At 43.7% G+C, this 62036-nt stretch overlaps 1 protein-coding gene across 2 annotated transcripts; it reads left to right on the top strand.

Moving 5' to 3' along the window:
- Positions 1-15591: 15591 nt before the first annotated feature.
- LOC138662871 (oocyte zinc finger protein XlCOF22-like) lies at positions 15592-31947 on the top strand. 2 transcript variants are annotated; one of them, XM_069748859.1, is made up of 7 exons: positions 15592-15635; positions 18553-18702; positions 18832-19011; positions 19094-19217; positions 19301-19398; positions 19594-19684; positions 30618-31947. In XM_069748859.1, the coding sequence occupies exons 1-7, from the start codon at positions 15609-15611 to the stop codon at positions 31892-31894; spliced, it is 1947 nt and encodes a 648-aa protein (XP_069604960.1). In that variant the 5' UTR covers positions 15592-15608; the 3' UTR covers positions 31895-31947. The 2 variants fall into 2 exon arrangements, with proteins under 2 accessions (XP_069604960.1, XP_069604961.1); XM_069748860.1 differs by lacking the exon at positions 15592-15635 and having other exon boundaries at positions 18557-18702; positions 30621-31947.
- Positions 31948-62036: the final 30089 nt, after the last annotated feature.

The following is a 62036-nucleotide window of genomic DNA, read 5'->3' as shown; positions in this document are numbered from 1 at the left end:
TGAATCTTCCTTTCTCCACGTCGCTTTAAGTATCATTTCAAGAGAAGCGATACTAGTCCTTCTGGAATGTGTAACTTGCTTCTTCAGCAGAATCAGAATTTAGGGCAAAGGTGAATACTGGCAGCCATCTTAAATACAGTTAAATTTGCATTAGCAAGCATAAAGGGGAAAAACTTATTGTTTCACAGCATAAGAATATAAAAGTACAAAAGTGTATAAAGATATATATTTTCACCTTGACAATCCCCCCTAAACACTAAGTTTTTTCCCTAAAAAGAAAGTTCCTTCGAGACTGTCCATGTGATGGGGAAAGGGGAGGTGCATTTCTTCATCCAGACACCTCAGAAGCTCTCCCCTTGTGAGAGGCCTCCAGGCAGCTGAACCCTTCACTAGTCTCACATGGAGTTCTCCTGCTGTCCCTAAACTAAATCTCTTAGCGTCATCTGAGAATAAGGGGTTTTGTCTAACTTCTTGAGGGGGATGTACTTAGGGATCTCCCCTGGATCAGTACCATCATACTCTGGTGGGTCTACTTCTTGGTTGAGGAAGGTGCCAGTCAGAGTTGCTTCTGCAATAACCTTTCTATACAGGGGAATAACACAACAGAGAATTATCGATCCAACTACAAGGAGAGCAATCAGTACTAGACAAGCTTGTTGAAGAAATCCTTTGAGCCCACCCAATCAACCGGAAAAGAAAGATGTGTCTACTCCAACATTAGTTTTTAATTCTGCTGCTAACCCATTTATCTTTTTAGGAGCTGTCATGATCTTTCCATTTACCCCAGAGTTCTGAGGGATATAGGTACAACACTCCTCTCCCACCATCCCACAGACTCCTCCTTTCTCAGCTAAGATCATATCAAGGGCTAGTCGGTTTTGGAGGGTCATTCTAGTGTTAGGGCCCAATTCCTCAACTATACCCTGGAAGGCATCACAGATAAAATTGACAAACCTTTGTTCACTGTAATATATGTAATTGATCCCATCAACATTTTTATTAATCTGCACTTGTGGATTAAAGAAGCAAAGCTAGCATAGATCTGGTTCTGGGCTTTAAATTGGTCAGGTACCCCCCCTTGGCACTCCAATGCCATCGACATATACCAATGGATCTTCTTCATAACTCATATGGAGCTGATCGAGACTTCTCCTCTTTCTGGTATGTTCATCAGGTGTCTCTAGATCCCAAGGTAAAATCTTGAACTGCACAGCTAGTTTAACAAGGGTGCATTGACCTGTCCAGGTATTAGGCAACCTAGGACGGAGCTTACCATCTCCACATAACCAATAAATATCGTACATGTACTGTGTATGATTAGCTAGCAAGTCAGTATCTAGGGAACTGTTCTCTTTGCAGGAACCTTTCTCGAAGACCCCTACTGGTGTACCTGTAGTGTCGTGGGAATTATAGCAGGTATAATTATCAGCTAATACGGTTATCCCTCCTGGGACCTTTAGTTTAGTTGCTTCATGAATTAGTGGGACATAATCTGAGCAATCAGTGGACTTTAGACCCTTCAACAGATTCATAACACAGGCAGTAGTATTAAGTATATCCAATATATCCCACATTTGTATAACTGACAATTTTATTGGCTATACCCATCTGTACTACTAATCTTTCATGATATTGTACAAACTTATTATTCAAGAATATTGGGGAATTTAGACTGTCCCATGCGGTTACCAATATTATTATATGGAAATACGAAAAACTAAAACATTATGTACCCTTATTTGCTACTAGTCTGTTTGACCAGCTTGCAGTGCGATACGTGGATCCACGTCGGCCTTCCTTCCAGCTTTACTGACATAGAAGTAATGAGGACTTGGTAGGGACCGTCATACAAGGGTTCTAGTCCGTGTTTTCTAACATAGCTTTTCACGACCATAAAACCACCAGACTTCAAGTTGTGACAAATATCGGTTTTTGCTGAATCTGGAAGGGAAGAAGAAACTAAAACATGGGTGTTAGCAACATTTTTACTAAACTGAATAACATATTGAACAGCACGGTCAGTTTCTTCTGACAACTACTGAGACTGAAAATTTGCAACTGAGAACCTAGCACCAAACAATATCTCATATGGGGACAGGCCATGTTTTGCAATAGGGGTAGTACGAATGTGTAAGAGCCCTGGCCATGGAGCCGTAGTCTCCTGCATCAATTTGGTCAATTGTCCCTTCAGTGTGCCGTTCAGCCTCTTAACTTTCCCACTGGATTGTGGATGGTACAGAGTATGGAGGGCTACAGTGGATCCAAGCATTGTCAGAACCTCCTGATACACATGAGAAGGAAAGGCCGGGTCTTGGTCACTTTCGACAACTTCTGGAACACCATATCTGCATTTGACTTCCATCACCAGTTTCTTTGCTGTGGTCTTTATAGTCACGTTGGTAACGGGGAATACTTCTGGCCAACTGGAGAACATATCGACAACCACCAGACAATATTCATACCTTCCAGACTTAGGCAACGTGATGTGGTCCACCTGGAATTTTTGGAAAGGATAGTTGGGCTTAGCAAGATGCTTCGGGGGTACACGTTGAAGTTGACCGGGATTGCCGGTCTGACAGATGTTACATGCACGGTTGAGTGCTGTCAGGACTGTAGAAATACCTGGAGCCCAGTAGAATTTTGTACCAGGTCAAGGGCCTGGTCTTTCCTCGGTGTGTGGGCCCATGTGCCCACGTGGCAATAGCAGGGTACATCCGCTTAGGGAGACACACAAGTTGGTCCTTTTTCCAGCGACCATTGTCCATACGTGCTCCATCAGCTTTCCAGTGCTTCACTTCTTCCTTTGGAGACATTCTCTGCATCGTCATTAAGCGGTCTCGTGGGGTCCGACAGAAAACCTCAGTCTGTCGTGGATCATCAGGTTCCTGTAGAGTCAGTGTTTCTTGTAACTGTTTACGCTGAGAGCGTGTGGTCACCATAGCTGGTATGGTTAGTTCAACAGGCAGAAGAGCAGCGGCTTTTACTTGCATATCCGTAAAGGCGTTACCAACAGTCTGTGGACTGTTCCTAGGACCGTGCTCCTTAACTTTGATAATGGCCACCTGGGTAGGTAATTTGATTGAGTCCATGAGGGTTTTAACAGCTTCAGCATTCTTCACTAGAGTCCTGGCAGTAGTAACAAACCCTCGATTGGCCCATAGGGCTCCGAAATCATGAGCAATACCAAATGCATACTGTGAGTCCGTGTATATATTAGCCCGCCTGTCCTTGGCCAGAACACATGCAGTAGACAGAGCCTGAAATTCTGCTTCTTGTCCTGACAGGGAGGGAGGGAGTGCAGCTGCGTGCACTACAGTGTCTTCCGTAGTAACAGCGTATCCGGTGTGGAATCTGCTAAAATCATCATATCTTGAACAGTCTTTCAGTGCCTTGTAGAGAAATTGCATTATGCGGGATGCATCCGGTATTCACTGACAACAATAAGTACATAGTCCAAGAAAACGCTGGACTTCAGTCTCATCTTTTGGGAATGGAAGGGAGCTGACGGCTATTTTTCTTTCTTCTGTGAGGTGTCTGGCACCCTGAAGGAGACAGTGACCCAAAAATATCACTTGACCAAGGCAGAACCGAAGTTTCGAGGCCAAAACCCGACAGTTCAGATCTGCCAGATACTTGTGAAAACTAACAGTGGCAACAATGGCTTCCTGCTCTGTCTGTGCACACAATAAAAGATTACCCACATACTGAAGCAACGTGACATAAAGATATTCTAACTGCCAGGGTAAAGACACTCGCCCATATTTTTTTTTTTTTTTGCAAACTGATCGGGAAAGGGCGTGTAAGATACACATCTCATTATATTCATCTCCTTTTGGGTTATATAACATAAGTACCATTTGACCATCATCTTGGAATTATATTCTGGAGCGGAACTTGTGATAAATCTGCCCCCAGTAACATAGTAACATAGTTAGTAAGGCCGAAAAAAGACATTTGTCCATCCAGTTCAGCCTATATTCCATCATAATAAATCCCCAGATCTACGTCCTTCTACAGAACCTAATTGTATGATACAATATTGTTCTGCTCCAGGAAGACATCCAGGCCTCTCTTGAACCCCTCGGCTGAGTTCGCCATCACCACCTCCTCAGGCAAGCAATTCCAGATTCTCACTGCCCTAACAGTAAAGAATCCTCTTCTATGTTGGTGGAAAAACCTTCACTCCTCCAGACGCAAAGAATGCCCCCTTGTGCCCGTCACCTTCCTTGGTATAAACAGATCCTCAGCGAGATATTTGTATTGTCCCCTTATATACTTATACCTGGTTATTAGATCGCCCCTCAGTCGTCTTTTTTCTAGACTAAATAATCCTACTTTCGCTAATCTATCTGGGTATTGTAGTTCTCCCATCCCCTTTATTAATTTTGTTGCCCTCCTTTGTACTCTCTCTAGTTCCATTATATCCTTCCTGAGCACCGGTGCCCAAAACTGGACACAGTACTCCATGTGCGGTCTAACTAGGGATTTGTACAGAGGCAGTATAATGCTCTCATCATGTGTATCCAGACCTCTTTTAATGCACCCCATGATCCTGTTTGCCTTGGCAGCTGCTGCCTGGCACTGGCTGCTGCAGGTAAGTTTATCATTAACTAGGATCCAGGCAAGTTTATCATTAACTAGGATCCCCAAGTCCTTCTCCCTGTCAGATTTACCCAGTGGTTTCCCATTCAGTGTGTAATGGTGATATTGATTCCTTCTTCCCATGTGTATAACCTTACATTTATCATTGTTAAACCTCATCTGCCACCTTTCAGCCCAAGTTTCCAACTTATCCAGATCCATCTGTAGCAGAATACTATCTTCTCTTGTATTAACTGCTTTACATAGTTTTGTATCATCTGCAAATATCGATATTTTACTGTGTAAACCTTCTACCAGATCATTAATGAATATGTTGAAGAGAACAGGTCCCAATACTGACCCCTGCGGTACCCCACTGGTCACAGCTACCCAGTTAGAGACTATACCATTTATAACCACCCTCTGCTTTCTATCACTAAGCCAGTTACTAACCCATTTACACACATTTTCCCCCAGACCAAGCATTCTCATTTTGTGTACCAACCTCTTGTGCGGCACGGTATCAAACGTTTTGGAAAAATCGAGATATACCATGTCCAATGACTCCCCGTGGTCCAGCCTATAGCTTACCTCTTCATAAAAACGGATTAGATTGGTTTGACAGGAGCGATTTCTCATAACCCCATGCTGATATGGAGTTAAACAGTTATTCTCATTGAGATAATCCAGAATAACATCCCTCAGAAACCCTTCAAATATTTTACCAACAATAGAGGTTAGACTTACTGGCCTATAATTTCCAGGTTCACTTTTAGAGCCCTTTTTGAATATTGGCACCACATTTGCTATGCGCCAATCCTGCGGAACAGACCCTGTCGCTATAGAGTCCCTAAAAATAAGAAATAATGGTTTATCTATTACATTACTTAGTTCTCTTAGTACTCGTGGGTGTATGCCATCCGGACCCGGAGATTTATCTATTTTAATCTTATTTAGCCGGTTTCGCACCTCTTCTTGGGTTAGATTGGTGACCCTTAATATAGGGTTTTCATTGTTTCTTGGGATTTCACCTAGCACTTCATTTTCCACGGTGAATACCGTGGAGAAGAAGGTGTTTAATATGTTAGCTTTTTCCTCGTCATCTACAACCATTCTTTCCTCACTATTTTTTTAAGGGGCCTACATTTTCAGTTTTTATTCTTTTACTATTGATATAGTTGAAGAACAGTTTGGGATTAGTTTTACTCTCCTTAGCAATGTGCTTCTCTGTTTCCTTTTTGGCAGCTTTAATTAGTTTTTTAGATAAAGTATTTTTCTCCCTATGGTTTTTTAGAGCTTCAATGGTGCCATCCTGCTTTAGTAGTGCAAATGCTTTCTTTTTACTGTTAATTGCCTGTCTTACTTCTTTGTTTAGCCACATTGGGTTTTTCCTATTTCTAGTCCTTTTATTCCCACAAGGTATTAACCCGCTTACACTGCCTATTTAGGATGTTCTTAAACATTTCCCATTTATTATCTGTATTAACCTAACGATCCCTGTGTGGCCTATTGTTTTTATTTATTTTATTTTTTTTCAAATAGGCAATCAGGTTCCTCGCATCATGTTCTCATTCACTTTATGCAGTTAATAGCCCTCTGTGTCTGTACTGCTACATACTTAGGCAGTTAACTGATTCATGCAGCTTTACATGAACACCCGAGCCTTACACTATGGCCGGTCCGAATAACTAAAGCAATTGTTACCATCCACCTCTCGTGTCTCCCCTTTTCCTCATAGTTTGTAAGCTTGCGAGCAGGGCCCTCATTCCTCCTGGTATCTGTTTTGAACTGTATTTCTGTTATGCTGTAATGTCTATTGTCTGTACAAGTCCCCTCTATAATTTGTAAAGCGCTGCGGAATATGTTGGCGCTATATAAATAAAAATTATTATTATTATTATTATATCTGTATTCTTATTTCTGAGGATATTGTCCCAGTCTACCAGATTAAGGGCATCTCTAAGCTGGTCAAACTTTGCCTTCCTAAAGTTCAGTGTTTTTGTGACTCCCTGACAAGTCCCCCTAGTGAAAGACAGATGAAACTGTACAATATTGTGGTCGCTATTTCCTAGATGCCCGACCACCTGCAGATTTGTTATTCTGTCAGGTCTATTAGATAGTATTAGGTCTAAAAGTGCTGCCCCTCTGGTTGGATTCTGCACCAATTGTGAAAGATAATTTTTCTTGGTTATTAGCAGAAACCTGTTGCCTTTATGGGTTTCACAGGTTTCTGTTTCCCAGTTAATATCCGGGTAGTTAAAGTCCCCCATAACCAGGACCTCATTATGGGTTGCAGCTTCATCTATCTGCTTTAGAAGTAGACTTTCCATGGTTTCTGTTATATTTGGGGGTTTGTAACAGACCCCAATGAGAATTTTGTTACCATTTTTCCCTCCATGAATTTCGACCCATATGGACTCGACATCCTCATTTCCTTCGCTAATATCCTCCCTTAAAGTGGACTTTAGACAAGACTTTACATAGAGACAAACCCCTCCTCCTCTCCGATTTTTACGATCCTTTCTAAACAGACTGTAACCCTGTAAGTTAACTGCCCAGTCATAGCTTTCATCTAACCATGTCTCGGTTATTCCCACTATGTCAAAGTTACCTGTAGATATTTCTGCTTCTAGTTCTTCCATCTTGTTTGTCAGGCTTCTGGCGTTTGCGAGCATGCAGTTTAGAGGATTTTGTTTTGTTCCAATCTCCTCGCTGTGGATTGTTTTAGAAATGTTCTTACCTCCCTTCTGAGTATGTTTTCCTGGATCTTCTTTGTTCAAGTCTAATGTTTTTCTTCCCGTCCCCTCTTCTTCTAGTTTAACGCCCTCCTGATGAGTGTAGCGAGTCTTCTGGCGAATGTGTGTTTCCCAGGTTTGTTGAGGTGTAGTCCGTCTCTGGCGAGGAGTCCATCGTACAAGTAATTCACACCGTGGTCCAGGAATCTGAATCCTTGTTGTCTGCACCATCGTCTTAGCCAGTTGTTTGCATCAAGGATCCTGTTCCATCTCCTGGTGCCATGCCCGTCTACTGGAAGGATAGAAGAAAAAACTACCTGTGCATCCAGTTCCTTTACTTTCTTCCCCAACTCTTCAAAGTCTTTGCAGATTGTCGGTAGGTCCTTCCTTGCCGTGTCATTGGTGCCAACATGTATCAGAAGAAATGGGTGGACGTCCTTGGAGCTGAAGAGCTTTGGTATCCTATCGGTCACATCCTTGATCATCGCACCTGGAAGGCAGCATACTTCTCTTGCAGTTATGTCCGGTCTGCAGATGGCTGCTTCTGTGCCTCTCAGTAGTGAGTCTCCCACCACCACCACTCTTCGTTGCTTCTTGGCTGTACTTTTTGCTGTCACTTGTTGCTGTGTGCCCTTTTCTTTTTTGCTTGCTGGTATTGCTTCATCCTTAGGTGTGCCATCTTCATCCTCTACAAAGATTTGATATCGGTTCTTCAGTTGTGTGGTTGGTGATTTCTCCATGGTCTTCTTGCTTCTTTTGGTCACATGCTTCCACTCATCTGCTTTTGGAGGTTCTCTGACACTTTTTTCACCTTCTGTGACCAGTAGAGATGCTTCTGTTCTGTCTAGAAAGTCTTCATTCTCTTTGATGAGTTTCAAAGTTGCTATTCTTTCTTCCAGACCCCGCACCTTTTCTTCTAAAAGGGCCACTAGTCTACACTTCTGACAGGTGAAATTTGATTCTTCTTCTGGTCGATCTGTGAACATGTAGCACATGCTGCAGCTCACCATGTAGGTTGTCACATCTGCCATGTTGCTCCTAGATCCTGCTGACTTGCTGTGTGTTTTCCTTCTTGTGTAAGCTACTCAGCCAAGCTCTCATGCAATAATGTCCTTACGGCGCGCGGTTTGGTGATGCTTTCCAAGCAGCTGGTCCCGGCTGTACCCAACGATCTTCTAGCTTAGGGAGACTTCGCTTTTCCCAGAAGGCACCTGGAATATGCAAATTAGCCTCCTCGAGCTTGAATCCCTGGTTTGGTGATGCTTTCCAAGCAGCTGGTCCCGGCTGTACCCAACGATCTTCTAGCTTAGGGAGACTCTTCGCTTTTCCCAGAAGGCACCTGGAATATGCAAATTAGCTTCCTCAAGCTTGAATCCCTGGTTTGGTGATGCTTTCCAAGCAGCTGGTCCCAGCTGTACCCAACGATCTTCTAGCTTAGGGAGACTCTTCGCTTTTCCCAGAAGGCACCTGGAATATGCAAATTAGCCTCCTCAAGCTTGAATCCCTGGTAAATTTACTGGACATAAGGGAGAGATTACAAACTGAACAGTAACTTCAGGGAAAGGTCCCACAGGGATGGGTTTTGTGAGAGTATATTTATTGGGTCTGCCATCTACTCTAATTAAAACAAGCTCTTGGTCTGAGAATTAACATAGCAAGGGAGATTTCCAGACACAGGGTTAAAATGGATATTGGAGTATGAGACTGGATTTGTGTAAGGGAGGGGGCTGGAGCTGAAGTCTTCTGCTTGGGCCACTGATAAGGAACGAGCTGTGTCCTTGTACTGCGGGGGCTAGAGAGCGCAGCTGCTGATTTAACCTCTAATCTCGCTGCCGATATATAATGGGTTAAGTTCTTCTGGAAACTTTGTACTACTTTTAATGCATCGTCCGGAGTGGAATAAATCTCGATTCGCTGCTATTTGTCTATAGAAGGCCATGGGGGATGTTTCTGGCTGATAAGCTGTCAGCGTTTACCAAGGGAAAGGTGGGGGCTACAACTCCGGATCTTCTTGCTTCACAACTGTAACAGACGTCTCTCCACTGAGAATTAGTAACTCTGCATACATCACAAATCCACCCGGAAGGATCATAGGGTGGGGGCGCACTAAGTTTTGGCAACCCAGGATATATTGGAGCTTTGGGGTTAAGGGGCACAGAGCTTACAGTCGGGAGAAGAGACTTAATTTCCTGGGGAGGGACCATATTACCTAAAAAGGGAGCCCCCCTGTTTCAGATTATTATTTTTTAATTATTTGTCTTTCTAACACATTACCCTCAATCACTTTCTCAGTTCCTTCCTGTACCACAAACATCCAGTTTTTTTTTTTTTGTCATAGTAATAGACAATTTTCCTTTTTTTCAACGTAACAAAAACAAATCCAAATTCACGTCCTTTGTTAATCCTTAATTTGCTATATATATATCAACCACTCAACTTGAAGCAGGTGAATCCCCTACCAATCCCTCAACTACACTGACAACCAAACAATCTCCCACAAGCCTCGCTCCAAAACAAAACACCATATTTTACTTTAAACTTACAATAACTCTTTCCATTTCAATACAATATTGTACTACCACACAAGGATAGAAAACTCCGAGAGGACGCAGCGACTCGCCCCCTCCATACCAGAAACACGGAATAGATAAGAACATCACAGCATTCCTCAACACAAAAAAAAAGCAATAGCGCAGCGGTTTGACCCCTCCCATCGGGTGTCTCGGAAAACCACACAGAGTAACGGAATACAGCAGTTCTCAGACTCAATTAATTTCTACAAAACCTTCACACAATTCATATGCCAGAACACCTTAGAAAAACTAACGATCGAGACACCCTACAACCAAACACGGGCTCTGCATCCTATGATCCTCCCTCTCCATCAACCTCTTTCCATTCCTCGTTCTTTAAGCCTCGCGCAACTCGCAGATGAGCTTGCGCTTGTTCTAACAATCCTTTCTCTTTCAACATGCCCTTTTTGTTCTCCATGAGATTGTGCCATGTAGACGGCTGCAATCTCCCTGACGAGGGCAATCCTACATGCTTGTACAACCTCTCAACATTCTTGACTGCCTTCTTGCCCTCCCGTGACTCTACTATTGTCTTGACTTCCACCGCATCCTCACTTAACTCGTGGGGCACGGACTTCTTCTGCTTCAAGAGACGCAACATGACTCACAGAATACTATGCCCTGCTGCAGCTCAGGATCGCTGACAGCGACAACAACACTGTATTCCCACCAAAAAAAAAATACGGAGCCTCTCGTTCGACGTGCTGTCCCTAACCTGAACACCAGTGATTAACAGTCTGCCCTGTCACGATATTCTAACCAGTCGGGAGGCGGTCTCCTAGTGAGAGCCCTCCACAGAAAAACAGGTGGTCCCCTCTCGGGACGTCTTAATTACCTAGTTGGTACAATATCACAGAGGCTGCGTCTCCTGTCCCTTTCTCAAAGCCGCCCCCAATCTACAACTTCCTCAATCTTTCACTCTATCACTACTAGGCAATAGTCACAGGTAGGGTGGTTGAATGGAGTACAATGACCAGTGGAGGAGGTGTGGTGTACACGAGGACGCGCAGAGTGCGACGTCATTCAGTTGCTGGTTCGAAGCGTGGCACGGGATCGCGCTCGGTCTCACCACTCGACCGGTCACTCCCCAGACCCAAAGAGACCACAGACTAACCAATAACGGCTGAAACACTAGCAAGTGTGACACATACATAGTATGTGATCTCCACTTACCGTGTTTGGAGGGTGATCAGTCCTCGAGGTCAGCCACTACGGGTGTCGTCCACGGACGTCCAGGCATGGGTCCAGAGGGTCTCGGATCGCCGGCCACGCCCCACGTTGGGCGCCAAATTGTCGGGGTCGTCACGACAATATCCTTCCTTCACCAGTCATTCCAAATCAGAATAAAAGCATTGGTACCGGATAAGAATGAGTCAGACAAAATGCTGGTTCAAACTCATTGCATGCTCGTGTGTCTACATAGTGTAGCAACGTCACAGCAACTGATTTTATTTTCTAATACACATTATATGATCTATTGGGGGAAGGTGTGCAGAGGGCGGGGATAGGCAGGGTTTAAGCAATGTATATAGTATTCAGTCTTTCTGGTTGGCTCTGACATCATCTGATGAATCTTCCTTTCTCCACGTCGCTTTAAGTATCATTTCAAGAGAAACGATACTTGTCCTTCTGGAATGTGTAACTTGCTTCTTCAGCAGAATCAGAATTTAGGGCAAAGGTGAATACTGGCAGCCATCTTAAATACAGTTAAATTTGCATTAGCAAGCATAAAGGGGAAAAACTTATTGTTTCACAGCATAAGAATATAAAAGTACAAAAGTGTATAAAGATATATATTTTCACCTTGACAGAAGGAGAAATTATATTATCTCACTGGGGCCTCCAAGTTGTTAGAGAAGAGATTTCCAACCTACTCAGGTGTTCTGTTTATTAGGTACCTACGCAATGAAGCAATAATTAGAGACACACACGCTCGTTGTCTGTCCAAATAGTCTCTGCTCTTTATTTTTAGGGCTGGGCTTATAAAGGCCCAAGATCAAAAGGAAATGTAGAGTTACATAATACATTGGCACAAATGAATGTCTTATACAATAAGTTGTCAAAACATCCTTGGGTATAAGATGGATGAGGTGAAAGAATGCAGGGAGTTGTGCATGTCTGCGGTTTTATTAGATTTTGGCTGAACATTCTGGCTTTTGGGAATATTCTGACCACTACTATGTAAGATAAATCCAGGAAATGAGACTCAGATGATAATCTTGTGCAATACTTGTTTTTCTGTAATTCTGTTATATAAAAGTGAAGATTAACCATTTCTTTAACACAAGAAAAAAAAATGTGCTGGAAGGTCGATTTCACAGCTACACATGATACTAGCTGTCTAAACTATCTGACGTAGAAACAACCGCCTAGATAACTAGTAAAAATCTATCAGCCCACAGTCCCAGCATCAGGAGCAGCCTCTCTGCTCTGTTATATTGGCAAAATGGCACTAAAACAAGATGTTCGCCCTTTATATACAGTAGACAGGTACATGTGATTTCAGAAGCCAAAGACACAAGCCATTGTGACAGGACATTGTGGATGTTTCTTGTGCACTGATTATCTAGCCACAAAGTGCATATATAAAGTTAGAAAAACATTTTTTTCAAGCACACCACTCCTCTGAGCTCTCCCCCAACCCCTCCCCTCATCAAACACGTGCCCCCTGCTCATCATACATCACCTCTATCCTAGCCAAAGTGCTAAAAATACTTTAGCGGCAACGCAAATACTTTTACCGAATGTTACTTATTTTTCCCGATTTTATGAAAATTTGCTTGTTGTCATAGGATTACCGCGACAGAGAGGAGCCAGAAGATTGCAGTGTCTGATTGCTCCTACTCCTGCACCCAAAAGAAGCACTTCACCTTATTTTTAAACTATATCAATTTCTTTTGACAGTACAGCGGTTAATTGGCCGTGTTGGGAGCTTTGGGAGTCTGGGCCCTCAGGTGAGCATGGTTAGCCACTCCTATCCTCTGTATAATCTGGATCCTGACTGAAACACATCGTCACACACTAACTTACGCTTCATGGCTAGGAGGATAGTTGTTTGGTGGTTATATTAGAGAGAGTTTGGTCAATTTATCTGTGACTGATGCTTGGGTTTGTAAGCGTGATAATCCCCTTTCCTTCTCCTACTTTTGTTTTTCCACATCCTCCACACTCAGGTGTACTCCTCTGTTATATGTGAGTGAATATTTGTGTGCCTGGTATTTTCAGTGACCCTTGTTCGTGTTGCCTTGTTCATCTAGTTGGTGTACTGCAGTGCACAACTGCTCCCCTCTTCCCTTTGTGGGGGAAGGGAACAGACAGAGGGCCGATTTAGGAGATAAGGTAAGGTGCATGGCCCTGGCATCTTCACCTTCAGCAGTAACCCGGGGAACAGGGTGAGCTAGGGTGCCCTTTAGCGTTAGGGACAGGGAAGGATCCCATTTCCTGGGTCACCCGACATCCGAGTTGTGACACTCGTGTTTCCGATCATGAATCTGAAAGTGCCAAATTTATGTTTGGCGATCATTTTCTGAACATATTCGCTCATCTCTACTACCTACCCATAAATTCTGTCTTTCTACTCAGAAATTCAGACTTCAGCCTCAGAGAGGTATTCACACTAGACACGTAGGTTCCCAGCAGTTTTGAGACCGCTTTATCATTGGCTGCTGTGCATGCATGAATTGGTCAAATCATGAACTAAGCATCTACTTTTTTTCAATTTGATGGGAGTAGTAGTCCCATCAGCCGATGCCAGTGACCGGAGGAAAACTTTTTACTTACGGTCACAGCTGCGGACTCACCCTATCATTTATGTGAGAGCCATGGGTCTCTGACCAGCGGTAATGATTTAACCGCCTATCAGAGGCAGTGTTTGCTGCTCTGTCATGTACATGACAGTGTGTCCAATACCAGATGTTCGGGCTCCCTATTCAAGTGAAAAGTTTCCGTGTTCGGGTACTGTTTTTAACTGTTCGGTCGAACCCCGAATATCCAGGGGTGTGCCCATTACAACTCAGGAGAAATTGCAAAACCAATTTTGAGGTTCATTTTCTCCTGTTAACCTTGTAAAAATAAAAAATTGGGGACCAAAAACAATTTTTTTTTGCTGGGAAAATGTGATTTTTTTATTTTCATTGCTCAACGTTATATACTTCTATGAAGCACCTGGAAGTTTAAGGTGCTCACCGTACATCTAGATAAGTTGGTTGAGAGGTCTAGTTTCCAAAATGTGGTCATTTCTGGAGGGGTTTCCACTCTGTGGGCACTTCAGGAGCTCTCCAAATGAGATACGGTATCTGCTAATGATTCCAGCATTTTTGGAGGATTCAAAAAGTAAAATAGCGCTCCTTCCCTTCCGAGACCTGCCGTGCACCCAAACAGTAGTTTTCCTCAACATATCGAGTATTGGCGGGCTCAGGAAAAATTGCCCAGCAAATTTTGCAGTTTATTTTCTCCTGGTACCCTTGTGAAAATAAAAAAATGGTGTCTAATGTAAATTTTTTGGGAAAAAAAATTAAATGTTAATTTTTTCCTTCCACGTTCCACTTATTCCTGTGAAACACTTGAAGGGCTAATAAAGTTGTAGAATGTGGTTTTGAGAACTTGAAGGCTGCAGTTTTTAGAATGGTGTCACGTTTGGGTATTTTCTGTTATATAAGCCCCTTAAAGTCACTTTAAGGCTGGCGTCACACTAGGCGTAGGGAAATACGGTCCATATTTAACAGGCGTAATACACAGAAATCCCAGAACAGTGTTCCGTATGTCTGTGTTTTTTATGCATGTTAACCTCAGTGTGTAATCCGTATGGCATCCGTAATGCGTTTTTTTCACGCAACCTTACAAAACGGACATTTTAACGGTTTTGAGGCCTGAATAGAATTTAAATCATCAGCATAATCCTATTTAAGGCCTCTACAACAGCTTAAACACTCCCATATGGTCACTTTGCTGCTGTGCTTGTGTAGGTGTTTTGGTGGTACTTGGGCAACATGTGTGACCTCCTGCAATTCACACCAACTCAGCGGGAGTTAGTTAATTGGGTCTTGTCACACCGCTTTGGCCAGCCATACCCTGTGATAGAACCAGAAACACATGGGCTACTTGCACATTGAACAAGTCTGTAGGAACCTGTTCACACCATCAAAAAACTTGAAGACAAAAAAAAGCACAGTGAGGTCAAAAATACTCTGTTGTAAAAAAAAAATCACAGTAATAAGCAAGTGCTTGTCAAAAGATGGAAAAAATAAAAACAGGGTATTTAGTTGATACATTTTTTTTCCAAAAAAATGTATACTAAGCTGCTTCACCAATCGTCAAGGTACACCCTTATAGAGCAGTCCTATCTCATGTATATAATCCCTATCTGATGTATTTAAAACCTGATCATCTGTATAGTACCTGTATAAGCAGGGTTCAGAGAAGGAATGTCCATGTGGACATGCTGGATGGAGCAGCTAAAGTGCAAATGACCCACAGAGGAGTGATGGACTCCCCAGTCTTGTAGAAACAAGAGAACAATTATAGAACCAGAAACACATGGGCTACTTGCACACCGAACAAGTCTGTAGGAACCTGTTCCAATAGTGAGGGCAAATAATGGCGGAAATGTCACTGACTGATGAGAAGTCTCCATGTAGCGTCTTCACTGCGGATCACGTGACCCCTGACTCCTCCCTCCTGTGACCTCATCACAGGTCCTGTGCGCACAGAGCAGCCATATATGTGGAGTGCGGCTCTGCAGGTGGAGGTATGTGGAGATTCCCCATTACTGAGCGTGGGGACATTAACCCCTTCTGCACTGAGACTCTTTTGGGGTTGTTGTTGCCACTTTATAAGAATCATAATGTTTTTGTTCTGTTTGCTGTAATAGATACATACGAGCCAACTATGGAGGACAGGAAGTGAGGGAGCGGATTGTTCTATTAGTACAGGGCCCCTTTCTTGGCCCCCACACAGTGTAATGCTCCTTATGTAGTATGTATGATGCCCCCCACACAGTCTAATGTTCCCACAGTACCACTATACCCCACACACAGTGTAATGTTCCCACTGTACTGCCATCCCCCACACAGTGTAATGCCCCCATTATGTCCCTGTATTGAGTGACCAGACACAACACACAAACAAACAAACACAAGGCAGAAGTAACCAATATCATTATTTAATTCCCTGATAATGGTGGAATTGTGATAATAACTATAGCAACAGTGAATAATATAAAACATCGTGATTACGAGGTGAAATATACACTATCATAAATACACTGTTCAAAAAAATAAGGGAACACTAAAATCCCACATCCTAGAAATCACCGAATTAAATATTCCAGTTGTAAATCTTTATTCATTACATAGTGGAATGTGTTGAGAACAATACAAACTAAAAATTATCAACATAAATCACAACTAATATCCCACGGAGGTCTCGAGTTGGAATGATGCTCAAAACCAAAGTGGAAAATGAAGTTACAGGCTGATCCAACTTCAGTGGAAATGCCTCAAGACAAGCAAATGATGCTCAGTAATGTGTGTGGCCACGTGCCTGTATGATCTCCCTACAATACCTGGGCATGTTCATAATGAAGCAACGGATGGTCTCCTAAGGGATCTCCTCCCAGACCTGGACTAAAGGATCCGCCAACTCCTGGACAGTCTGTAGTGCAACATGACGTTGGTGGATGGTGCGAGACATGATGTCCCAGTCTCCCAGATATATTCAATTGGATTCAGGTCGGCGGAACTGGCGGTCCAGTCCATAGCTTCAACTGCTGACACACTCCAGCCACATGAAGTCTGACATTGTTCTGCAATAGGAGGAACCCAGGGCCAACCACACCAGCATATGGTCTCACAAGGGGTCTGAGAATCTCATTTTGGTACCTAATGGCAGTCAGACTACCTCTGGCAAGCACAGCCCTCCAAAGAAATTCCACCCCACACCATTACTGACCCACTGCCAAATCGGTCATGCTGAAAGATGTTGCAGGCAGCAGATCGCTCTCCACGGCATCTCCAGAATCTGTCATGTCTGTCACATGTGCTCAGTGTGAACCTGCTTTCATCTGTGAAGAGCACAGGGCACCAGTGGTGAATTTGCCAATACTGGTGTTCTGTGGCAAATGCCAAGCATCCTGCGCAGTGTTGGGCTGCGAGCACAACCCCCATCTGTGGACGTCAGGCACTTAGACCATCCTCATGGAGTCAGTTTCTAACCATTTGTGCAGACACATGCACATTTGTGGCCTGCTGGAGGTCATTTTGCAGGGCTCTGGCAGTGCTCCTCCTGTTCCTCCTTGCACAAAGCCTGAGGCTGTGGTCCTGCTGCTGGGTTGTTGCCCTCCTACAGCCCCCTCCACATCTCCTTTTGTACTGGCCTGTCTCATAGTAGCGCCTCCAGCCTCTGGACACTACGCTGACAGACGCAGCAAACCTTCTTGCCACAGCTTGCATTGATGTGCCATCCTGGATGAGCTGCACAACCTGAGCCACTTGTGTGGGTTGTAGAGTTCATTGCATGCTTACCACGAGTGTGAAAGCACAACCAACATTCAAAAATGACCAAAACATCAGCCAGAAAGCATTGGTACTGAGATGTGGTCTGTGGTCCCCACCTGCAGAAACCCTCCTTTATTGAGTATTTATTGATAATTGCCAACAAATTCCATCTGTTGTCTATTCCATTTGCACAACAGCATGTGAAATTGATTGTTGCTTCCTAAGCGGACAGTTTGATTTCACAGAAGTTTGATTGACTTGGAGTTATATTCTGTTGTTTAGGTGGTCCCTTTATTTTTTCAAACAGTGTATAGATAGATAAATACAAGAAAAAGAAAAATAGAGCAGCACATGCAGCATGGAAAGAATCTGTGTGCAAAAGAGCTTCCACAGGCATATACCAAACCTTGCATGTAGTAGTCCAAAAAAGGAAGCAGCACACCACTGTCTGTGAATAAGGAGCTATTTTATTTAGCCCATGATGGCGACGTTTCGGTTCAGTTTTCAGTTAGCTTGAAAAAGGTTAGCTTTAAACCTGCCAAGGTCAAAACCAAGAGATACAAGGTAACCTAGGGGTAAAGTGGAGGGATAGTGAGAAAGGGAGCCAAAGGTCAGAAAGCTAACAGAACAAACAACCAGAGCAAAACAAGCAAATGCAAACCGAGCACACACTCAAGGGGTCAGACACACAGGCTAAACAAAAGTATAGCTGACATGGAATCCTAGTCTGGAGTGTGTATAAAGACCCCTCCAGATCCAAAGAGAGGCCAGCAATATTAACCCTGAGAGAGCAGGACATGAACCGCGTCCTGTACCATGACACGTAGTAGAAGAGGAAGATGTCTCCCTCATCATTAAGTAATTATTTTTCATGTCGCGTGTAGTGAATATCTCCTGCAGTATTGCTAATGCCGATCCCAGGGTCGGTAAATGAGATGAGAATTAACGTTATGGAAGATGAGTCTATGAGAAACATATTCAGCTGCCGACTCTGAGGAAGAAACTGCTTGTTGTCTGTGGCCTAAATATATAGGATTTATTAGTAGATGTAAAGAAGGAAACTGAATACTGTAAAATAATAAATCTCCTCATATGTTTCCCTTATTATCTCCAGTAATTGTATTATTACAGGATTCTTATGATGTTACATCGGCTCATCTTCTCATTCAGGTCTCTACAATATCGGATCCTCTCAGTGAAGATCTTCTACAAAAGAAAATTTTCCTGATTTACCCATCAAAGATGGATATGGACAGAGACAAGATGGCGGAGAGGATATTACACCTCACCCTAAAGATCCTCTTCCAGATTACTGGAGAGGTGAGAGATTCTGATGACGTCACATTGCATCATTCTTATCTATGGGAGTAACAGATGGACAGAACTGGAAAGGTGAGGACTCTGGAAATGTCTGTAGTGAGATTTATTAATGTGTCTCTCCATTACCAGGATTACACAGTGGTGAAGAAGACCTCTAGTGATCGCTGTCAAGACCCTGTGTCTGAGGGATGGGGAAGACCCCTGAGTCCAATCACGGGGCCTCCACCTCACCCCCTGATCCATGAGGACATCAATGACCAGAAGATCCTAGAACTCACCTACAAGATAATTGAGCTGCTGACTGGAGAGGTGACACTGCTGGGAATGCTGGGACATTATACAGTAACACTATGGAGGGATCGGGGGATGACGGTATCATTGTATGTGTCAGGTTCCTATAAGGTGTCAGGATGTCGCTGTCTATTTCTCCATGGAGGAGTGGGAGTATTTAGAAGGACACAGAGATCTGTACAACGACGTCATAATGGAGGTTTTCCAGCCCCTCACATCTCCAGGTAATAGACAGGACTAAACACACACAACCTATAATTATCTGTATGTAAAGAATGAATTCACTCCCTGTATGTGTTTCCTCCAGATTTATCCAGTAAGAGGACAACACCAGAGAGATGTCCCCGTCCTTTTCTTCCACAGGACTGTAAACAAGAAGATCCCAATGCTCCTCAGGATCATCAGGTAGATGGAGAGGTGTCAGGACATCTCCCCTATGATGTGTAGACGCCGGTGAAGGTCTTATGCTCAGTCTTGTTTTATCCACCAGTATTATATGTTTTATACTTGTGTAATGAGAGCGGTGGAGATGGCAGGATTAGAGCTGATCATAGATGTGACTTCTCAATCTGTCGGTGACTTTTACAATATTTATTTCAGGGTGAAGATCTGACCCATATTAATACTACAGAGACATATGTGAGAGATGATGAGTGGTGTAAAGAGGAGATTCCCACATATGGCTACCCAGGTGAGTAGTGACCACTAAATGTGGAGAGGTCACAGATTCTACTCATCACTGGCTGTGGCTGCTTTATCGGTGGTGTAGTCCGGCCGTATTACCATGATCACTATTTTACCTCTAGACCACAACATTCTCCTCCACCCAAAACTGTTCAAATGACTTTGGTCATTGAAAGCCCTTTTCTATAGAACTTACAACCTGGAGGATCCACCTACCCCCTGGGTTTAGGAGACGCTGTTACCTGCCCAGATCTGTAAACTATAAAGCCAAATGACAGCGTACGTAGAATGTGCTGACAAGATAGAAAATCACTTAAAGAAAAATATTATGATGGGCATGTAAGAGAAAGCGGAGGGTAATGATGGTGTTGGCTTCCTAGAACCCTGAGATCTTATCGGAGGAATCTCCCTTCTCTCCCTTCTGTGCTGCTGAATGTGATCATATGGTCCCTACAAGACCAGGTCCCGTCTTTCTGGCCAAACTTCACTTTTATGATCGACAACATTAAATGTGCAGTGAGGCCAAGTGTGAATTTCTGCACAATAACAGAGTTTCCCTTTATCCGGACTTTTCAATTTGTATTAAAACCGACTAACTTCCGGGAGGATTGTGATAATCTACATAAACCCATCACACCGGTGCCATGATATATCTCTGAGCTGTGCGTGGCGGATGGCTGTAATATACATTTATTCCCGCCTGCAGGAGATGTGTTGGCTCCAGCCCTGGTTTAGGATCTAAATTTAAAGGGAACCTGTCCGCAGGATTGTGCTCAGTAACCTACAGACACTGTCAGGCCGGTGCCGTTAAACTGATTATACTGATACCTGGTGATGAAATTCGTCTTGTGGTTGTGTAATCTGTATTTCTAATTTTATTATGAGGCTTAGAAAAAAAAAATTACATCCATCAAAATGACACTAGCGGCGCATGTCTATCTTACTTATCTTACTTATAGACTGCGCAGGCGCTGCCATCGCCGATGACATTTTGCTGGATATAATTTTTTTTTCTAAGCCTCCCAATAGCCACAATATTATAGGCATTATCAACAATAATATCAACACTATTATATGCATTATGTAAAAATGGGGGCAGGCCAGTGAGGGATCAGCGACCTGTCATAAGCCAATACAGATGCATATGTAATCAGAGCACCACATAAAGCGCCTCCCACAGCCACGCCCAGAGAACCACATAAAGCTTCGCCCACAGCTCCGCCCCAGAGCACGAGAATCTCATTAACTGAAAACTACAAATACAAATTAAACATCAACCACAAGACGGATTTCATCACCAGGTATCAGTGTGTCATGTCGGACGCTATTCACACTAGGGCATCCGACAGACAGCGGTAATTCCGCATTCATCCACTATGCGCTCAGTGGCACCGGCTAGATTTTATCTAGGTTGTCCTAGCTGGTACTCGGATTGGAGGCTGGGTCACGCCCTCTGCCTTTAAATAGTTCTGGCAGCACTCACCGATCTTCCGAGACAGGTAATTTATTTACTCACAATAAAATCTTCACGACCGGGGGTGTTCATGCATAAGATGCGGCAAGCCTGACGACGGCCGTTTCGCGTCGACAGGCTTGCCGCACCTTATGCATGAACACCCCCGGTCGTGAAGACTTTATTGTGAGTAAATAAATTACCTGTCTCGGAAGATCGGTGAGTGATGCCTCTCTTTTTCTTCTCCATTGGAATATTTCACATGTTCATTCGGCACAGCACCCAGGATCTGAAGACCGGACTCCCACGCTGCAGGTGAGCAGTCTCAGCTACGTCGATGGGGCTGTGGTGCGGATTCTTTGACTTCTTTATTTGATTGACTTTAAATAGTTCTGCTGAACTTTGGTCGTCGCCGATTATAGCTTGTGTCTTGTGCCTGGTGATCTCGGTCTGGAGTGGTGGTCTAGGAGAAGAATCTAAGATACGCGTTCTCCGCCAGGGGGAGCGAATGGCGGAGGATTACTGTTCTGAATTTCATCGCTGGGCGGTGGACACACAATGGAATGAACCGGCGCTGCGGAGTCAGTTTGCATGTGGGGTTTCGAGAAGGGTTAAACAAGCTCTTCTGATGTATGAGACTCCTGCTTCTCTAGAGTCTGCCATGAGTCTTGTTGTTCGCATTGATCGCCGTTTGCGTCAGTGGGCGCTAGAGACGCCGCCCTTGGGGGAGGTCGTAGGTGCACGTGAGGTTGCTGCAGGTGAGCCCACGGAGCCTATGCAAATCGCAGGGGTGTCACATCATCGAGCCCCCTCACTCAGGAAGCAGGGACTCTGTTTTTGCTGTGGTAAAAAAGGGCATTATGTAAATGATTGTCCTCTGTTTTAAAAGAAAAAGCGCAACGGCGGAAAACTACTAAGCTCAGAGGGTGTGGAGGAGGCCAATCTGAGCTTATGCATATCCTCCATGGTGGTCTCTCAATGTATGCTTCCTGCCAGAGTTATTGTCGCTGGCAGAGAGCTGCCAATCACTGTTTTTGTGGATAGTGGTTCGGCCACTAATCTCATTGATGAGGAGTTTGCGCGCACGGCCGGGTTCACAGTCGAAAAATAGCCTCATCCTATCCGTGTGGTCACCATCAATGCCACCCCTCTCCCACAGGGGGAGATTACGGAGTTTGTGGCTGAGGTTAAACTCCACATTGGGGTCCTACATTCTGAGCAGGTTACATGTAGGGTGCTCAGTAATCTTCCTGCACAAATGGTTCTGGGTTTTCCATGGTTATCTGTGCACAACCTGGTGATTGACTGGAAAACTCAGGACATAATCCAGTGGAGCGGATTCTGCCAGGAGAATTGCCTGGCCACATATGTGTCCGCTATGACCTCCAGCATTCCTGAGTCACTGCTGGATTTCGCGGATGTGTTTTCAGAGAAGGGTTGCTCAGAATTGCCACCACATCGACCTTATGACTGTACTATCAGGTTTAAACCAGGGGCCAAATTGCCAAAAGCTAGGATGTTTAACATCTCTGGTCCTGAGAGGCAAGCGTTAAAGGACTTCATTGCTTAAAGTTTGAGCAAAGGGCACATCAGGCCTTTGTCCTTACCGGTGGCAGCGGGGTGGTTCTTCGTTAGGAAGAAAGATGGCGGTCTATGCCGTGTCTGGATTTCAGTGAGTTAAACCAGATTACGGTTCGTGATCCATACCCTGTGCCATTGATACCTGATTTGTTCAACCAGGTGGCAGGTGCTAAGTGGGTTTCCAAGCTTGAAATCAGGGGGGCGTACAACCTCATAAGAGTCCGTCAAGGTGATGAGTGGAAGACGGCTTTTAATACTCCTGAGGGTCATTTTGAAAATTTGGTGATGCCATTTGGGTTGACAAACGTGCCTGCAGTATTTCAACATTTCATTAATTATGTGTTCTCGCATGTTTTGGGGAAGTTCGTTATTGTATACCTAGATGACATTCTCATTTATTTATGCGACCGTGATACTCATTTAGAGCATGTCAGGCAGGTGTTACAGCTTCTCAGAGAGAATAAGCTCTATGCAAAACTTGAGAAATGTGTATTTTCGGTTCAGGAGTTGCCTTTCCTGGGTTATATTGTGTCCGCTTCAGGGTTTAAAATGGACGCCGCTAAGGTGCAAGCGGTGCTGCATTGGGAACGGCCTGATAACCTAAAAGCGCTTCAGCGGTTCCTTGGGTTTTCTAACTACTATACGAAGTTTATCAAAGATTTTTCTACCATTGCTAAACCACTTACTGACATGACGAAAAAGGGTACCAATTTCTCCGCCTGGCCTGAGGCTGCTGTGCGCGCATTTGAATTTCTTAAGAACAGTTTTGCTTCAGCCCCCATTCTGGTGAAGCCGGACATATCAAAACCATTTACCATTGAAGTTGATGCGTCTGAGGTTGGTGTGGGGGCTGTGCTGTCACAAGGCTCATCCTTGAGCGAGTTGCGTCCATGCACCTATTTCTCCAAGAAACTGTCGCCTGCCGACTGTAACTACGATATCGGCAACAGGGAGTTGTTGGCTATCAAGTTGGCTTTTGAGGAATGGCGACACTTTTTGGAGGGGTCGGTTCACCAGGTTACTGTTATTACCGACCATAAGATTTTGCTTTATTTGGAGTCAGCCAAGCGTCTGTCCCCCAGGCAGGCTCGCTGGGCGTTGTTTTTCACGCGGTTCAACTTTTTTGTTACTTACCGACCTGGGTCTAAAAACAAAAAGGCAGATGCTTTGTCCAGGTGTTTTCCGGGGGGAGAACCTCGGGAAGAACCCATACCCATCCTCCAAAAGGGTGTAGTGGTCTCGGCTCTCACAACTGAGGTTGAGGCTGAGATTGCCGAGGCTCAGGAGGAGGTACCACCTGAGCTTCCCTTTAACAAATCGTTTGTACCGCTCCATCTTCGCCTAAAGGTATTGGCGGAGCATCATGATGCTGTCCTGGCTGGTCACCCAGGGGTTAGGGGTACTTTGGAGTTGGTGTCGCGTCAGTTTTGGTGACCCAAAATCCGACAGGACGTGGTCTCGTACGTGTCAGCATGCACCACGTGCGCTAGGGCTAAGACACCCCGCTCCCGTCCGGCTGGCACACTACTTCCTCTCGAGGTACCCAGTAGGCCATGGACGGAGATCTCCATGGATTTTATCACAGACTTGCCCTCAGCTGGGAACACGGTCATCTTGGTGATTGTTGATCGGTTCTCAAAGATGTCGCACTTTGTGTCTTTGCCTTCGTTGCCTAATGCTAAGACTCTGGCTCAGGTATTTGTGCAATAGGTGGTCAGACTTCATGGGGTCCAGTTTGATATCATGTCTGATAGGGGTTCTCAGTTTGTGGCAAAATTTTGGAAAGCATTCTGCTCACGGCTGGGGATCAAGTTGTCGCATTCTTCGGTGTTTCATCCTCAGTCAAATGGTCAGACAGAGCATATGAACCAAAATTTGGAGCAGTACTTACGCTGCTTTGTTTCTGACAACCAGGAGGAGTGGTCGGCGTTCCTTCCTTTGGCTGAGTTTGCCATAAATAATTACCACCAGGAATCTTCTGGGGAGTCTCCGTTTTTTTGTGTTTACGGGCATCATCCTCAATTTTGTACTTTGAGTCAGGGGGGCTCTTTCGGCGTCCCGGAGGAGGACCACTTAGGAGCACAACTGTCATCAGTCTGGAGGAGAGTTAAACAGCGCCTCTTGAGCGTGGGGGCAAGGTACAAACGTGTGGCTGACAGTAGACGTGTGCCAGGTCCGGATCTGAGTGTGGGTGACTGGGTGTGGTTGTCCTCAAAAAACATAAGACTCAAAATACCATCCCTTAAATTGGGTCCAAGGTTTATTGGTCCGTTTAGGGTCGCTGCCATCATTAACCCGGTAGCCTACCGATTGGAGTTCCCTACGGTATATAAGATTCACAACGTGTTTCACAGGTCTTTATTAAAAAAGGTGATGGGTTCTGTGGACGCAGCGCCGATGCCACCTCCTGTCTTGGTGGATGGCAATTTAGAGTTTGAAGTCTCCAAGGTGGTTGACTCTCGAGTAGTGTGCCGCACTTTACAGTACCTTGTACACTGGCATGGTTATGGGCCTGAGGAGAGGTCTTGGGTACCAGCCTCGGACATTCATGCGGACCGGCTGGTCAGTATGTTTCACCGCCGCCATCCGGACAAGCCAAGTCCTATAAGTCGTGAGGGCCCTGGGGTCCCTCGTAGATGGTGGGGTACTGTCATGTCGGATGCTATTCACACTAGGGCGTCCGCATTCATCCACTATGCGCTCAGTGGCGCCGGCTAGATTTTATCTAGGTTGTCCGGGGTTAATCTAGCTGGTACTCGGATTGGAGGCTGGGTCACGCCCTCTGCCTTTAAATAGTTCTGCTGAACTTTGGGCGTCGCCAATTATAGCTTGTGTCTTGTGCCTGGTAATCTCGGTCTGGAGTGGTGGTCTAGGAGAAGGAATATCGTATCTGGTGGTGTATTATCCGTTGTCATATTTCTCCTTCCTATATTTGTATTTGTTTTCCCCTGTGCACATTTTTGTGTATTCCTGTGTGACTGCGGCGTGGTGCGTTTTTCAGTTTTCCCTGTCTGTGCTTTCTGTGGGGATTGGTGTGTGGTCTCTTCACTTGGTGGCGGGAGGTGGGTTTCAGCTTAGGGCAGAAACAGGAGACAGGGTCAGGCCTGGCGGCCCAGACATGCACACCTTTAGTGTAACTTCTGGGAGAGGGTCAGACAGGGTTTTCCTAGCCTGAGGGATATCACAGAGGCCCGGGTAACCAGCCTTAGTCTACCCAGTACTCCCGTGACACAGTGTAATCAGTATAACGGCACCGACCTGACAGTGTCTGCAGTCACTGAGCACAATCCTGCTGACAAGTTCCCTTTAAGACCTCTCCACTCCGCACCATTATACACAGTTCTCTTTAAATGCCTAATATTTGTTCTTGAAACTCATCTGACAGAAAATATTGGCTTTTACATTAGTTTAGATTGGGAAGTCACCAAGCCCTGTGCTCTAATTACCCCAGAGAGGTTTCACCACTAGCTACTCATTTATTACTGACTAGATGGTGTCCCAATTCTAACGCATCGGGTATTTTAGAATATGTATGTCGTTTATTTATGAAGATTTCAGAATAATGCAATGAATACACAGGATTCGGCTGGCCGGGCGCAACCAATTAGCGAAGTGTGGTTTAAATCCAGCTTGAATTTGCGGCTGGACTGCGTCTGTTGCTGATTGTTCGCAGCCGGGTGCGACCAATTAGTGAAGCCAGTGCCAGCTCCAGGTTTTTGAGTGCCCCGGGTGAAAGAATCTGACAGCCCACGTAGCATATAACAGCCCACGTAGAATATAGCACAGCCACATAGCATATAGCACAGCCACATAGTATATAGCACAGCCACGTAGTATATAGCACAGCCCACGCAGTATATAGCACAGCCCACGCAGTATATAACACATCCATGCAGTATATAACACAGCCCATGCAGTATAGAGCAGAGGTGTCAAACTGCAATCCTCAAGGGCTGAAAACAGGTCATGTTTTCAGGATTTCCTTGTACTGCACAAGTGATAATTTAATCACCTGCACACATAATGATTACAGCACCTTGTGCAAAGCTAAGGAAATCTTGAAAACACGCATGGTTTGCGGCCCTCGAGGAATGCAGTTTGACACCCCTGGTATAGAGCACAGCATACGTAGTGTAGAGCAGAGCCACGTAGTATATTGCACAGCCCGCGTAATATATAGCACAGCCCACGTAGTATATAGCACAGCCCACGTAGGATATAGCACAGCCACGTACTATATAGCACAGCCCACGTATATAACACAGCCACAAAGTATATAGCACAGCCACGTACTATATTGCAGCACAGCCACATACTATATTGCACAGCCACATACTATATTGCACAGCCATGTACGATATTGCACAGCCACGTAGTATATAGCACAGCCAACGTAGTATATAGCACAGTCCACGTAGTATTTAGCACAGCCACGTAGTATATAGCACAGCCCACGCAGTATGTAACACAGCCCACATAGTATATAGCACAGCCACGTAGTATATTGCACAGCCACATAGTATATAGCACAGCCCACATAATATATAGCACAGCCCATGAAGTATATAGCACAGGGAGGTAGTATATAGCACAGCCCACGCAGTATATAACACAGGCCATGCAGTATATAACACAGCCCACGTAGTATATAACACAGCCCACGTAGTATATAACACAGCCCACGTAGTATATAACACAGTCTACGTAGTATATAACACAGCCCATGTAGTATATAACACATCCCATGTAGTATATAACACAGCCTACGTAGTATATAGCAATGTGGGCACCATATCCCTGTGAAAAAAAGAATTAAAATAAAAATTAGTTATATACTCACATTTCGGCAGCCCCCTGATCCAGCCCAGGCCTTTAGCGATGCTCCTCGTGACGCTCCGTTCCCAGTAATGCCTTAGGCAATAACCCAGGATGATGTAGCGGTCAACGCTACGTCATGTGGGGTCATTGCCGCAATGCATTCTTGGGACCGGAGCATCGCGAGAAGCGGGAAAGGCTGGCGCGGAAGGTGAGAATATAATGATTTTTTTTATTATTTTAACATTATATATTTTTACTATTGATGCTGCATAGGCAGCATCAATAGTAAAAAGTTGGTAACACTTACAGGGGTAATGGCAGCTGACTGGAGGGGGCACTAACTGGAGGGGATTAGGGAGTGGTCAATTCGCAGCCAGACTGTGCCTGTCGCTGATTGGTCATGGCCAGCCGGCCGCGACCAGTCAGCGACACGCGATTTCCGTGACAGAGAAACAGACAGACGAAAGTGGACCTTAGACAATTATATAGATAGATGGAGACTGTTCAGTTTGAGCATTTCAGTAGATGTTATTGTCTATAGTCACAGTTTTTGATTACAGTAGTGTCCAAAATACTCTGATTTAACCTCTTCCTGCAGCCAGTTTTGTGTTCTTAATGAGGCCCCATTTTTACAATCTGACGTGTGTTACTTTATGTGGTGATAACTTTGGAATTATTCACAAAGGATAATATAAAACAAGCGGATCTTACAAATTATTTTCCAGCTTTTCACAATACCCTACATACGATTGTACACTACTCTCTGGGCACATGGCCGTGTTCAGAAGGGAAGGAGCGCCATTTAGCTGTTTGAATGCAGATCTAGCTGGAATAGTTTGCAGACACAATGTATTGGGAGCAATGTTCGTGGTCAACGGGCAGCTCAAAAGATCTCCACCATGAACATGCTTGGCACTATCTTCTCTGCTTTCCATATCCCAAGGATTGCCTTGCTCATCGCTCTTTAAAACCATTATATGGATCTGGACTTACACTGGGACCCCTAGGCTTGGACCTTGGTGTTACCTGCTATTCTGTGGTGTTAGATGGCAAGACAAATAGTCAGGTAGCTGGGTCAGAACCAGAAGGACAAAATACAGAATCAGAAGATTAGTCAGTAAACGGGCCACTGTCACAACAGAGAACAAATACACAAGCCGCAAGCTGAGCACAGAGGACTGAACCAGAGGAGAACAACGCTGTTTCTGGCAGATTCCGGCCGTGTGCTTTGAGCTTTAGAAAAAACACCACAGAAAAACAGGTAAAGGTGCTTACCTGTCTAGGCCTCAACTCAAATGCACTATCATGGTGCAGCGGGCCCAAGTAAAGATGGTGACTACACAGGTGTGGCACACCAGTGCAAATAAATAATCTGCAGCAGTGTTCACATAGAGTATGCACAGCAACTGGATCATAGCCTATTAGTAACTCCCTGTGGAGGGCTGCCCAGTGCTAACTGTAATGCATCCTGTGTGAACAGAGGCCACAACTTACAAAACAGTGCGATACTAATAGGCCATGATCCAGTTGCTGTTCATACTCTGTGTGAACACTGCTGCCGATTATTTATTTTCACTGGTGTGCCAAGCGGCCAATCCCAGATTGTAGGCTGGCTGTCTCATTTTGTATTACCGCATCTGTGCAGTCGCCATCTTTACTTGGGCCCGCTGCACCATGATAGTGCATTTGATTTGAGACCCAGACAGGTAAGCACCTTTGTCTGATTTTCTGTGGTGTTTTCTCTAGAATAGTGGAGGTTTTTTCCTCCCTTTTTTTCCTCCTGTTGTGGTTCAGGCTTTGAGCTTTAGTCGGGTGTGGTACTGTCCAATTTGCTGAAGTAGTGAGCAGATTACTCCAGCTGGACAGCAGGAACAGATCCCAGATGAGATTGGACACACCATATGCAGAAGCCCTAATATGACTAAATGACAGAAAACCAGAATAGTTGAAATCCCCATAAAGTATTTCCATTTTATAAATTAATTCACTCAGGGTTATAAGGTATAGGAGTGACTATTTTGACTCCACTTTTTGGAAATGAACACGCAGTGGATGTTGGAGAGTGAAAATTACACATTTGGCATTTTATTACCCATCACATAGTGCCCAGATTGTGCTCAAGGAGACACACACCGCAAATTAAGTAGATTCTTCTCACTATAGTATTGTTAGATACAGGGATTCTAAATGTTGTTTGAGCACACTGCAAGACTCAGAAGTGAGAGCGGATTTTGCTCGATCAGTTTATGGAAATCTTGTTGCTTTTCAACAGCCTTTGAGCCACTAGTAGTGTGGGAACCTCTGTTTCTCCTTTGACAGATGATGGACCTGAGTGGAGACATGTTTTTGTGAGATGTGAATTGATATTATTTTCGCCTACATAGCAACAAGCAAGGTATAATAGTGAAAAACCTGGCTATTTATTGGTTGCGTTGAAAAACACTTGATGGTGTCTCCGCGGCTTTTCTACATGCATTTGCATATTTCCCATAAGGGATGGGAGCAGTGTTCTGGATTACTGCGTTGAGAAACACGTGATGGTGTCTCCGCGGTGTTGGATGTTTTGATCTCCCCGAGGTCATTCATCCTTATGTTTATAGTCCTTTTACTAGGCACTGCTCCTAATAGCCAGTTTCCTTCTCCACACTGATGAAGGGCAAATACCCCGAAACAGCTGTCTGTGGATGGATAACATGTTTTGGCATAGGTGGTTTTCCTTTTTAGATGCTGCCCTTCCCGTGGTTGTTCCTTCCCGGTGAAAGACCTGGCTATTTATTGCTTGCGTTGAGAAACACGTGATGGTGTCTCCGCGGCTTTTTTACATGCATTTGCATATTTCCCATAAGGGATGGGAGCAGTGCTCTGGATCACTGCGTTGAGAAACACGTGATGGTGTCTCCGCGGTGTTGGATGTTTTGATTTCCCCGACGCCATTCATCCTTATGTTTATATGTGAACTGTCATTGTCTTGGTAAATAATTTGTTTTTTACATAACTTTACATTTTTTGGACAGTTTAAGTAGAAATGTTCAAAAATATAAAACTCAAGGATATTTTGTTAAAAAATAATAATTGTTTTTTATCTTAGCAGATGACTGTACCAGTAGATCAGAGGGACAGCTGACATCTTCAATTTTTACATCTGATGATCTTGAGATCCTACAAGATACAACTGAAGTGATTGCTGTTTCTCCAGATATATCATCATCCCTTCACAGCAAAGATCTGTCATCTGATCCTATGAAACAGGTCCCATCTTCTGATTCATTACCGACTACTAAAGAAAATCAAAGTCACAAACGAGACATTAGAAAACAAACTGCTCCTAAAGCAAAGAAGTCATTTTCATGTTCAGAATGTGGGAAATGTTTTATCCAGAAATGTAATTTTATTATACATCTAAGAATTCACACAGGGGAGAAGCCTTTTTCCTGTTCAGAATGTGGGAAATGTTTTAATCGGAAATCTGTTCTTGATATCCACCAGAGAGCTCACATAGGGGAGAAGCCTTTTTCCTGTTCAGAATGTGGGAAATGTTTTAATCGGAAATCGGTTCTTGATATCCACCAGAGAGCTCACACAAGGGAGAAGCTTTTTTCCTGTTCAGAATGTGGGAAATGTTTTAATCAGAAATCGGTTCTTGATATCCACCAGAGAGCTCACACAGGGGAGAAGCCTTTTTCCTGTTCAGAATGTGGGAAATGTTTTAATCAAAAATTGGTTCTTGATATCCACCAGAGAGCTCACACAGGGGAGACACCTTTTTCCTGTTCAGAATGTGGTAAATGTTTTATATGGAAATCGTCTCTTAATAGCCACCAGAAGGCTCACACAGGGGAGAAGCCTTTTTCCTGTTCAGCATGTGGGAAATGTTTTAATCGGAAATCGGTTCTTAATATCCACCAGAGAGCTCACACAGGGGAGAAGCCTTTCTCCTGTTCAGAATGTGGGAAATGTTTTAACCGGAAAGCGAATCTTGATAGCCACCAGAGAACACACACAGGGGGGAAACCTTTTTCCTGTTCAGAATGTGGGAAATGTTTTACACAGAAATCAGTTCTTAATAGACACCAGAGAACCCACACAGGGGAAAAGCCTTTTTCCTGTTCAGAGTGTGGGAAATGCTTTAACCAGAAATCGGTTCTTGCTAGACACCAAAGAACCCACACAGGTGAAAAGCCTTTTTCCTGTTCAGAATGTGGGAAAAGTTTTAACCAGAAATCTGTTCTTGCTAGACACCAAAGAACCCATACAGGGGAGAAGGCTTTTTCTTGTTCCGAATGTGGGAAATGTTTTAACCAGAAAGCTCATCTTGTTAGTCACCAGAGAACTCACACAAGGGAGAAGCCTTTTTCATTTTCTTAGTGTGAGAAATATTTTACTTGGAAATCAACTGTTAATAAACATCAGAGATATCACATAGGGAAGAATCCTTTTTTATATTCAGAATGTTGAAATAGTTTTAACCAAAATTGGTTCTTATAAACGAGATACCAATTCACCGCGCTATGCTGAGATAATAGAGAAAAAAAAATACTCACTCTGTGATTGTGTTAATATGGAGCATATATCAGGAAACTCATAAGAATGAAATCCTTTTGGTGGTTGCTCCCAATAAAAAATAGTATAGATCATATACGGAAATGGATAGAATTACCAGTAGTACTGCTGGCTAAAAAATGTTCAGTACTTACTACTTGGTGCGAATGTCCATGAGAGACTTCTTGAACCTGGTACTGGGTTCTAGCGTCAAGAGGTTCTGCTAGTAGTGTGCTTTAATTGTGCATATTTAGTACTTCAGGGAATAACAATATGTTATATGATTAATGGATGTGTTCCCTATACCTAAATACAAGCCTCTGAGTATTTGAGGCTTACTGCGGTATAGGCAGAGGCAGCAATTGACACTTGAAGGTGAAGGCAGTCCAACCACCAGTGAGATACTGATAGAAAGCACTAGGTAAATGAGAGCGGTAATTAGAGGAAATCGCTCGGGCAGCTGAGTGCTTGAATAACCTGTGCTTATATGTGTAAGATTAGTATGAGCCCATAAGACCTTACTGCGATGTAAGATACGGGCATAGGCAGCGTGTAATAATTGTAGGTGATGACAGCCCAACTAGTGGAAACACTGATAGCAACCACTAAATAAATGATATAAGATAGCGATGATTAGAGAAATACTCACATAGAGTTAAATGCGTAGGATTGAGTCTACCGCGCACCCGTCCTGGTTCTACGTGACGTCACAGAAGTTTTTTTCCACGCCGAAACCCTTAGCGCTGCTTGCGGCTGGAGCACGCAAGGAGTCGGCGCGTCCTCAGACCGCACTGTCACTGCCAGCAAGCACCACCACGCTTAGCAGCAGCACCCAGCCGCCATCCGCAAGGAATTAAGGTACCGTCACACTGAACGATATCGCTAGCGATCCGTGACATTGCAGCGTCCTGGCTAGCGATATCGTTCAGTTTGACACACAGCAGCGATCAGAATCCTGCTGTGATGTCGTTGGTCGCTGCAGAAAGTCCAGCACTTTATTTCGTCGCTGGACTTCCTGCTGACATCGCTGAATCGGCGTGTGTGACGCCGATTCAGCGATGTCTTCGCTGGTAACCAGGGTAAACATCGGGTTACTAAGCGCAGGGGCGCGCTTAGTAACCCGATGTTTACCCTGGTTACCAGCGTAAAAGTAAAAAATAAACAAACACTACATATTTACCTTCCGCTGTCTGTCCCTCGGCGCTCTGCTTCTCTGCCCTGTGTAAGCACAGCGGCTGGAAAGCAGAGCTGGTGTACTTCCAGGTTTCGGCACTCTTCGGCCTCTGGACCTCCGAACGGCCTACAGAGCACGTGAAAGTCAGCGGAAGCCTGCTCTGGACCCAGAGAGGAAGAGGGGGAATGATTGTGGCGCAGTGGGCAGAGTTTATTCTTATGTAAACCTGCCAGAAGACACTCAGGTAAGGCTGATCCCCTACACTATGGAGGGTGCTTCCGCCTCTGGCACTGCTTCTGCAGAACTCAGCGCTGCCCCAGTAAGTACTGGAAATGAGGGGTCCTAATCCGGTTCCTGTTTTTTTTGTATTACTCTCCCCTCTCTTCCATAGGAAGACAGATCTACCCACAAAAACCCGGCAAGGAAAATTCGTAAGTGTGCCCTCTGCTCTAATTAACTTCCATCCCGATGGGAAAAGAAGTTATGTCAGGAGTGTACAGACTGGGTGGTTAGGGCCGAACGTCCCTCGCTTCTAGAAGAAATCTGTACCCTACTGAAGCAGAAGGTCCAGTCCTCCTTAGCTACCTTTGCACCCACTCCTACTCCTTCTCCGGGACCATGTCTCCCTAAGAAAAGGAAGCTGCAGGTTGAGGACTCTGATTCAGATTCTGAGGGCTCTTACAAGCCTCATGGAGATGGGAAGAATCTTCATCTCACAGCACAGAAGCTAGGAAATACTTCCCTATGGAGTACATGGAGGAATTAATAACTGCGGTCCGTAACACTATAAGCCTTGAGGAAGAACAGGTTCCACAAACAGTACGAGATCAGATATTTGGGGGCTTTTAAGCAGAGAGGCAAATAGGGTTCCCGGTTCATGAGAACATTGTAAACATGATCTCCCAAGAATGGAAGTTTCTGGAAAAATGTCTGAACATCCCTTCGGATTTAAAACATAGATTCCCTTTAGAGCAGTGGTCCCCAACTCCAGGCCTCGAGGGCTGCCAACAGTGCAGGTTTTCAGGATTTCTTTAGTATTGCATTGGTGGTAATGTGATCATCTGCACAGGTGATGATTCCAACTCCTGTGCAATACTAAGGAAATCCTGAAAACCTGCACTGTTGGCGGCCCTCGAGGCCTGGAGTTGGGGACCACTGCTTTAGAGGGTGATTCTGTATCCTGGGACGTTACTAAAGTAGACGTTCAAGTTGCGAAAGTAGCTAAGAAAACTGCTCTCCCCTTCGAGGACTCCTCTCAGCTAAAGGACCCTATGGATAGAAAAGTGGAGAGTCTCCTGAAAAAATCCTGGGACACCTCCTCCTCTTCTAATATAGCCTGTACATGCGTGGCTAGATCCCTCTGTAGATGGATGGACCTATTGGAGAGTCACATAACAAGAGGGACATGAAGAGCGGAATTATTAGATTCCCTTCAGTTGCTTAAAAATTCAGCTGGATTTCTTGCTGATGCCTCAGCGGAATCAGTTCGTGTAGCTGCCAGATCCATGGTGTTTGGGCTAGCGGAACGCACCGAGTAAATATAGATGTTTTTATTGTTATTGGTGCGTTCGCAGCCTGAGGTCCACCGTGCAGGAGAAGCTGCTGCTAGCAAACGGCGGCACTATATGGCAGTATGGACTAACTCAGTTAATTCACCGAGTAGCCGTGAAAGCAAAGCACTGTGCCCTGTTAGACTTCACAGAGGCACAGGCTAACTGCCCAAACAGAGAGCAGTCAGTGGTCACGCATGCACACAAAACTCCTCGCCGGAGGTGCCAGCATTCTAGGGGCTTATTTCAGCCAGGTCCCTGAATACATTCAAACACAATCTCCTCGCCGGAGGTGCCAGCATTCTAGGGGCTTATTTCAGCCGGGTCCCTGAACACACTCTTACGTGACCACACTGGTGCAAAGCACATAACATAGAACAATACTAGTGCATGACCGTGCGGCCATGCGAGCCTTAAATAGTTGCAGCACGTACAGAACCTTCCTAGAAGGACCAATGAGAGGCTGCCACTGAGCGTGAGCACCTACAGGACCTTCCTGAAGGACCAATGGCCTTAGCTGCAGTATCTGATCATGTGACCCTCGATCTCCACTGAGAGATCTTACTCTGGGCATGCTCAGAACGAGAAAAGCAGGACTTAGTCCCAGAAGCGTCTGCTCGCCGCTGCCCAGCACTGACTCCATGATAACTGGCTTATCTACATCGGGGCGATGTAGGATGGGAGCGCTAGCGAAGTGTGACTTTATGGAGTTAAAGGCCTTGGAGACCTCCTCAGACCACAATTTGGGATTTGCCCCCTTCTTGGTGAGGGCAACCAAGGGAGCTACCAAAGTTGAGAAGTGCGGAATGAACTGGCGATAATAATTAATGAACCCCATAAAGCGCTGCACCGCTTTAAGAGAATAGGGTTCCTGCCAGTCCATCACAGCCTGTAGTTTGGCAGGATCCATAGCTAATCCCTGGGCAGAGATGATATAGCCTAGGAAAGGTAAGGACTCCTGCTCGAACATACACTTCCCCAACTTGGCATAGAGGGAGTTTGCCCGTAGGAGGTCGAAGACTTTGCAAACATCTCTCCGGTGGGAGTCAATATCTGGAGAGTAGATGAGAATATCATCCAGATAGACTACGACCGAGGTGGAGAGCATATCCCGGAAGATGTCGTTCACAAAGTTTTGGAAAATGGCTGGGGCATTACAGAGCCCGAAGGGCATCACCAGATATTCATAGTGCCCATCCCTGGTGTTAAAAGCCGTCTTCCATTCATCCCCCTCACGGATGCGAATCAGGTTGTAAGCACCCCGCAGATTTAATTTAGTAAATACCCTTGCTCCCCGAAGCCTATCGAAGAGCTCAGATATCAAGGGCAAAGGATACTTATTCTTAACGGTGATGGCGTTAAGACCCCTGTAGTTTATGCATGGACGCAGTTCCCCATTCTTCTTCTGCACGAAGAAGAACCCAGCCCCAGCAGGTGACACTGACTTCCTGATGAAACCTCTTGCCAGATTCTCTTGAATGTACTGAGACATTGCCTCCGTCTCTGGGAGAGATAATGGATAGACTCAACCCCGGGGAGGCTCAGCACCAGGCAAGAGATCAATAGGACAGTCATAGGGGCGATGGGGTGGAAGGGTCTACGCCGCCTTTTTGGAGAACACGTCTGCATAAGACCAATATTGCTTGGGGAGAGAGGATAGATCTGCGGGTACCTATGTAGTAGCAACCTGAATGCACTCCCTCTGACACCTACCCCCACAAGATTCACCCCATCCCAGAATTCTGCCTGAGGGCCACTCGATATGAGGAGAGTGGTACCGTAGCCAAGGTATCCCCAACAGGACATCATCAATTCCCTCAGGAATGACGAGCAGAGATATAATCTCCTGATGGGATGGCGACATGGACAGAGTAAAAGGGATGGTCTGGTGTGTTATCTGTGAGGGCAGTGTCGACCCATTCACCACTCGTACAGTTACTGGTTGAGCAAGCATCACCAGGGGTATTGCGTGATGTTGGGCGAAGGCAGAAGACATAAAATTGCCCTCCGCCCCAGAATCCACGCAGAGCTCTACCGAGTGGGAGGATGAGCCTATAATAATTGTCCCCTTAAAGGACAATTTGGAGGCAAACGTCGCCGTGTCTAGTGTACCTCCACCTACTACCACTAGACGCTGACGTTTCCTCGACCGCTGGGGACATCTGGTGGCAAGATGTCCTGACTGTTGGCAAACATGACAGACCTTTAGTGCTCAAGTGGTCCGGGACTTAGATCCCGCTCGTGACACTTCCATGGCCTCATGTGACTCAGGAACCAGGACCGGAGATTCCAGAGGTTTGGCGAAGGTAGGAGCCAGCCAAAACCTCTGCCTACGCTGGGCTCGCTCTAACCTCCGCTCGTTAAAATGGAGGTCAATACGAGTAGAGACAGTTCTTAACTCCTCTAGTGTGGCAGGAATCTCCCTAGTGGCCAGAGCGTCCTTCACGTGATCAGCCAGCCCGCTCCAAAATATGGGGATAAAGGCTTTATCTGACCACTCCAGCTCAGAAGCTAAAGTGCGGAAGTGGACAGCAAAATGGCTGACCAAGGACTCACCCTGAGTTAATGCCAGCAGTTGGAGTGCCGTATCATGGGTGACTTGAGGTCCTAAAAAGACCTGTTTCAGAGTGCTCAGGAACAGCAGAGCACTCTCCACCACAAGATCGCCACGCTCCCACAGCGGTGTAGCCAAATCCAACGCCCTGTCCGACAAGAGAGACACAATAAATCCCACCTTAGCCTACTCTGTCGGAAAATGTGCGGCCAGGAGCTTGAAATGAATAGAGCACTGACTCACGAATCCCCTACAAGATTTTAAATAAGCGAGAAAACAGCCGCACTCTCTCGGGTTATAGCTTGCAAAGTGGTGTATTTATTCACATGTGTTTGACATTCAAATATATGTACACATACAGCAGGATTAGAAAAAAAAGTGACGTTTCGACCCAATTCCGGGTCTTTCTCAAACTGCAAGTAAACATAAAATACAATTAGTGTTTATGTACATAGAGCATAATGCGTGAAATTAATATTTACAACTATATATACAACTGTAATCACTAATAAAAATTCCATGAGTCCCCTTAAGGTGAAGGATCTTTTTGAAGGTACAATAGATGCACTGCAAGTCCTTTCCCTGGTTGCCAGTGGATATACACAGTATATGGATGGTTTTGTACCGCGAGATTTAGGACCAGAGACACAATAGCGGAGAGAATATGTGTGGTCAAAATGAATAATCTAGGTTGCCCAGTGGTGAACTAAATGCATAATGGTATATAGTGGATGAAGTGGATGAAAACCTAGTGCACTGACCTGAGTAGCTGATACTGTTTGAAAATTTGAAATTAGGTCCCACAAAGGACTGTGGGTAGAAAAGGGGGATAAGAGGGGGAATCCTTAGTAAGGAGAAATGAGGTCTGTGTGGTATGGAAGGAAATGTAGATTGTGGGCAAGTTACCAACCTCCTCTCAGTGTGGCGCTGGGGTATCCTGCTTCCTGGAAGTGTGTGGGCTAATGTGAGCGTTGTAGCTCCATTTATAATGCCTGCTGGCCATAAAGTGAGGCCAGGTCAGGGCGAGATGTGGAGCGCAGAGTGTGAGCTGCATGGATTGTGTCTAGGCGTCAGATGTAATGCAATGGCTGGATTGCCTACATAATGCTGCTCATACTTATAAGAAGAAAAAAAAAAGAAACTGAATAAGCCCCAGTGTAGTCCATATTGGAATAGAAATATAGATTTATGTCTATAAAGGGGTACCAAAGCTAGTAATTTCGTAAACAAGAGAAGGGGAGTGCTAAACTTATGGATTGAAATAAAACAATAAGAAAAAATAAGAAAAATATAAGAAAAAATTATAAATGAAAAATAAGAGGAATTAAAAATAAAAAATAAAGGAAAATAAAAATAATACTAATAAAAATAGAAATAAAAATAAAATTAAGATAAAGTGAAATTATATGAAAAAATAAAACTAAAAACAAAGACAAAAAAAAAATTAAAAAATAAAAATAAAAATAGAAAAAAAGAGAGATGGAACTTTCTATAACTTACCCAAGGCAGGTGTTAGGAATATTTAGTCAGGTCAGTGTGTCTGTAAGAATAAGTAAAAGGTTAGAACCAAAGCAATAGCTCTAGGATATTTTGACCACATACGTCAACTACTAAATACATAAATACATTTTCTACATGTAGATTTCCACATAAAAGAACAGTTCAATTTTCAAAATCACGAATCACATTACAGAGAATAACAGACACGGCAGTTCAACCCTGTGTATTAGGTTAATAAATCTAACTCCCTGTTGAGTCCCTTTGGCGTGAGGGTTTGCAATGTGTGTATCCAATAGGATTCCCTTTCTTTAAGTAATCTGTTGTGGTTGCCGCCTCTCCTTGATCTCTCAACCTGTTCCACAACCTGGAATCTCAGTTGTGAAACTGAATGATTAGCTGTTGCAAAGGGTTCTGGAATGGGTAGCCAAGTTTTTTTGCATCTGATTGTAGATTTATGGCTGGATATGCGGTCGCGAACGTGTTGTGTTGTTTGGCCTATATAGATAAGGCCGCAAGGGCATTTAACCAGGTACACCACAAAATTGGATTCGCACATAAAGAAACCCTTTGTCTTATACCTCTTACCAGAGTGGGGGTGAATGACATCCTCCCCTCTGATGACGTTTGAACAACATGCACAACTAAGACATGGGTAAGTCCCCACCCGTTTTGAGCCAATGAAATTCTGTTTGGGTTGTTTTATTAGGCTACCTATGTCCGCCCTCACCCATTGGTCCCTAAGGTTTGGTGGTTTTCTTTTGCACATGAGTGCTGGATTTTTGAAGGCTTATCCGATACAATTCTTTTAACCCTTTGAAATTGGGAACGAGGTAGACTATTTTTCGTAGATTTTGGATGACAGCTGGTGTATAATAAAAGGTTATTAGAATCTGTAGGTTTAGTGAAAATATCCGTCTCTAGTTTACCTGTGTCGTTCTTTATGACCATTGTGTCCAGAAATGAGATTCTAGTCAAGTCCCAAGTCAGGGTGAACTGGAGTTCAGGTCTAATCGAGTTGATAACGTCATGGAAAGAAGACAGGCTTTCAGGGGTGCCTTCCCATAGAGAAAAATATCGTCTATGAATCTGATCCAGCTCTTGGCATGAGTTCTGAAAAGTTCACTAGTGTAAATGTAGGTGCATTCAAATGCATCCATATATGAGGTTGCGTATGCGGGCGCCACGTTCGCGCCCATGGCGGTCCCGCAGGTCTGCAAATAATACTGGTCGCCAAAAAGAAAAAAGTTGTTACATAAGACAATTGTCAATAGGTCTAGACAAAACCGTTGGGAGTTATGTGATAAGTCAGAAGTTTTGAGGAGGTCCTGCACTGCTTGGAGGCCTAGGGGATGTTGTATGGATGTGTACAGGCTTTTAACATCAAAAGTGGCCAGGATACAATGTGGCGAAAGGTTAGGAAATCCTGCAATAATCCCCAGAAAGTGGCTTGTATCCAGAATAAAGGATCTGGTTTGTTTTGTGAGAGGTGTTAGAATCTTCTCTAGAAAAACGGACAGTGGGGACAGAATGGAATCTGTGGAGGCCACTATTGGTCTGCCAGGGGGATTTGTGACGGACTTATGTATTTTTGGCAGGATATAGAAAACGGGGGTTACAGGGTGTTGATTAATTAGAAAAGTTGCCGTTTTTGGTCTATTGTGTTTGAAGTCAAGTATTTGTTTAATGTAGATTCTATTTTCTTCTTAATGTCACTAGTAGGATAGTGGGGGATTTGTCTGTATGTCTCTGTGTCAGACAGTTGGTTCCTGATTTCCCTGATGTAGTCTGTTTCATTCATGATATAGTTAACTATAGTTATCTTGAATTAAACAGACTACATCAGGGAAATCAGGAACCAACTGTCTGACACAGAGACATACAGACAAATCCCCCACGATCCTACTAGTGACATTAAGAAGAAAATAGAATCTACATTAAACAAATACTTGACTTCAAACACAATAGACCAAAAAACAGCAACTTTTCTAATTAATCAACATTCTGTAACCCCGGTTTTCTATATCCTGGCAAAAATACATAAGTCCCTCACAAATTCCCCTGGCAGACCAATAGTGGCCTCCACAGATTCCATTCTGTCCCCACTGTCCGTTTTTCTAGAGAAGATTCTAACACCTCTCACAAAACAAACCAGATCCTTTACTCTGGATACAAGACACTTTCTGGAGATTATTGCAGGATTTCCTAACCTTTTGCCACAATGTATCCTGGCCACTTTTGATGTTAAAAGCCTATACACATCCATACAACATCCCCTAGGCCTCCAAGCAGTGCAGGACCTCCTCAAAACTTCTGACTTATCACATAACTCCCAACGGTTTTGTCTAGACCTATTGACAATTGTCTTATGTAACAACTTTTTTCTTTTTGGCGACCAGTATTATTTGCAGACCTGCGGGACCGCCATGGGCGCGAACGTGGCGCCCGCATACGCAAACTCATATATGGATGCATTTGAATGCACCTACATTTACACTAGTGAACTTTTCAGAACTCATGCCAAGAGCTGGATCAGATTCATAGACGATATTTTTTGTCTATGGGAAGGCACCCCTGAAAGCCTGTCTTCTTTCCATGACTTTATCAACTCGATTAGACCTGAACTCCAGTTCACCTTGACTTGGGACTTGACTAGAATCTCATTTCTGGACACAATGGTCATAAAGAACGACACAGGTAAACTAGAGACGGATATTTTCACTAAACCTATGGATTCTAATAACCTTTTATTATACACCAGCTGTCATACAAAATCTACGAAAAATAGTCTACCTCGTTCCCAATTTCAAAGGGTTAAAAGAATTGTATCGGATAAGAGTTTACTTGAAACTCGCCTTAATGAGATGTCCGACAAATTTAGAGATAGGAAGTATCCTGAACAACTCTTGATCACCGAGAAACAAAGCCCTTGAAACTACACCCTCCCATACCACATTAGTTAAATCCGAACGCATTCCTTTTATACATACCCACCACACGATAATGCCTAAACTCTACAACATCATTAATAAACACTGGCCACTTCTCCATAGGTCATACCCCGACCATCGAAGCCTTCAAAAATCCAGCACTCATGTGCAAAAGAAAACCACCAAACCTTAGGGACCAATGGGTGAGGGCGGACATAGGTAGCCTAATAAAACAACCCAGAGTTTCATTGGCTCAAAACGGGTGGGGACTTACCCATCTCTTAGTTGTGCATGTTGTTCAAACGTCATCAGAGGGGAGGATGTCATTCACCCCCACTCTGGTAAGAGGTATAAGACAAAGGGTTTCTTTATGTGCGAATCCAATTTTGTGGTGTACCTGGTTAAATGCCCTTGGGGCCTTATCTATATAGGCCAAACAACACAACACATTCGCGACCGCATATCCAGCCATAAATCTACAATCAGATGTAAAAAAAACTTGGCTACCCATTCCAGAACCCTTTGCAACAGCTAATCATTCAGTTTCACAACTGAGATTCCAGGTTATGGAACAGGTTGAGAGACCAAGGAGAAGCGGCAACCACAACAGATTACTTAAAGAAAGGGAATCCTATTGGATACACACATTGCAAACCCTCACGCCAAAGGGACTCAACAGGGAGTTAGATTTATTAACCTAATACACAGGGTTGAACTGCCGTGTCTGTTATTCTCTGTAATGTGATTCGTGATTTTGAAAATTGAACTGTTCTTTTATGTGGAAATCTACATGTAGAAAATGTATTTATGTATTTAGTAGTTGACGTATGTGGTCAAAATATCCTAGAGCTATTGCTTTGGTTCTAACCTTTTACTTATTCTTACAGACACGCTGACCTGACTAAATATTCCTAACACCCGCCTTGGGTAAGTTATAGAAAGTTCCATCTCTCTTTTTTTCTATTTTTCTATTTTTATTTTTTTCATTTTTATTTTTGTCTTTGTTTTTATTTTTTCATTTCATTTCACTTTATTTTAATTTAAATTTTATTTAAATTTTATTTTTATTTCTATTTTTATTTTTATTAGTATTATTTTTATTTTCCTTTATTTTTTATTTTTATTTTTAATTCCTCTTATTTTTCATTTATCATTTTTTCTTATTTTTTTCTTATTGTTTTATTTCGCTCCATAAGTTTAGCACTCCCCTTCTCTTGTTTACGATATTACTATTACTAGCTTTGGTACCCCTTTATAGACATAAATTTATATTTCTATTCCAATATGGACTACACTGGGGCTTATTCAGTTTCTTTTTTTTTTTTCTTCTTATAAGTATGAGCAGCATTATGTAGGCCAGAGGTCCCCAACTCCAGTCCTCAAGGCCCACCAACAGGTCAGGTTTTCAGGATTTCCTTAGTCTTGCCCAGGTAATAATTGCATCACCTGTGCAATGCAAAGGAAATCCTGAAAACATGACATGTTGGTGGGCCTTGAGGACTGGAGTTGGGGACCTCTGATGTAGGCAATCCAGCCATTGCATTACATCTGACGCCTAGACACAATCCATGCAGCTCGCACTCTGCGCTCCACATCTCGCCCTGACCTGGCCTCACTTTATGGCCAGCAGACATTATAAATGGAGCTACAACGCTCACATTAGCCCACACACTTCCAGGAAGCAGGATATCCCAGCGCCACACCGAGAGGAGGTTGGTAACTTGCCCACAATCTACATTTCCTTCCATACCACACAGACCTCATTTCTCCTTACTAAGGACTCCCCCTCTTATCCCCCTTTTCTACCCGCAGCCCTTTTTGGGACCTAATTTCAAATTTTCAAACAGTATCAGCTACTCAGGTCAGTGCACTAGGTTTTCATCCACTTCATCCACTATATACCATTATGCATTTAGTTCACCACTGGGCAACCTAGATTATTCATTTTGACCACACATACTCTCTCCACTATTGTGTCTCTGGTCCTAAATCTCGCGGTATAAAACCATCCATATACTGTGTATATCCACTGGCAACCAGGGAAAGGACTTGCAGTGCATCTATTGTACCTTCAAAAAGATCCTTCACCTTAAGGGGACTCATGGAATTTTTATTAGTGATTACAGTTGTATATATAGTTGTAAATATTAATTTCACGCATTATGCTCTATGTACATAAACACTAATTATATTTTATGTTTACTTGCAGTTTGAGAAAGACCCGGAATTGGGTCGAAACGTCACTTTTTTTTCTAATCCTGCTGTATGTGTACATATATTTGAATGTCAAACACATGTGAATAAATACACCACTTTGCAAGCTATAACCCGAGAGGGTGCGGCTGTTTTCTCGCTTATTTGACTGGTATTGGGTTCTTCCCAAGTACAGCCTGCACCACCTGATTTGCTGAGTGTGCTCCATTCCCTTGAATTTACCCCTACAAGATTTGCCATCTCCAGAAAAATTTTCTGGCAGCGGGAGGCGAGATAATGTTGGAACAGGGGTGGCAGTGGACAAGGTTGCTGCAGCCACGCTAGCAGCTTGTACAGCAACTCTGGTAACATCCACAGCTGAGGTTGAGCTCTCGAGAGCTGCCAACCTACCCTCCAGCTGCTGGATATACCGCAAGGATTGCTGAATGTCCGCCATTTACTAGCCAGACCCTGGCGCTAGTATTCTGTTAGGGCTAGTGGAACGCACAGAGTAAATATAGATGTTTTTATTGTTATTGGTGCGTTTGCAGCCCGTGGTCCACTGTGCAGGAGAATCTGCTGCTAGCAAACGGCAGTACTATATGGCGGTATGGACTAACTCAGTTAATTCACTGAGTAGCTGTGAAAGCAAAGTACTGTGCCCTGTTAGACTTCACAGAGGCACAGGCTAACTGCCCAAACAGAGAGCAGTCAGTGGTCACGCATGCACACAAAACTCCTCGCTGGAGGTGCCAGCATTCTAGGGGCTTATTTCAGCCAGGTCCCTGAATACATTCAAACACAATCTCCTCGCCGGAGGTGCCAGCATTCTAAGGCTAATTTCAGCCAGGTCCCTGAACACACTCTTACGTGACAACACTGGCGCAAAGCACATATCATAGAACAATACTAGCACATGGCCGTGCGGCCATGCGAGCCTTAAATAGTTGCAGCACGTACAGGACCTTCCTAGAAGGAACAATGAGAGGCTGCCACAGAGCGTGAGCACCTACAGGACCTTCCTGAAGGACCAATGGCCTTAGCTGCAGTATCTGATCATGTGACCCTCGATCTCCACTGAGAGATCTTACTCTGGGCATGCTCAGAACGAGAAAAGCAGGACTTAGTCCCAGAAGCATCTGCTCGCCGCTGCCCAGCATTGACTCCAATGGCAGAAGCAGGAAAAGCAGCAGTAACTCTTTGTACAGAGTCAGACTGAGCGAGACGCTGGGACCGATGTCTCCGCTGAGCAGGCTCCACTGCGGAGATGGCCCGAGATTCCCCCTGTGCAGAGGCGGGATCTCGACCCCTAACACATGGTCCAGTCAAACTGCCAGGAGAGCCTTGTGGCTTAAAATGTGGAGCGGAGAAGTTACATCAAAAATTAAGCTATGCTCCATACCCTTTAAAGGAGAGTACGTCTTCAGGCCTCCTCTTGATGATATATTAGAAAAGGCGAAAACCATTAGAAAAAGAAAACCCTTCTGGAGCAGAAACCTGCTAAGAAAAAGTTTTTTCGTCCCTCTATGCCTCAGACATCTCAAGCCAGAGACAAGGGAAAGATGGGAAGATGGAGCTATGCTAAGGGGAAAGGCAGAAACACGCTTGTTGCCTAGCAGCAGAATCAGGATAAAGTAACAATTACTCCGATGTCATTGGGGGGAGGCTCAAGATTTTTTTAATCAGTGGCTGACGATTTCTAATTGCCAGTGGGTCCTCAATATCATCAAAGAGGGCCTCCTTATAGAGTTTGAGTCCTCCCCTGGGGTCTGATAGCCACCTCCCTATCGTCCAAGGGAGCTCAAGACCTCTTGATATCGGGTCTCCAGAAATTGCTCGGTTCAAATGTAATCTTCCCTGTGCCAGCAAAAGAGCGGGGATAAGATCATTACTCCTGCCTCTTCATCATAAAGAAACCTTCAGAGGATCCACAGATCATCATAAACCTGAAGGGTCTAAATCGGCATGTATACTACAGAAGGTTCAAGATGGAGTCAGTGAAATCAGCAATTCCGCTGATAGGACCCAATTTTCTGATGGCAACCATCGACTTGAAAGATGCTTACTTTCATGTCCCCATTCACCCATGACACAGGAGATATTTAAGGTTTGCCATTCTTCAAAACCAGCAGGTGAAGCACTACTAGTACAATGTGCTCCCTTTTGGCATCTCAGCACCAAGTGTATTCTCAAAAACTATGTCAGAGACAGTGGCCTACATCCGGGGGCAGGGTGTCTGTATCGTACCATACTTAGACAATCTGCTAATCATAGCTCAGTCTTCCCAGGTACTCAGAATTCATGTAAAGAAGTCACTGGACATCCTGCAGTCCCTAGGATGGATCTCGAAACTAGAAAAATCAAAACTTCAAACTTCCACAACAAGAAGGTTCTTAGGAGTGATCCTAGAATCGGGGAAGCAGATGTCTTTCCTTCCCGAGGATAAATATATTTAATTTGGCCTGTACTCTAAATTTAGATCGGGGTGCTGGTGAGACAGACCGTAAAGTCTAATATCAATATTATTGAAATCCACCGCACTCCCTGTGTGGAATATCTTAGAAACAAAAGGATTTTTTGAAACTTGCTAATTTATTCAAGTGAAAAACAGAAGTCAATCAAATGTGACAGATCAAATAGTAGGCACTTATTAAACAATTGTACAAGCGACTCAATGTGATTGACGTTTCGACCCTCCCGGATCTTACTCTAAAGTCGCACTGTGAATACAAAACAGTATATACAAAATCTTTAGATACATAATATACAAAAATTACAAGACAACACATATACAAAACAATATATACAGTATAAAGGGTATGTTTAGACTTATAATATTACACCCCAGTAGACTACGTTGTGAGGCTAAGTTGTAGCATGAGGTTTGTCAAACGGGAGTCAGTCACGTGACAATGTGTCTACGAGTGCTTCTGTAGTAAAAAGTATAGTTGTTACCTTAATCTAGGGTTTATGAGTGGCTCTTGTGGTAAAGAGGATGTTGTCCCTGTAGTGTCAAGGGGCTGGGGAGAATGATAGTGACGTTAGCAGCCTGTGATGGATAGGCAGTTACATAGAGGCCCAACATACATCCAAAAGTAATAGTGATTTACCAGGTACAGTCTCTTTGATACCAAGTATGGCCTAATAGTTGATTTTTCTCTGAGTATGACCTGTAATACCATGTACATAAGTGTCAGTGAAAGGTAGTTAATAGTAGTACCCTCGTGTATCTAGAATGAATAATCACCTTGTTGAGGAATAGCAGCGGTGCATCAGCGTCTTGCTGCTGTTTGCATATGCGATTTAAATAGAAAGTTGGTATGTCACTGGAGACAACCTGGAATGTATAATCACGATGGTAAGGGGCGATAACCATATATGTTAGTGGTGTCCAGAGGTTGCTAGAGAGGAAAATACCTTTTTTGCAGGTGCCAGCGTATCAGCCTTAAATTGCTGGTAAGTTGAAATGTGGTTTAATGGATTTGCCAGTTCTGGATAAAGCCTGCAATGTTATAGATAATTGGTCAGCCATGCTGTTGGTATTGGGCAGTGTCCTAAGGGAGGTAAGATGAGTTTTTACCTTGTAGAGGAGTAACAGCGGCGCATCTGCGTCTTGCTGGTGGACATGTAGGCTTAATACCCTGGGGGGGATCACCAAAGTGCGGTAATCAGTATACGCAGTGCCTGAGGGGGATGGCGGCCATCACTGCAACACGCACCTCAGCAGTAAGGGGAACGGCGCTTCACATTATACCTGCGGTGCTGCTCAGGAAGTGAGCGGGTAGCCTGACCTAAGATGCCAGAGGGGTAGTGCGGTGTGCGCCCTGGAAGATTGGGCCCCCTGCACTCCCTTATCAGACAGATATTTCTCCTGTCAGCGTCATAACTTTGGAGGGATTAACCCCCTCCTTGCTTTTCTGCATGTGGGGGCTGTGAGGCTGCTCTAAGACACAGTGCCTGGGTGAATATTCAGTTAACATAGTAACATAGTAACATAGTTAGTAAGGCCGAAAAAAGACATTTGTCCATCCAGTTCAGCCTATATTCCGTCATAATAAATCCCCAGATCTACGTCCTTTTACAGAACCTAATAATTGTTTGATACAATATTGTTCTGCTCCAGGAAGACATCCAGGCCTCTCTTGAACCCCTCGACTGAGTTCGCCATCACCACCTCCTCAGGCAAGCAATTCCAGATTCTCACTGCCCTAACAGTAAAGAATCCTCTTCTATGTTGGTGGAAAAACCTTCTCTCCTCCAGACGCAAAGAATGCCCCCTTGTGCCCGTCACCTTCCTTGGTATAAACAGATCCTCAGCGAGATATTTGTATTGTCCCCTTATATACTTATACATGGTTATTAGATCGCCCCTCAGTCGTCTTTTTTCTAGACTAAATAATCCTAATTTCGCTAATCTATCTGGGTATTGTAGTTCTCCCATCCCCTTTATTAATTTTGTTGCCCTCCTTTGTACTCTCTCTAGTTCCATTATATCCTTCCTGAGCACCGGTGCCCAAAACTGGACACAGTACTCCATGTGCGGTCTAACTAGGGATTTGTACAGAGGCAGTATAATGCTCTCATCATGTGTATCCAGACCTCTTTTAATGCACCCCATGATCCTGTTTGCCTTGGCAGCTGCTGCCTGGCACTGGCTGCTCCAGGTAAGTTTATCATTAACTAGGATCCCCAAGTCCTTCTCCCTGTCAGATTTACCCAGTGGTTTCCCGTTCAGTGTGTAATGGTGATATTGATTCCTTCTTCCCATGTGTATAACCTTACATTTATCATTGTTAAACCTCATCTGCCACCTTTCAGCCCAAGTTTCCAACTTATCCAGATCCATCTGTAGCAGAATACTATCTTCTCTTGTATTAACTGCTTTACATAGTTTTGTATCATCTGCAAATATCGATATTTTACTGTGTAAACCTTCTACCAGATCATTAATGAATATGTTGAAGAGAACAGGTCCCAATACCGACCCCTGCGGTACCCCACTGATCACAGCGACCCAGTTAGAGACTATACCATTTATAACCACCCTCTGCTTTCTATCACTAAGCCAGTTACTAACCCATTTACACACATTTTCCCCCAGACCAAGCATTCTCATTTTGTGTACCAACCTCTTGTGCGGCACGGTATCAAACGCTTTGGAAAAATCGAGATATACCACGTCCAATGACTCACCGTGGTCCAGCCTATAGCTTACCTCTTCATAAAAATTGATTAGATTGGTTTGACAGGAGCGATTTCTCATAAACCCATGCTGATATGGAGTTAAACAGTTATTCTCATTGAGATAATCCAGAATAACATCCCTCAGAAACCCTTCAAATATTTTACCAACAATAGAGGTTAGACTTACTGGCCTATAATTTCCAGGTTCACTTTTAGAGCCCTTTTTGAATATTGGCACCACATTTGCTATGCGCCAGTCCTGCGGAACAGACCCTGTCGCTATAGAGTCCCTAAAAATAAGAAATAATGGTTTATCTATTACATTACTTAGTTCCCTTAGTACTCGTGGGTGTATGCCATCCGGACCCGGAGATTTATCTATTTTAATCTTATTTAGCCGGTTTCGCACCTCTTCTTGGGTTAGTTACTGTTTTTACAATCTTTGACATTCTCCCTGCCCGCCCGGTGGTCTCTGGGATATACTCCAGTATTTAACCCTGTCGTGTCTGTTACTGGGGAGTGGATCGGCCATAATTACAAGTGTGGTCATCTTGTGGAATCCTTTTGCCGTTTGCCATGGATCAATTAAAAAAGGAACAGGGGTTGCTGACAGATTGTAGAGGTACGCCATGGAATATGCCCCTGATAATGTGCGCACTCTAAGAAATAATCCTACACAAGCCCAACGTAAAAATTGTCTTTCTGATAGTAATGAGGAGGGAGAACAAGACGAACTGACTCTTAAACAAGCGTCTGAGCAATTGATATAGGCTATATCCCTCACTAGATCTTCTCTAACGGAAAAAATAAAGAACGTACATACTGAAGTGGGTCGCCTGCGACATGATATGCAAGCTATGAGAGGGTGTATCTCAGAGGTTGAAACAAGAGTGTCTCATATAGAGGATACCATTACCCCTATGGAGGCTAAATTGACAAAAGCCGCTGGCTCTGTGAACGCCTGGAATCAAAAGGCAGATGACTTGGAAAATAGATTACGCCGCAATAATATCCGAATTATTGGCTTGCCGGAACGCTCGGAGGGTCAGCAACCTGAGCAATTTCTGGAAGACTGGCTTAAGACCTCCCTGGGAATGGATTCTCCTCAACATTCTCCGTGGAGAGCCCATGGGAACCCAATGAGACCTCTTCCCCCTGGAACTCCATCCCGGCCTTTCCTGGTGTGTCTTCTCAACTGTAGAGACAGGGATGAAATTCTTCATTTGGCGAGGCAGAAGGGCCCTATCAAATTCAACAACGCTACCATATCGATCTTCCTGGACTTCTCCATGGAGCTTCAAAAACAGCGGCGCGATTTATGGAAATTAAGAAACATCTTAGAGATAAAAACATTATTTATTCCATGCTTTATCCAGCTTAACTCCGCATTGTCCATTAAGGCTCCTCCTTATTTTTTACAGATCCGGCGGAGGTAGCTGAATGGTTACGGTCCTATAGGGTGTCTAATGTGTCAGACTCCTAATTTGTTCTCCTCGTTTAATGGCAGTATAAATGGAGCTCTCCATACAGGTGCTGAGCTTATCAACAATACCGGACGCTGGATTCAGTGAGGGTATCGCCCTTTCTATTTGACTGTAGGAGTATAGGATCATGCTCCTCTACTGTTCAAGTTTTGTTTTGTTTGGGTTTTTATTCCAGTTTTGATTGTTTGATGTGTACGGTCGCCGCCATTAGTATTTTTGTGCTCTGTGTGATGTCTCTGATTCCTGCTCAAGTAATGATGCATATCACTCTTTTAAGTGTGGATATGGGGTCTGAGATTATATGCATGACCTGGAATATACGGGGCATTAAGACTCCTCGAAAGAAAGTCAAGGTATTTTCGCAGATTAAACGTTATCATCTTCATGTTGTAGCTCTGGTGGAGACACATCTGACTAGAGACACAGCTAGACATACACAAAAGCCGTGGGTACAGTGGTCTCTTCACGCATTCCACACTAGCTACTTGAGAGGGGATTCTCTGCTGATACACAGGGATGTCAGATGGGAGGCCAGGGAAGCACGACGGGATCCTGAGGGTCTCTTTGTTTTTGTGCATGCCTTCATCAATTCACGCGAATACGTGATATTATGTGTTTATAACCCCCCTCCGGCTAGTACATCAGTCCTCCGTATGGCAATGGGTTTCTCCCTAAATTATCCTGATGCTAGTGTTATCTGTATGGGAGATTTTAATCTAGTTATGGATAACTCCATGGATAGATTGAGATTGGACGACATGATATCTGGAGGGCTCCCCCTCCCAACTGGCACTGTTTATGGGTGGTAGCGGATGGCTGGACCTGTGGAGAGTGCGTCACCCTGAGACGAAGGGGTATACCTGACACTCATCAACCAGGCGATCTCTATCTCGTATAGATTATATATTTGGATCTAGTGACCTGGTATTGTGGGTGGATAGTGTTGAGCATGGCAATAGGGGGATATCGGATCACAGTCCAGTTATTCTTAAACTTAAATACGGTCAATCAAATAATAATATGCCATGGAAATTAAACCTTTCTGGTTGAAATTAATAGATTCTAGTGATAGAACGGTTGAACAGCTGAACTGCTTTATCTCAACCCATCCGGATCCTCCAAATCTTAGTCTGTGTTGGGATACTCTAAAAGCATACCTAAGGAGGTGTTTGTCCTCCACAATTTCTTATATTAAAAGGATAACAGCGAGGGAGGATGATGAGATGGAGCAGCGGCTGAAAGATTCGGAGGCCGCTTATGTAACTAATCAAACCAGTGGTAATAGGGTTGAATGGCTTACCTCCCAGAGGTTGCATGCTCAACATATAGACACTAAATCGAAACGCAAATTATTCTTTACCCGTCAGTCCTACTTCGAATTGGGGAATCAGGCCAGTACATTCCTAGCATTCTTAGTGCGGCAACATAATGCTTCTAATACAATATCACAGATTCGGGCACTTGATGGTTCATTGGTATCTTCTACTAATGAAATACTTTGGTGTTTTCATGATTACTATAAATCATTGTATAGGTTTAGTAGTGGTCTTGATGCTTCTGAATGTTTAGACTATTTATCGGATATAACGTTCCCCTTACTAAGCTCAACCCAACAGGCCGTTATAGATGCTGATTTCACTTTGGAGAAGGTAGAACATGCTATAGCAGATATGGCTACTGGAAAAGCCCCTGGACCTGACAGGTTTCCCATTGAGTTTTATAGAAAATATCGAGACCACCTGGCACCACTTTTGTTGAAGGTGCTCCGGGGAATATGGGAGGGAGAATCCGTGCCTGAAACATTTTACGATGCAAATATTATTATGCTTAAGAAAGAGGGGAAGGACTCCTTGGAATGTGGATCGTATCGTCCCATATCGCTGGTAAACATAGATTATAAAACTTTCACCAAAATTTTGGCTACTAGACTGAACACGATCATACTAGACCTTATACACCCAGACCAAACTGGTTTCACGCCTGGAAAAAATACTTCTATCAACATCAGGCGGGTCCAGTCAGTGATTCAATATAGTTCTCTAGAGTCAGATAATAATTGGGCACTAGCATCGCTAGACACGGCCAAGGCTTTTGATTCTCTTGAATGGCCCTTTCTTTCCACATGTTTACGGAAATACGGTTTTGGGGACAAGTTTTTGAGAGGGATAGGTACACTATATAGGAATCCCAGGGCGCGTATAATTGTGAATAACTCCATGAACCTTTTGCCCTATATAGGAGTACTCGCCAAGGATGTCCGCTGTCCCCGGCTCTTTTTGCACTTTCGATAGAGGCCTTGGCAATACGCATCAGATCCTCCACGGATATTAAGGGAATAAATATTGCGGGTCGTGTGGATACCATCGGTCTTTATGCTGAAGATATGATAATATTTATAAAGTAGAGGAAACGTTACCACAAGTAATAGCGACCATAGATAAATTTAGTAAATTCTCTATATAAATTGGGATAAATCTACTCTGTTGCCTCTTTCTCATATCCCAATACCCCATCTTGAAACTCTCTCCTCACTACCCATCGTCACTAATTTCAAATATTTAGGTATCCATATGTCTCAACATAGTCGACTTGACCTACAACTTAATATCTGTCCATTATTGGATTTGGTCAAATCTAAATTTGCAATCTGGAACAAACTCCCTCTCTCTGTTGCTGGCCGTATTAATCTAATAAAAATTATATTGCTTCCCAAACTTAGTTATTGCTTTCAACACAGTGCTATGCCAATACCTAAATCTTTCTTTGCAAATTTAAACTCCCTAATTGTATCTTTTATAAGGGGGAAGACCAGGCCCAAACTTAAGTTGTCTGCTTTGCAGAGACCGAAACAGAGGGGCGGGGCGGCCTTGCCAGACTTTTATTTGTACTATCTTGCCGGGCAGGCTAAGGCGATAAACAAATGGATGCCCAATAATTCCCTACCTAATTCTGAGAGTCATGTGTTTCACTCTACCCGGATTGACTGTCCACTGGGGTTTTTGGAGATGGAGAAAGTTAGTGCTCCTCGTCTGTTGCCTTTACTCCGACTGGCAAGATTAACATGGAGGCAAATTAAAAGAGTCATTAGATTTGTAGATATAGCAGCTGAAGTGCCATTGTGGAACAATAGTTATTTCCCGGGGCTGCTGAACCACCCGTCTACCGATTTTTGGATTTCATGTGGTGTTCTCTCAGTGGGCGACATACATAATCGAGGGGTTTTTATATCCTTCGAACAACTACAGAATATTTACAATATCCCGAGATCTCAATTCTTCCCTTATCTGCAGCTAAGGTCAGCTTTCCAATCGCATTTGCGGGATATGGGTACAGGTTGAGCGATCTCATCTTTTACTTTGATAGGTATCCTCAACTCACAGGGTCCTCAAGGACTCATTTCATCTTTATATACATATTTGCTGTCCTTAGGACTTGGGTCTACCATAGACTATCAAATGGAAGTGGGAGGGACTTCTTCCCGATGTATTGGGAGAGGAATGGGAAGATAGTCTGGAATCTCCAACTAAAGTCTCCTCTTCAATTAATAATAGGATGACCCAATTATATATCAATCTTATCTGACCCCGACACAACTTTTTAAAATGGGTCGCCTCCACTCGTCAGATTGCTTGTGGTGTCATACTCATGATGCAGATTTCATTCATATGATTTGGAGGTGCCCTGTAGTTTTTCATTATTGGACGGAGGTGACAACATTACGAACATCTTTATTGTCGATCCCTGTCCCACTTGAGCCGCTGACCTGTTTGTTCGGGGTATGGGATGCTGAAACCTGGGATCATTACACTGGGACCTTTCTACGAGAGACGCTCTTTATGGCACGAAAGGTGTTAGCGTTAAGGTGGATGGGTGGTTCTCACCCATCTCTCAGAGCTTGGATTGATTTAGTAAACTCGATTATCCCGTATGAAAGAACACTGTACCAAAATAGAGGATATCCTGGTAAATTTGAGAAGATTTGGGGTAGATGGAACTCCTCTTATCATACTCTATAGTCTACACTAACTGGACACTTATGCAAGAAGTTGAGTTTATGGTTTCGGGGGGCATCACTTACAGGGCGGGACTTATGTATAATCTTTATTATTAAAACCAAGGCACACAATGCCACCAACAGTGACCAAACTAAAACAACAAAACACAGTGTCCAACCCAAGAAAAACTATGGGATTCCACTAGAAATCCCTAACTAGGACCCTAGATACACCCTACCTGCCAGCGGAGGTTGGCACCCTAGGGGGGAGCGTATTGGCGCCCCCGCTCCACGATGGCTGACCCTGGGGGCCATATTACACCCTGCAGCCGCTAATGAACCCTTCTACCCGCAGGCTACAGGACCTCTATTGCTAGACAGGCAAGTACTGTCCTAAGGGGAAGACTAGAACCCAAAAAGCATAAAAACAATATGAACACAAGCAGGGCAAGACAGGTGTAATATATAGCAGATGTGAGCAGATGCTGGTAACCACTCTGATAGCTATATCGGTGACACAATATATCATCACATCAGGCCTCCTGATGAGCCTAAGCAGGCGAAACGCGTTGAGGCGCTAAGTTCCTAAGGGCAGATGGTGTAGGACGTTCTCTGAAACGCAGATGAGTATCAATGGTTTCCATGTTTTAATGAGATATCATACCGGATATATATGTATATGGTGCATTTGATGTACCTGCCGAAAAGAAAGCTAGCATTGATATAGAGCACTTGCATTGAAGTGATAATGTGCATCAATGGCTTGTATCTTGATGGTATCAGATGTTAAGCAAGTTAATACCTGGTATATGTGTATGTATACCATAAGGCCATATTGTGCCGTATGCTAAAACAGACCTCTGATCATGAAGGTCTAAGGAAACCTCTCTAGCTATACATAAATCTGGGATATGGTGGAGATGGATATCTGTCTATAGAAAATGAGGTGCTCACTGTCCTTAGATAAGGTGCTCAGGAGAAAAATAGTAGAATCAATAGAAAAAACTCCGGCACACAATAGAAGTCAATGCAATTTTCTTGTGAATTTATTAGAAAAGTAACAGCATTTCAAATAATGTTGGATCTGTTGAAGAAAAATATATGTAACACCGCATACGGAGGAAAAAGAATTCTATGCATCAATTCACAGGTAACAATTTCATTTCAACGTTTCGGCCTGTAAGTCTTTCTCAAGAAAACCTGTACATTAATCTGTAATAATAAAGTAAATGTATTAAGATACATACAAAAAAACAAAAACGTGAAAAATTACGAATAAAAACAAAAACAAGACCATAGAACAATACAATAATGAGAAAAAAAAAACGAAACAACACTAGATCTCGAAATATAAAATCCCTTTAAACGGACTCCTTGGGAATATGTGAAATAGTATCTTTATATATGAAAATACCCAAGCGGAACCGAAAGACAAAGTATGTACTCGTCAAACTAGAAAACATCCTAAAACAAAAGAAAAGAGAAATAAAGAAAGGTAATAAGAAGAAAATTGTAAGAAAAAGCTACATGAAATAAAGTAACAGATATGTGTACCAACAATCAAGACGACATACCGGCATCTATACTAACATACACATACTCTCTCTCACATACTAAAACACACACGCACGCACGCACACACACACACTCCCACACATACACTCACACACACACATACAAACACACTCACATACGCACTTACACACACACTCACACACACTCCCACACATTCACACTTCCAGAGTTCCTTTTTTAGAACAACGACGTACACGACAACCAAAAGGAAGACGCGGAGAGGAAGGAGGCAACACGGATCGACAAAGGATGATCACGAGATCTCAGGTAGGGAAACCATTACACCCAACAACATCGTGTACAACATCTCGTCTCAGATCCTCTCCCCAGCCGACATGACACTCTTAGAAAAAGGTCTCACATTCTGTCCGGTTCCCCACTTCGATTCATTCCAGGTTGACCAAGAGTTACACCGTTTTTTTAGGTCCATAAGACTAAAAGCACATTTTGCTAATCGCCCATATGATCCAGTAGTTGAACCTTCAGATATTCCCTCATGTTTCTCTCTGAAATCTCTTGGCCTTAGAGTTGGTAGCACCTTCCAACCACCACGGTCGTACCATCCTGTTGAGACGTTTATTTCGTTAGTCCAAAAAGATGTCACTTCTATTCTGGATTCCATCGATAAGGGTCATATGAAGGTCAGGAATAACTTATCCCGAGAAGAGTATCGATCTCTTCATGAGATCAAGAATAACAAAAACCTCATTATTAAGCCCGCTGATAAAGGGGGAGCAATAGTGGTGCTAGACAAATCTTACTACATGGAAGAGATACGGACACAATTGAGAGACAGTACGACATATACTCCTATAGCGTATAATCCTACTTTCGAAATAGCCAAGCAAATTCAACTAATGGTTACCCATTATCAGGAGTTGGGTATCATTGACTCTAAGTTGGGCGACTTTCTTCTTATTAACAGACATCCGGTCATACCGGTTTTTTATACGCTCCCTAAGGTGCATAAAAACTTATGGAAACCTCCCGGCAGACCTATAGTCGCATCCACTAATTCCCTACTATCTCCTTTGGCTATCACCATGGAAAAAACCTTATCTCCTATCGTTCCGAATATGAAATCTTTCTTGAAAGACACAGCCCATTTTCTAAAATTATTAAGAGATCTAGGCCCTTTGCCCCCCCAATCGGTTTTGGTCACCATGGATGTGACAAGTTTATATACCAGCATTGGGCATCAACAAGGTATTGAAGCGGTTATGAAATATTTACAAAAGCACACAACCTTCACTACGGAGAAATTGTCTTTTTGCTCTGATTTACTTGGACTGGTACTAACCAAAAATTTTTTCCTTTTTGAAGACCAATTTTATATGCAGCGGACGGGGACCGCGATGGGTTCTAACGTCGCGCCCCCCTACGCTAACATATTCATGGATTTCTTTGAGAATACTTTTGTCTACTGTCATCCTTTATTTACATCTTGTGTATTTTTTGGCAGCGCTATATAGACGATGTGTTCCTTATCTGGACGGGTGACGTAGGGGCATTATTGGATTTCCATCATGATCTCAATTTATGTACACCTAATATTGCCTTTTCCATCCAACATGATTGTAGCTCCATCAATTTTTTGGACACTTTGGTTCAGATCAAAACAGGTGGGTCGGTTGAGACTGACCTGTACGTCAAACCCACGGACAAAAATAGCCTTTTATATACCAGCAGTCATCCCTGCCACGTTAAGAAGGCGTTACCCAAATCCCAACATGAAAGGATCAGGAGGATAGTCTCTAACCCACTGGTTCGTTCTCAGAGACATTGTGAGATGGACTTCAAATTTCGAGACAGGGGTTACCCCTCATCAATTTCTGGGGCACGAGAGAGTATGGAAACACCAGTACGCGACAAGCATAATACGTCCAGGATAGCATTCGTTAATATGTTCCACCCTTTTAAGCAACCCATACATCAAAGCATATTTAAACACTGGAGTATTCTACAGACCTCATATCCCGATATCCCCGAGTTTAATACACGGCCATTGATTTGTAATAAAAGATCTGACAATTTAAGAAACCATCTTGTTAGAGCGGATGTGGGTTCAGCAATAGTTACACCACGTCAGCGCACTTTTTGTACTCCACACAATGGGACATTCCCGTTTGGGTTGCCGCCAGTGTTCCAATGTCATAAAAGGTGATTCCTTTGTTCACCCACGGACAGGGCGCAGGTTCCAAATTAAAGGTCATTTTACATGTGATTCCACATATGTGGTGTACCTTATTAAGTGTCCATGCGGTCTCGGATATGTTGGTGAGACTACCCAACATATCCGAGACCGCATTTCGCAGCACAAATCCACCATTAGGTGTTTACGTACCTTGTTACCTATCCCCACCCATTTCGTGGAACGGAGACACACTATTGCACAATTGCGCTATCAGGTCATCGATCACGTCCCTCTATCGAGGAGGGGTGGCGATAGAATTAAAAAACTCAAAGCTCGTGAATCTTATTGGATTCACAAGTTACAGACACTTTCTCCCCTAGGTCTTAATAAGGATTATGAGATTATTTATTGACTTTGTAGTACCATCAGGTATTATTATCTTGCATTTCATTATTTTACTTGTTAACTTTATTTCCCTTTCGGGATTCCATGGTCTGTTCTCTCTTTTTCTTACTTATTTTTAGTTATTGCTACTGGATTTGTTTTTCCTTTCTCCTTTCTTTCTCTTTTTCCTCCCCTTCCCCTCCCCTTTTCCCTTCTTCCTTGTCTTCTTTCAATTTTCCCTTTATGTTCCTTTATTTTGTCTCTTTTCTCTTATGTGCCCTGTATTTAACGTGTCTTTTTTTTCCAGGTCGGCTCCTAATTGCGCTGACTGCACATGCGCTGAGCTTCTTCTTCGCTCGGCTGGTTTTGGCTTTGTTCGGCGCTCCATTCCTTTCTGGCGCCTGCGCACTATGGCCATTCACCTCCTGGGCACCTGGAAGTCCTTCTGTCCTCCTCACTTGGGGCGGCGAGCGGGCACTTAAAAGCGCGGTTTTGCGCTCCTTTCTTTACCGCACCACGGACCTCGCACGGTCGGACCTCTGCCACGGGTAAGCTCACCTCTATTTGCCGCTTCATACTGTCCCCTGTATGTGGGACTTGCTTATTCATCGGGACACGCGTATTGTGTATTCTTAGACTCTAGTCCGTTTTTTATCTAGCCTTGTTACCTAGCTTTTCTACATTTTATATCTCCTGTTATTTGCACATATGTATGGTGGGATGTGGGAATGTATGAGTGAGTGTATGTATGTGTGAGTGTGTGTGTGTGTGTATGTATGTATATATGGGTGTGTGTGTGTGTGTGTGTTAGTGTGTGTGTGAATATGTGTGTGGGAGTGTGTGAGTGTGTGAGAGAGTATGTATGTGAGTGTGTGTGTAAGTGCGTATGTGAGTGTGTTTGTATATGTGTGTGTGATAGAGTGTGTGTGAGTGTGTGTGTGAATATGCATGTGAGTGCACATGTGTGAGTATGTGTGTGTATGTGAGAGTGTGTGTGTTAGTGTGTATGTGAGTGTTTGTAAATGTGCGTATGTGTGGGAGTGTGTGTGTGTGTATGTGTGTGCGTGTGTGTGTGTTTTAGTATGTGAGAGAGAGTATATGTATGTGTATGTTAGTATAGATGCCGGTATGTCGTCTTGATTGTTGGTACACATATCTGTTACTTTATTTCATGTAGCTTTTTCTTACAATTTTCTTCTTATTACCTTTCTTTATTTCTCTTTTCTTTTGTTTTAGGATGTTTTCTAGTTTGACGAGTACATACTTTGTCTTTCGGTTCCGCTTGGGTATTTTCATATATAAAGATACTATTTCACATATTCCCAAGGAGTCCGTTTAAAGGGATTTTATATTTCGAGATCTAGTGTTGTTTCGTTTTTTTTCTCATTATTGTATTGTTCTATGGTCTTGTTTTTGTTTTTATTCGTAATTTTTCACGTTTTTGTTTTTTTGTATGTATCTTAATACATTTACTTTATTATTACAGATTCATGTACAGGTTTTCTTGAGAAAGGCTTACAGGCCGAAACGTTGAAATGAAATTGTTACCTGTGAATTGATGCATAGAATTCTTTTTCCTCCGTATGCGGTGTTACATATATTTTTCTTCAACGGATCCAACATTATTGGAGATGGATATCTAACACCAGCCACCAGAGTGGTTACCAGCATCTGCTCACATCTGCTATATATTACACCTGTCTTGCCCTGCTTGTGTTCATATTGTTTTTATGCTTTTTGGGTTCTAGTCTTCCCCTTAGGACAGTACTTGCCTGTCTAGCAATAGAGGTCCTGTAGCCTGCGGGTAGAAGGGTTCATTAGCAGCTGCAGGGTGTAATAGGGCCCCCAGGGTCAGCCATCGTGGAGCGGGGGCGCCAATACGCTCCCCCCTAGGGTGCCAACCTCCGCTGGCAGGTAGGGTGTATCTAGGGTCCTAGTTAGGGATTTCTAGTGGAATCCCATAGTTTTTATTGGGTTGGACACTGTGTTTTGTTGTTTTAGTTTGGTCACTGTTGGTGGCATTGTGTGCCTTGGTTTTAATAGTAAAGATTATTTGGGTATTTACATGATTTTTCTTCAGCTAACCCTGTTGAGTATTTAAGTTGTTGGATTTTCGGGACTTATGTATAATTTCCTTTTGGTGACTCACTATTGGTAGTTAAAGTAGTTAATGTTATACAATAGGTGATTTATAAGATACTAATGATTTAACATGCACAGTTTGCCATTTCTGTAAAACTTTGGATATGATGATGATGCACTGTAATTATTTGTGTTTCATGTTATAATTGATAATAACGAATGCATCTCTGTGTAATGTTTGATTTATTTTGGAATCAATAAACGAATTTAAAAAAAAAAAAAAGTCTGGGTGACATGGTGGATGTGGATGAGGAAAAAGCCAATATGCTAAATGACTTTTTTTTCGTCAGTATTTACAAAAGAAAATCCCATGGCGACAATATGATCAGTGATAACAAAAATTCCCCATTAAGGGTCACCTGCTTAACCCAGCAGGAAGTGCGGCGGCGTCTAAAAAAAAAAATCACTAAAATTGACAAATCTCCGGGCCCGGATGGGATACACCCCTGAGTACTGCAGGAATTAAGTACAGTCATCGATAGACCATTATTTTTAATCTTTAAAGACTCCATAAAAACAGGGTCTGTACCACAGGACTGGCGTATAGCAAATGTGGTGCCAATATTCAAAAAGGGGACAAACACTGAACTCGGAAATTATAGGCCAGTAAGCTTAACCTCTACTGTGGGTAAAATCCTGGAGGGCAATTCTAAGGGATGCTATACTGGAGTATCTGAAGAGGAATAACCTCATGACCCAGTATCAGCACGGGTTTACTAGGGACCGTTCATGTCAGACTAATGTGATCAGCATCTATGAAGAGGTAAGTTCCGGACTGGACCAAGGGAACCCAGTGGACGTAGTGTATATGGACTTTTCAAAAGCTTTTGATACGGTGCCACACAAAAGGTTGATACATAAAATACCGTATATACTCGAGTATAAGCCGAGATTTTCAGCCCAAATTTTTCACGGTAGCGGTGGGGTCGGCAGGTGAGGGGGTGAGGGCGCTGAGGCATACTTACCTAGTCCCAGCGATCCTCGCGCTGTCCCTGCCATCCCACGGTGTTCTGTGCTGCAGCTTCTTCCCCTCTTCAGCGGTCACGTGGGACCGCTCATTACAGAAATGAATAGGCGGCTCCACCTCCCATAGGGGTGGAGCCGCCTATTCATTTCTCTAATCAGCGGTGCCGGTGACCGCTGACAGGAAGAGGCTGCAGCACAGAAGACGGG

This window comes from Ranitomeya imitator, chromosome 2 (genome assembly GCF_032444005.1).
Source record: "Ranitomeya imitator isolate aRanImi1 chromosome 2, aRanImi1.pri, whole genome shotgun sequence".
NCBI classification, from domain to species: domain Eukaryota; kingdom Metazoa; phylum Chordata; class Amphibia; order Anura; family Dendrobatidae; genus Ranitomeya; species Ranitomeya imitator.
This window is presented reverse-complemented; position numbering and strand designations above follow the sequence as displayed.

Bases quoted from the DNA above. Each gene is read 5' to 3' on its own strand.
- LOC138662871 (XM_069748859.1), top strand. From the start codon at position 15,609: ATGTGGAGTGCGGCTCTGCAGGTGGAG. The intron at 19,012-19,093 runs GTGACACTGCTG...TGTATGTGTCAG, and splicing joins TTGAGCTGCTGACTGGAGAG to GTTCCTATAAGGTGTCAGGA. The intron at 19,399-19,593 runs GTAGATGGAGAG...TATTTATTTCAG, and splicing joins ATGCTCCTCAGGATCATCAG to GGTGAAGATCTGACCCATAT.